The 71,397-nt window shown below is 46.6% G+C and overlaps 1 protein-coding gene across 2 annotated transcripts; it reads left to right on the plus strand.

The window, feature by feature from the left end:
* The first annotated feature begins 941 nt into the window (after window positions 1-941).
* SH3TC2 (SH3 domain and tetratricopeptide repeats 2) lies at window positions 942-49,988 on the plus strand. 2 transcript variants are annotated; one of them, XM_084884198.1, is made up of 17 exons: window positions 942-1,253; window positions 10,336-10,434; window positions 13,862-13,989; window positions 17,426-17,531; window positions 18,441-18,584; window positions 20,440-20,662; window positions 21,436-21,509; window positions 23,830-24,025; window positions 29,415-29,548; window positions 32,093-32,134; window positions 32,258-33,943; window positions 34,051-34,231; window positions 41,085-41,235; window positions 43,108-43,230; window positions 44,965-45,115; window positions 46,889-47,085; window positions 49,120-49,988. In XM_084884198.1, exons 1-17 carry the CDS (start codon window positions 1,202-1,204, stop codon window positions 49,309-49,311), a joined length of 3,879 nt encoding a protein of 1,292 aa, XP_084740324.1. In that variant the 5' UTR covers window positions 942-1,201; the 3' UTR covers window positions 49,312-49,988. The 2 variants fall into 2 exon arrangements, with proteins under 2 accessions (XP_084740324.1, XP_084740323.1); XM_084884197.1 differs by having other exon boundaries at window positions 1,068-1,253; window positions 20,461-20,662.
* The last annotated feature ends 21,409 nt before the right edge of the window (window positions 49,989-71,397 follow it).

Here is a 71,397-nt window from a genome sequence, read left to right on the forward strand (position 1 = left end):
GAAACGGAAGCCAGACTTCAGAGACACAGTCACCATGCTGTTACCTGGGGTTGTGCTGGTGTGTGCTGCAGACACTCCCTGGGCCATCCTTTCATTGTCACCCCAGCACTCCTTCCAGAATTGAACTTCACCGGGTCATCTCCCTGCTTAAAGTGCTTGTGAGAGGGACCTCACGTCCATCCTCCAAGTAGCCCACAAGGCCAGCTGTCAGGACTCTGCTTTCTCTCGGCCCACACATCCTCACACTTGGACCACTCACCTTTGCCCTTGGCATTAAAGAAACATTAAGTAACGAGTGATCCTTGGCATGGTTGTTTGATCACCTGCGCCTATGTCTGTCTAACCTTGTTGGCATCCAGCCACATTTCCTCTATCCCTTGGGGAGATGTCACAAGAGGTTTTCTGAGATTCAGCCACACTGTGTCAATTGCATTCCCCTGCCCTGCTGATTATCCAAAATGGGAAAAAGAGGTTGGTCGGTGTGACCAGTAATTTTGAGCATAATGTAGCCTTAACATACCCTGTCCTCCACCCTCTCACCTGTAAGATGCTGGGCTACATCAGGCGATTTCCCGGATTCTTTCTGACCAGCGCCTTGGGAGCCCAGGCTGGGGCGTTGCACCTTCACCAGCAGGCAGTTGGCTCACTGATGCTGCTGGGGCTGAGGTGAGATGCTGCACCTGCAGCCCCTGCTTCAGCTTCATGCAGCTACCACGGGAGGTGATTGCAGAGAGAGGCTGGGTGGGGAACCCCTTTCCCCGTGGCAGGCCAGTCAGTGAGGCCAAGTCAGTCAGGGAGCAAGAACAGCAGCCTGCTTCCTGGTGCTCTCTGGCCTCCTCCTCCGCCCTGGCTGCCCCCACAAGGACCAAACTGTGTATCTGAGTCTTAGAATGCCAGGAATGTGCCACAGCCTGATAGGCATGAAGCAGTCTGCAGAGAGGCAGGGAGGAGCTCTGCTCCAGGCAGAGGCCTGGCAGTGCAAGGACTGTGGGGCCTGAGGGCTGGGCAGCCCCTCCCATCCTCCCTGGGCCTCCTGCTGCAGCGGGATTTCAAAGGCTGCATTGTGCACTGAGCCGGGGCCTTGGTCCCTCGTGTGCCAGGGAGTAGGCGGGAGGAGGAACACCGTGGGGAGGCTGTGCCTTGGCAGTGCTCTTCTGGCTGGTGTTCTCAGGGTGCTCGGCCCGTGGAGGATGGTGAACACATGGGTGGCTGCTTCTGCATCCCCAGGGAGCGGAGTCTGTCCTGGGGCCCAGGTGAGTTTCCTGGGGGGCCCTGGCCTGTGTCTTGGCTGATGTGTTGGTTCAGTGAAAGCTCAGGGGTCTGCTGGGGTGGGGAAGTTGCTCTTCCAAAGTTGGGGAGATGGTTGTGCTTCCCGGCTCCCTCCTCCCTCCGTCAGTGTTTGTCACTCTGGCTTTGTAAAAGGGCATAAAGCTCGGGAAGCATCTACGTTTCCTGAAGAGAGAGGCTGGGGGCCGGCTCTGCGCAGAGCAGTGTTGCTCTTGGCTGCCACTCCCAGGGTGTGACTAAGCCCTTCCTTCCTTTCTTCCCAAGATTCCCTAGGTCAGGAAGAAAGCTCAGGCTGTGAGTTCCTCTGGGGCCCGAGGGTGGTCATAAACTTGGCCTCCATCCCTCAAACCCTATTTTCGTCAGGGTTGCTGTTATTGAAGAAAAACAGGCGTTTCCTGCCTCCTACCTGTGCAGTGTGATATACTTTTTTTGGTACGTCAACTTGAAGCCACGGAGAATTATTGCTCTGTGAGATTGCCAAGTTATTGAGACTTGTCATTGGCTGACCAACATCCGGGTCTGCCTGGGACGGAGGGCTCCCCCAGGCTCTAGTTAAGGCTAAAATTGGGACAGTCCCAGGCAAACCAGGTCGAGAGTTCCTTGCTTCTCTTCAGAGCAGGCCCAAGGTGAGGCTCTGCAGTCTTGTGAATGGCATTTATCGGGATGAATAGCAGCTTTGGGTGGGGGTAATTAAATTGGGGGAGAGCTAGTGAGGAGATAGAAGAGCATCACACAAGGAACCATTTCTAACTCTCTCTGACATATCATCTCTTCCTGGAGCACCACCATGGCTCCCTGGAGCGGGAGCCCAGGAGAACCCCTAGACAAAGCTTTCTACTCCCTGACTGATGACTCCCCCGGGTGTCCTGTTACTTGGGTCGGTCCATGCCAAAGTGAATGGGAAGTAGCCGTGTTCTGGAGCCTGAGCACCTTGGCACCTCCAGCAGGAAGAGGCTCCGAGACTAAGGCCACCCCAGATCTATAAATTATAAATAAACAAACCCCTAAACAGTGCCACTGAGGCAGGCATCATCATGGTTAATCACCTGACCTTTAAGGCCAGAATGCCTAGGTTTTATCTCTGTTCCTTGACTTGTGTTGAGCAATTTACTTAACTCTCTGTGTGTCAAGTTCCTCGTGTCGATTTTATGGTATCATTGTCTTCCTCATAGTGTTGTGGTGAGGATTAAAATTACATGTGAAACAACCTGGTACACAGTTGATTAAGCACAATAAATGTCAGCCACATCAATTACATGCCTATGGCCCTGGCACATCATGCTCTCTAGGCCTCTGTTTGCTCATCTGTAAAATGAGGGGGTTGTGAACTTGCCCGGGGACCTCTGTTCCTGCTCCCTGACCTCAGTTTCTGAGACAGCAACTCTGCATCTGTGTTTTTTCAAAAATATATATTTTATTGATTTTTTTACAGAGAGGAAGAGAGAGGGATAGAAAGTCAGAAACATCAATGAGAGAGAAACAATCAGCTGCCTCCTGCATACCCCCTACTGGGGATGTGCCCGCAACCAATGTACATGCCCTTGACTGGAATCGAACCTGGGACCTTTCAGTCTGCAGGCCGATGCTCTATCCACTGAGCCAAACCAGTTTCAGCTCTGCTTCTGTTTGATGCCCTTTCAGCCCAAGATTTCATATAATAGAATTCTACAGTTCAAACCCACCAACCAACCACCATTGAGAAAAACAACCTCAAACTTCTCAACACTATCATTCAGTTATTTTATTGGTTTACTTGACTTTGCTATTAATAATTGGCTGGCATCCTAGATTCACTTTTTCACCAAGAGTCAACTTGCTATTTATTTCTATTGAGGTTTTTCATGACACCCTCCCAGATTGTTCTCCAAACTTGTCAGGGCCTTTTCTTTCTTTCTTTTTTTTTTTTTAGGGTATTGATAGAAGTGTTGTAGGTCTGAGGTCAGTTGACATAAACATTCCCTTCTAGGTGCCCCTATTTATCCTAGAAAAATGAAACAAAATATGAGACACATTCTGGAGCTATTTAATAATTGTGTGACATTGGGCAAGTCTCTTATTTTCTTTGAACTTGTCAAATGAACATAAATACAATAGGAGTCTTTGGCTAGAAAGAAAAGATAAACATTGATTCAAGGGTCTGGAGGTGTGCAAACTGAAAACACAACTAAGCAGTACTCAGAGTAGTGTGAAGAAGCCAGTAAAGCCAAGGATTCTTACAGTGAGGAGTACATTCTTGAGAAGAATTGGTCCTGCATTCTTAGACTCTGTATGGGTCCAAGATACTGATCCTAGAGGACTGGTGGTCTGGATAATGATGTCAGGTGTTGTGAAAACTCTTTCCTTAGCTCTTTAAGGGGTAATCAGAGGGTTATCTGGAGGTTTGATGGCTATCATGTATTGACCCAAGACTGGAAAGTTCAAAGGGGTATGTTCCCAGGCTCATTAAAACAAGAATAGAACTGTTTCCTCATACCTCAATCTGCTTGCTTTTAGTTAGTTTGCATCTTGACTCTAGTGACTTCATTTTATTTCTGCATTCTATTTGTCAAACCTCAGTTTTCCTGTCTGTAAACGGGATCTAATGGTAGTATCTAATGGAGCATTTGTGAGGGTTTAAACAGATCATTCATCTCATGGATTTAGCACCAGGTCTGGCTTCTGAAAACCCCTCAGTAGTTGTGGGCTGTTTTATTGTTAGCTAGTAGGGACCACTGCAGCGTTCCTTCTTCCTGTTTCCTGACTCCGTAGGACTAGGAGTCTGTGCTTGTAATTCTTTGGCTGCTTCTGCCATTGTGTCTGTTTAAGTGGGAGTAAACAGTGAGGATCAACAGTCCTCAGGGGTAAGGGAGGCAGCAAAGGAGAAGGTTCTTGATAGAACTGAGCGCTGGCTGGCTGCCCAGCTGGCTTGCTGCTGTGTGACACAGTGACTGATGTTGGCTCTGACAACCCCAGGCATGCTGCGTACTCACACGCGCGTGCTGCCTGCAGCATTAGTTCCCTGTGCTGACTCTCATTTGCTCATGTAAATCTCCTGACTGTAGGCGCTGAGAGGATGAGTTACTGGTCAATTGCCATCATTGCTGATTTCTGGGACCCTTAAATGTTCTTGCCATTGTTTAATAAACTACCGTTGCTCACATAGGAGTACAGAGCAAACTACAATGAAGTTTGTCTGTTTAAAAGCTTTCTCCTTGTTTTTAACACATTCTTGAAGAAATTTGGCAGACTTACACCCTAAACAGTTGCCGTGGGAGAGATATATTTGCCTACAATAATCCTGTTTGTAACTTCCCTTTCAACCTTTTTGGTTGAAATACTAATCATCAGAGTAATGATAGGAGATTGAAGGAGAATGCCAGGGTGAGATAGGAGAAATGGGAGTGGATTCTCATTTCCAGCAGGTTTCTGCGAGTTAGATGTTTCCCAGATTAGAAACTTTAGACCTCAGATTTCCGAGGTCAGGTTCATGTAGTTGAAACTGCAAGGTCTGCACCCAATGATCTGTGTGGAGCTCGGCTCTGTCACAGTTCTCTGTCATCCAGAAAATATATGGATGGCAAATGAGCACACACACACACACAAAAATGCTCAGCACCATTAGTTATTAGGGAAATGCAAACTGAAATAATGAGATAAAATTGAGCACCTGTAAATGGCTAAAATGAAAACAAGCAATACAGTCAAGTATTGGTGAGAATGTGGAGCAACTGGAGCTTCACACATTGCTAATGGGAAGCAAAATGCTACAGTCACTTTGGAGAGTAGTTTGATAGTGTTTAAATAAATCTGTGTTTTCTGAATTAAGTGTTAGTAACTTTAAACAGTATTAATAATAAAGAAACTAGCTTCCAGAAAGTAATTTATTGAGTCATAAATGAAAAGTCCGGAGGTTATTTGTTTCAGATATGGCTTCATCAAGATGTCCAAAAAATGTTATCAGGAAGTTATCTTTCCTCAGCTCTATCTGTACTAGGTTGGTCTCATCCTCAGGCAGGCTTTCTCTCTGTGGTGGGATCTACAGCTCCACGCTGTCATATTCACAGCTTCAAGATCAGTGGAAAGAAATCTTCTCTTCCCTAAGAGTGCTGATGAGGATCGTACGGCCAGTTTTCATTGGCTTAACTTTGGCTGCATGGCTATGGCAGAGCATACTCGATTCACTTATGCTGAGTCCTGTGACCACATTTGGAGTTAGGGATGAAGGGAGTCAGCCTCATCTGAGCCACAGAGACTGGGCTCTCCTAGGTCACATGGCTAAGCTAATGAAGAAGCCGGGCTTTGAGATCAGGGCTTTCTGATTGCAGAGTCCCAGACACTGCTTCACCTGCCTCTAGTGTTAGAAGACAGTACAGAATATTTGGAAAGTAGGCCAAAGTATAGGAAAGATAATTTAAAATAACTCAGCAATAGCCACCATGGGCCATTTGGGTTATTTCCTTTCAGTCATTAAAATACCATATATTTTCCCTAAAGTACTTTATTCTATGCAATAGTTTTTTGTTGCCTTCAATAGTGTCTGGTTTTTTCACAAGAAATAATGAGATAAAATTGAGCTCAGATCTTGAAATTCCATATATGAAAAAGCTTTGTGACTATAAATCCTGTGCAACTATTAACTACTCTTCCTATTATAAAACTCACTCTCATGTCCCAGATTCCTTATTGTTTCTCAAGGAGCTAGCCTCTGGCTCACGTGTTCCAAGGCATCCTGTGAGTTAGTTGCCTCTATATACTCTAGAGCAGTGGTCGCCAACCTGCAGTCCGTGAGGTCTGAAAGGTTGGTAACCGCTGTTCTAGAGGATATTGGAAATCCCCGACATGTAATTATTATAAAATATATTTTATTGATTTTTTACAGGGAGGAAGAGAGAGGGATAGTTAGAAACACCCATGAGAGAGAATCATTGATCAGCTGTCTCTTGCACACCCCCTACTGGGGATGTGCCCACAACCAAGGTACATGCCCTTGACCGGAATCGAACCTGAGACCTTTCAGTCCGCAGGCCGACGCTCTATCCACTGAGCCAAACCGGTTTCGGCCCCGATGTGTAATTAAAAACACACATCCCAGTCTACCCCTAGATATTCTGAGGTAGAGTAGGTAGAGAAGGGCTCCAGGAATATCTAAAAATTTACCCTTTTATTAAAATTTACCATTTATACAGAATTGAGCATAAAGTTAGATGTGTACAGCTTATTGAATTTCCACAAGGGGAATATATCCAGCTGAATCTGCTTTCTGTGGCAGTAACTCATTTATTCCCATTGCTGCATTGTATTTAATTGTACATGCTACCATTCACTTATCCATTCTAATGTAAACGGACATCTGTATTGTTGCCAGGGCTTGGTTCTTATGGCTACGGCTGCTCTGAATATTTCAGTAGATATATTTTGGTGAACATATGTGTGTACTGTTTTGAGTATATATCTTCTCAAAATTGGAATTGATGAATCTTATGCATATATATAAATGGATATGCTCAGCTTGAATTGAAACTCTCAGTTTTCCAAAGTGAAAATTTTCAAAGCTTATTCTTACACACTTGCCATAAATGGGGTTCTAGTTTATGAGAATCCTTACAAACACTTGGCTTTATCTGTCTTTTTTATTTTAGCTGGCCTCTGTAAAGGTGTTTCATTGTGATTTTAATTTTTATTTCCCTGATGAGCTTGAAAAGGTTTTTATAAATGTATTGGCCATTTGAATATTTGAATATGTTCTTTATAAAATGTCTATCCAAGCTTATTGCCCATTTTTTCTAGAAGATTGCCTACATATTAAAGATGTATTAGCATTCTTTGTATATTCTGGATTCTAGCTCTTTGATGAATATACATATTGTCTGTATCTTCTTCTACTCTGTCACTTATCTATTATTCTCTTAATTGCATCTCTTTATTAACAGAGTTTCTAATTTAAATGTATTCTAATTTCATTATTTCTTTTTGAATATAATTTTATCAATTTCAGAGAGGAAAGGAGAGGGAGAGAGAGATGGAAACATCAATGATGAGAGAGAATCATTGATTGACTGCCTTCTGCATGCCCCACTCTGGGTATTAAGCCCACAACCTGGGCATGTACCCTGACTGGGAATTGAACTGTGACCTCATAGTTTATGCTCAACCACTGAGCCATGCTGGCTGGGCTATTCATTATTATTATTATTATTATTATTATGATTATTATTTTTGTGAGTAGTGCTTTTCCATCCTATTTAAAAAATCAATGGCTACTCCAAGTCATGGATGTTCTTCTATATTTTTCTTGCACAGGTATCTTTTACAAAACAAGCATGTTGTGTGAAATTCTGCATTTTTCTTCTCTAAACCTCACACGTCTTTAAGAGCTGTGCACCCACCCTTCATTCCCGCCCCCCAAACCAGGACCACCATCCTGGCCTTCCTTCTTCAAGGTGGAGTCATCCATGGGTCCTCATCATCCTATAACAGGGACACACTCTCAGGGCTTGCTGAGGCGGAGGGTAAATGAGTGAGCTGTCAGCGTGGGGGATGTGTGGCCGGAGAACAAATGGCCTGTAGAGCAGCAGCAACCACAGCCTCCGCTGACTTTTGCCACTGAGAGTGAGGGCCTTGGGCTGTAGATCTTCCAATTCTCAAAGGAAAGCCAAGCATCCGAGTTATGCAAAATATCCCAATTTCTAAATGATGCCAAGCAATTCAAACTTAAAATTCACTGTGTGTGTGGGGGGGGGGGGGGGGGAAGAAAAAGGAGAAATATTTGTGGGTTTTTCTGCAGCCTGTGGCTTCCGGTCTACCAGTTTCCAAACTTTGTCCTAGAGTAGCGAAGCAGGCTACCACTCCGAGTGTGACCCTGGGACCAGCAGGAGCATCACCTGGGACCATGGTAGAAATGCAGACCCTCGGGCTTTCAACTCCAGAAGCAGCGTCTGCATTTTATTAATATCCCCAAGTGATTCACATGCACATGAAGGTTTGAGGACCACCGGTGTAGACAAGTGGTTCTTAACACTGACTCAAATTAGAAGCATTTGGGGAACTTAAAAAAAAAATACCTGTGGCTGTGCTAACTGCAAACCACAGGAATCAGCATTTATGGAGATGAGGGTAGGCACTGGTATTTTAAAAAATCAAACTGGGTGCTTCACATAGGCAGCCAGTGTCGAGAAGCACTAATGTAGGCCAATCCCTCATATATGGGTGGGAAAGTGAAATCTCAAAAAATGGACACATGAAATGTCTTGCTCACGGCCACCTCACTGATGTGTGGGAGAATCTGATGGTGCCCAACCTCGAGTCTCATGATTCTCAAGCCAGTGTCCTTTTGCTACAGTTACTTTTGGCTCCTGGGGGCAGAACCATGAAATGATCCTGTTCAACTAGAGCTCATTATCGCCAGCTTTCCAGCTAAGCTGCTTAGCTTTTGGCGCTGAACCCTACCAAGATTTACCGGATGAAGGGCTGTGAGCTGATGGGCCCCTCCTTCTGCCAGTTTAGGCCAAAATCCATTTCATTCTCCCTGTTCACCACCAAAAGAGGACTGACTGTTTTCAATATGAAGAAATGGAAGTCCCCCACTTGGATCTCAAAACCCCACTGCACAGGCACAGAAGGAGGCATAGACTCTATGCAGCAAGATGAGGATTCCGGTTCAGCGTGAACTGGCTGTGACCGGATAGAGCATGGTTGCCCTATCATTTATCATGCTTGGGATGCATCACCAGCAGCAAAGGTCTAGAGTGAAAACCTGGTAGCCTGCTTGACTTTGACCCATCACCATTGTGCAAGAGAAGAAATGGTGGTGGGGGGATTAAATGAGTGACTCTAACAGTGATTGCCAAGATTGCTAACCCCTCTTTTCAGGGCCAGGTAATATATGATTCAGATCCCATGCTATAGTCCTTGAACAATATCATGGTCAAAAGAATAGAGTAGCTAAAAATAATGTGTTAAAGACTTGAGTTGTCTCATATTTGGGGGCTGCCAAACACCCACTTTCCATAGCCATACTTGTGAAATTTCCCTTTATTTTTTAATTTATTTTTTACATATACAGGATATCCCCCAAAATGTACCCACACTTTAACAGCTGATAGTTCAAATAATGTTTCTTTCTTTTCAAATTTAACCCACTGGAATTAATAATTAATAATTATTCAAAACATGTATACATTTTTTGGGCACACCCTGTATATATCTATTGCCTCATGCTTTTTAGTCACACTCTCTTCTCTTTTCAACTCTCTGCCATCAATGTACCCTTCTCCCTAAGCCTGGTCTGTGTTATAATCTTTTCTTTTTTAAAAAAATATATTTTATTGATATTTACAGAGAGGAAGGGAGAGGGATAGAGAGCTAGAAACATTGATGAGAGAGAAACATCGACCAGCTGCCTCCTGCACACCCCGTACTGGGGTTGTACCCGCAACCAATGTACATCCCTTGACCGGAATCAAACCTGGGACCTTTCAGTCCGCAGGCCGACGCACAATCCATTGAGCCAAACCGGTTTTGGCACAATCTTCTTTTTTTATCTTTTTCACTCCAATTCTGTAGCTTCAAAGACAGAAATATTTGGAGAGCTGGGGAGGAGAGACATCCCATATAGGACTCTATTTAGTGGGCAGACAGAGGCCAGTCTGGGGACATTCATGTTTCAGGATTTAACAGCCATGCCCCAGCCATCTCCCCAACAATGCCACTCTCCCTTGTTCTGCTCCAGCACTTCTGTTGTCCTTAAACAACGCTGTAGTCAGATCTATGATGACCTTGTTGACTCAACATATATTCCGCACTTCCAGTGCACTATGCCAAGGGACTCACTCAGTCTGGCCTGTGGGTGGAAATCTGTTTCTATTTAAATAAAATGGGGAAACTGTGACTGTTGCATGATTGAGATGGCATGCATGTTTTTTTGTTTTTGGATCATAGTTGAGTACTAAATAATTATAAGGCAATGATGATAGGAGTCTTCCATGCCACCAGCACTGGAGAAAGAGCTCTCAGTCCCTGTTTATAACTTGCTTACACTTTCACAATGATCTTGCATTTCATCTCTTTCAGGTAAAGAAACTCTTTCCAAGGATCCAGCCATATCCAGTGAGTTTATATCCTTACCTGAAGATAAGGAAAAATGTTTCCTGTTACAGAACATGATTCCAGGTATCTAAACCCCAAGGATAAACCCTATTTCAAAAGCAAACAAAACATTTTCCGTGTAGAATACTGCAGTAACCTCCTTGCCACTCCCATCTGCGGGATCCCTTTCTCTTATCGTTGTTAGGACCTCACAAAATTCATCCTGTAGGCATGACCTTGATATGACATTGCCTTGCTCACTAGTCTTCCAATGCTCTCCACTGTCTACAAGATTTAAGTTAAACCTCCGCAGGCTGATACTCAAAGCTCTTCACAATCTGGCACATAGTAGGAGCTCCATTCATATTTCTTGTACTAACAAGAGTTCATTTGGTTAAATTTTAAAATCAGGGGTAATTTTTTTCTAAATAATTATATATTCTACATGGTATCTAAAAGAATTACCTGTACATAGCTGGTGCTCAGAAAATGTCTGGTAAACAAATCCAGCAATAGTTGAATAAATATGTAGCAGTCACATTTGTATTCCATATACTACCTGACACCACTTTATACATTGCAGGTTCTCAATAAATATTTGTTAACGTAATAAATAAGTGAATAAAGGGCTGAATGTGTGAGGTGATTGACTGATCAGAAGGGCATCTGTATGAATTGTTCAGAAGCAGAAAAAATTTTTGAATTAATGTAAAAATTAAATCTTATTCTTGATGCATGCCTCTCATAAGGGTCCCCTTAAGTGACTTCAGGGAAGCTGGCAAAGGGAGAGTTGTCATCAGAGAGTTGACTCTTGACATGAGACTCTGAGGATAAACCTGTAGAAGACTCAGTTTTTGTTCTGTAGTAAAAGGGGCCTTTTTTGAGGGCAGACCTTGTGCCAAGTGTGTGCTAAGTGACTCTTGTGTGTTGTGCCCATCCTGCCTTGCTCACCTCGGGGAGGTGGCACCACACTCCTCACTCTGAGGTGGCAAACCGAGTCTCAGAGAGGGAGGCGACTTCCCCACTGCCACAGCTAATAGGAGATGAGAAAGGCTTTCAAACCCCAGTCCTTTCTCACAGCCACACGCTCCACGGCCCCTCCAATCGTGTATTTCTCTCCAGCAGACAACAGGTTTATGGAAAAGGTTTACATTTTGCATGTTCTAAAGGACATAAATCATGTAAATCGATATTGTATACGTGTCTTACCGGGTTTGTTCTTTTCCTAATTCCAAACTCTGTCAAACTGCTTGGTTGGCAATAAGCAAAACCTTACCCTCCACTTTCTTCTTTTGTGTCTATCTGCTTATCTGCCTGTCAACTGGGGCCATCCCCACCAAAAGCTGCATCACCATCTGCTGTTTCATGAACACAATGGAGTCAGCATTTTGCCTTATCTGAGCCCAAAGGCCAAGGCCAGTGAACAAGGGGTATGTGTAGGTGAAACTTAATCAACCAGGGCTGAACTGGTTCCTTTTTCAGTGTTTTCTGCCAGGGCACTGCTTCCAGGAAGGTCATGGGGAGAAAAGGAGGACTCGCCTCCCGCTGTCAACCTCTCCTTTATAAGGAAGAGTTGCAGACAGAATCCATCAGATACATTATTATGATTAAAAGACCAAACAGAAATATGACAAAATGCACTTCGCTGTGAACTAGAGTGAACTTGACTTCACCTCTGTCTGGTGACACGGAGGATCCCGCAGTGGGCCCAGAGGCTGAGATCTCAAAAGCAGTTTGCTTATTTACATCCTGGTCTTTTGCATTTCATACCCAGGGTACATTGACATGTGTGGCAAGGGGATCTATATAGAGGGGAACTGTCAGTCACCACGGGCATTCATTACCAGAGAGATTCCAGAGGGGAGTTTGGATTAGGTTTTGCAAGAATGGAACAGACAAGTATGATGAAAAGGAATCAGAGACTCAGAGTCAAGGTTAAATATAGGTGTGACAGATGAGGGCAGTGAGAGCAGAAATTGCTGCAGTACGGGGTGGGCGTGGGGATTTGCGAGGGGCAACAGTTAATGCTTATTGTATTTAGTGAACATTTAGAATGTACCAGGCACCAGACAAAATCTCTATGTGCATAATCTTGTTTAGTAAGCCTCTGCAAACTCCTGAGGGATAGGTACTCTAAAAGCCATTTTGTTAATGAGGAAAGTCAAGCACTGGGAAGTAATTAACTTCTCAGGTGGTGCAGTTAGCAAGGGCAGAGCCAAGCCTTGAGCCCTGGTCCTTGTGACTCCTCCCCCCGGACATCCCCTCCTTTTAGAGATCAGTGTGCAGAGAGGCTGCCCGATGCAGGGTGGACCTGGGCTGCCGACGACGCAGGGCTTGGATGAGATTAGAACACAGGCCCGGGAGGAACGGAAGGCAACAAACACCCAACTGAAGTTCACACCAATGCCAGGTCAGTTGCGCATGTCATGTTGGAGCTGGGCTCAGGACTTCTGGGTTAAAGGTAGACCTCTCTACGGTCAGGGCCCAGGACTGCCCCGTGGACCCAGGCCTGTGTGACAAAGGCCATCTCGAATGTGCTCGGGAATTGCCAAGGTCCTGGCAAGTTTGGGCTGGAGGAGAGACTTCTGTGATTCAGCCCAGCACCTTCTTGCTTTATTGTGTTTGATGATGACCATTGGCATTGCTACTGATTGTCTGAAGAAGACACACAGCGAAGTGCAGCTCTAAGATGAACCTCCTGAGTGTGGTCTTTCCTGACAACGCTGCCCAAACGCACACCCCATTTCCAAGCGCCCCGTCACTCTGCCCCTTTACCCTGGTGCATGCTCTCATAGAACTTCTCTCCACAGGAAGTTCTTGAGTTTGTGGACCTGGTCTGCCAAGAGTACAAGTTCCAGGAAAACAGGGCCCATGTCACTATGTTTCCCTCTGTGTCCCAGCACTGAAAACAGTGTCTGCTCACAGTATTCAATGTGCCATTTGAAGAAATTGAGGACAGATTTTAATAATTAACCAATTACCCCAAAACATTAATAAATGTTTACCAGAAAGAGACAGGTGAGAGACTACGTATGTGTGTATGTAAAATGCGTAAAATATATCATATCTATTATAATCCAAAAACGTGTACATATGAATACATTTCCCTAAATACACAAATAGTTAGAAACTTTCACAAGTTATCTACAGGAGGAGTATATGTCCTTGCTGGTTCTCCAGCGAATGCTTAATGTGCTTGGTGAATGTTCAGTGACAGTGTCCCGCTCTGTCACCTCAGTGCCAGGCAGCGTAGGAGTAACCTGGCTCACAGCAGAAACAGCCAACCCAAGTGCACCAAGTCCTGGGATGCCCGGGCACCCCGGACTTCAGCATTTCTTTCTGGGGGACAGTTTAAAGGAAGTGCCCTGAGGATTGTTATGATCACCCGTAATCTCTAACTAAGGAGGGCATCTAAGTCCTATAGGGTTTAGATGTGGGAAACACTGGTGCTTATCTAGTTCTTCCTTCCCTTTGCATTCCCAACCTCATCCATCTCCCTGTTCTCTTTCAGACCTGACACTCTCCTTCAGTGTGAAGAGCCGCTCCAGGAGGTGTGTCAATGGCCCCTTGCAGGAAGCAGCCAGGAGGCGGCTCTGGGCACTGGAGAATGAAGACCAGGAGGTGCGTGCTCTGTTTAAGGTGAGCTCGGGCGTGTATCATCTGCTCCAGGCTCCCAGCACCTTAGACGGCACGGGAACTAAGTGGGCGCTCAAGAAAACATCTGACTGAACAAATGAGGGACACATTCTCTGCTCAACAAGAGGGCAAGAACTCGGATTGGGGGAGCCCGTGGAGTTGCAGAGTCAGAAAAAACTTCCTGTCAAATCTTCCATCCTTCTCTGTGTGATGTTCCCACATTGTGTAACCTCTGTGGGATGGGAATCATTACACCTCCTTATTAAGTAGACTTAAAAAAAATGGTGAATTTGAATTTTATTATTTTTATTGTGATAATATATATAAAACATACATCTCATTAAATTTAATCATTTGAAGTGTACAGGTCAGTGGCAACTGAGCACATGCACATTGGTGTGCAATCATCTCCACTGTCATTCTGAACGTTTTCATCATCGCAAACTGAAACTACCCGCTAAACAATAACTGCCCTCCATCCCCCTTTCTCAGCCACTGCTAACCACTAAGAATCCATTTTTTTTCAAAGTACCAAAATTGCCAATCAAACATTAGTAACTATGAATATTAGAATGTGAGAAGAAAAAGGCGATGAGGTAAGTAAGCCAATTTCTGACCTTTCATAGTGGGAAGATACTATCTTCGGTTGTTAAACCAAGCGAGCAGAGTATGACCCAATTGCTTACAGTTTAGGAGGCATTTCCTAGGAGAGCTGAAGTCAGAATTGGTTAAAAGTTGTTGCTGTAGAGGTGGGGGAAGGAAAATAATACTTACGAACTATGATGTTCTAGTTATTTTTACAGGCTCCGCATTCATGAGGTACAGATTTAAAAGAGAAATGTGCTTTATTACTCTGCCATGTAACCAAGGATCACACCTGTATTTTGGAGGAGTGAATGAGACAGTGAGGGCAGAGAGCTGTGCTCAGGGGCGCTAAGTGTTCCATGTCTAGTAGATCACAAACAATAGGGTGGTTTTGGTTTTAAATTTTCAGAATTCAGGAACCATAGAGTTTCTTTCTTTTTTTAAAAAATAATGGAACACTTTACAAATTTGCATGTCATCCTTGTTCAGGGGCATGCTAATCTCCATATTGTTCCAGTTTTAGTACATGTGCTGCCTAAGCCATCAGTTTCTTTTAACCTGAGTCACTTTGGGCAGGGGCAAGAGCTGGGTTTGGCTGAGTGAGTGGGTCTGTGGGCCGAGGCCCCAGCTGGGCCAGCCTTTGGGGAAAGCCGAGGCCTGGCGTCATCTGGATCTAGGCAGGGCGCCACAGTGCACTCACAGGTGACCTTGGGCCACTTGCTTAACCTGTCTCTGCCCCGGGCTCCTTCACCGTAAAACAGATAATCCCGTTTTCCATTTAACCTGAAATGGCGTTTGATTATAAAACGCACCATTATTTTGTTCACCTCTAAGGATGAAAATAAATGCTGTCCGTAAAGTATGATGCCATGCTTCCTTTATCTTCTGTTTCAGAAATGGTTAAATGTGTTAAGGGTGCATTTTAGAATGGATTAAGTACTATAATTGTTCGTTTCCCTGGGGTTATTGTGGGAATTAAAGGTGGCATTGCTCATAAAGCTCTTGGTGAAGTACTTGACAAATAGTGAGTTCTCTGCAGATCACTGTTTGCCTAGACCCCTGCCCTGAGTGCTGGGCTCTTCCTCCTGAGGACCCGGGCCTCCGGGGCCTGCTACAGCAGAACACCTCCATCCCCAGGATTCTGGCTTTGCTGAGCGAGGGGCTCTTCCTTTGGGTCCTTCCATCCTCTTCGTTCCCCATGCTTCTCCCAGGTCCGGGCTCCAGGGTTGATCAGTGATGTGGGACCTGGCCTGGGGAGACAGGGACTTTCTGATCATCACTCATTACAGTCAACTTCAGAGGCTTCGGCAAGCAACAGAGTCAGGTTCCAGGGGAAAACCAAGTTTGGTCAGTGACTCAAGCCCCTGTTTTCAGGTATTAAAAGGGCGGGGGTGGGGATGGGGAGCTTGCTGGTCTCCTCTTTCTCTGCTTGTGAGCACATAACTGCCATAGCGTTTTTTGGAGGGCAGCTGACTCCTGCATTTTAGGACTGAAAATGTACATATCTTTGCATTATCAAGGATGCTTCTCAAAATTAATTGTGTCTAAACAGTCCAGGATGTACACAAAGGTTTAGGTATAGGTTTTTTATCACAGTATTATTTAAGATGTTGAAAAACAATTAAAAAGCTCAAATGTCCAACCCTAAGGAAGTGTTTAGAATTCATTATATTAATGTAACAATGGCATTGTAACCATTAAACATAATGTAGACCAAGCATCTCAAACTCAAAGAGGAACATGGGCCAAATAAACAAGGTTTAAGTTTATGTGGGCTGCAAAAGAGCAAAAGCTTCAATTTTCATAGAAACATAGGTTTATTTTGAAAAGTATAAGATGTAAAAAAAGAACTAGAGCAATGGTAAAATTAATGTTTTCTTCCTGACACTTGGCTTCTCTTCTCTGCTGCTATCTTTCCTACTTTGGGGGAAATCTTGTTCGCAGTGGTTACTTTCAAAATTGACCCAAGGTGAATGTTAGTAATTCTGGGTCTGACAGGAGACTTATTTCCATTTATAACTGTAAATAACTGTTCCAACTGTTATATTGGTTGGACCACAAATATTCATAGTGGGCCACATGTGGCCAGCGGGCCATGAGTTTGACATGCTCAATGCAGACCAACCATGTCAAACTCGAGGCCCACAGGTCGCATGCCTCATTTATTTGGCCTGTGTTAGCTTTTGAGTTTGACCTGCTTGATGTAGATCATTTAATGACATGAAAGATGGTTCACAAAATATTGTTGAGCAACAAAAGATTACAAAACAATTTAAGTCATGTGATGCTATTTATATAAAAGTAGTTACATAGAAACTCATGTATAGGAAAAAAAGACTCAGTTGATACACCAAAGTGGGATCTCTAAGAGAAGGAATTGTGGGTGATTTTTATTTTTGTTTGTTTTTTCTGTTTGCCAACTTTATAAAAATAATCAGTAGATACAGATTCATGATAAAAGGTGCCATCTTTGATTTATCTCCCCCCTCAACTTTAAATATTTTAATTTACACACTAGGTAGCATTCGCTGCACTTGGTTCTGCACCTTGGTATTGTTTTTCTTGGTCGCTGCCTTGTCCCATTTAGCAGTGTATATTTGGAGGTTGTATCAGTGCATAGAATGTCTTTATTGTTTCTTGGCTGCATGACACCATAATATTCCACTCTCTGGATGAACCATAATTCATTTTCACCAGTCTTCCCTGATGGACACTCAGGTTGTTTCCTGTTTGTGTGTGTGTTTGATGTAAAATTCAGTGCCATGATCAAGAAATTGATACAAAGCATTTTGTACTCATGTGGGCTGTTTAACAGGACACTGTCACCGGCTGACTCACCCTTGTCTTTGCTCAGGACCTCTCAGCCAGGTTGGTGGGCATCCAGTCCCAGCAGGCCCAGTTCCTCATCACCTTCAAGACCATGGAGGAAATCTGGAAGTTCTCCACCTACCTGAGCTTAGGTACGGCAGGGAGCAGGCAGGGGGACGAGAGCCCACGCCACAGACCTGCCCGGCTGCAGGGCTTGACATGCAGGAATTGGTTTGGCTCAGATCAGAGCCCTAACATGGATGTTAATTTTGAAATGTCACAGAATGCCTGAACTAAACCTAAAGCCAATGTTAACTGTTACTCTAAAATGCCAAACTCAGCACTGCTTTGTATTCAGGGAGAGACTTCTTTATTAGTCAGTCAGTCAACTGGCAGTAGTTATTGGTTGAGACTAAATTCAAAGTGCTGAGATAGATGTGAAATTGGTGGTTTACAAAAAAGAGCCAGTCTTGAGTAAGATCAGAGTAGCTCCTTAAGTATTATCCATAATTGTTAGAATTCTGCAATTTGCATGGTTTCTAGTTGGATTTTAGCATGCTTACTGGGCCTGCGTGAGGCAGAGGGTCAGAGTGGGGACATTGAAAAAGTCCTGGCTCTTTTGTGGGCCATGGAGAACCCCCACTGCAGCCACTGTATCTCCAGGGGGACAGGAATGTGAGCCTCAGCTCAGGGGAACTTGAAGGGGGAGCCAGGAGCCCCCAGACTCAGCATTGTCATCTTGGAGATTCCTCTGTGGCTACATTAGAAAAAGGTAATGGGGTTTGGTCATCTCACTATGCATTTATGGAGACCCATAACCATGTTGAAAATGGTAAATATCATTTAAAATTATTTGTATTTCCAACAGATGCTGACAAGAATAAATTCATTCTAGAAATTGTTAAGCTACCATCTTATGTTCTTCCAGTTCCAGTGAAATGGGGACGAGTTGGGGACCAGAGCCTGGGAGGGACCTTGAGGAGGGGCTCGCTCACACTCCTCTGGGCTCAGCTGGTGGCTGCAGTCATGTTGCTCAGGACCCTTGTGGCCTTGCCTCCTAGGCTATGTGTCTGCATGTCTGGAGCATCTTCTCTTCGACCACAAGTACTGGCTCAACTGCGGATTGGTGGAGGACACAGAGGTCCAAGTGTTCGTAGATGACAAACACCTGGAGACAATATTCCTGGCCCTCCTGACACAGGAAGGTGAGCAGGGAGTAGGGGTTGAGGTCTTATCTGGGTATTTATTTTCAAAGTCCCTAAAATGATCAGGTTACAAAGGAGGCAACAACCATTAAGATGTGGTAATATTTGCAAATGAACCCACCTATTATTATACTTCTCCAAATATCTCTCTCAGTTTAACGTTGACATCACATGAGCAGCTTTGCTGGGCAGTCTCACTGATTCTCTCATGTTGGAACCATGGGGGAATTTTTTAAATCTTATTTTATTATTTTTAAACTAGTGGCCCAGTGCATGGATTTGTGCACATTGAAAGAAAATTTCCTATTGTTTCATTTTGGGTTTTAGCAACATCTATTTTAGCTTTAGGTGCAATATTACGAAGTTTAAAAACCGCTGCTACCAAGTCATGGCAGCTTGGCAGTAATCCAGATTCAGGACTGACAGTGCCCCACCAACAACGTAACCCATAGCCAAAGGTGGAGTCGCCTGGGCCCCGTAAGGAATCGGGCTCCTTCCTCTCTGGTTCTGGGAGAACTGCCACTGCCAAGTCATTGCAGCTCGGCAGCTCCTGTGTTGAGCATCTGCCCCCTGGTGGTCAGTGCACATCATAGGTACCAGACAGTCAGATGATCTCTTAGCCTTTTATATATATAGATACTTTTATTGATTTTTAGAGAGAGAGAAGAAGGGAGAGAGAGAGAAAGAGAAACATCAATGTAAGAGTGAACATCAATGGGCTGCCTCTTGCACATCCCCCACTGGGGATTGAGCCTGAACTTGGGTTTGTGCCCTAACAAGGAATCTAACTGGTACACAGGATGATGCCCATCCAACTGAGCCACATGGGCCAGGGCTTCTTGGAGAGTTTTTAGAAGATGCCCTTGCCAGGACTCCACCCAGACCAGTGACATCTCATGAGGTGGGGGCCCAGGCCTTGGCCTAGCTTGAAAGTTGCCCAGGTAATTTCAATGTCCATCCAAGATTGAGAATCACTTTTCTAAACCTATGCTAGAATTCAATTGTAAAATAAAATTGCAAATCTTACAAAACCTAAAAGGTTTCATGAGGTCAAAGAAAGGGGTGTTGAGGAACTGCTTGAAGCTCCCACCAATCTATTTGCAAGGAAGGGTCAGATCAAGGCTCCACCTGACCAGTTGATAAGTGATGACATAATAGACACATTAAGGGCCAGATTTGCATAGAATCTTTTGCAAAATGATTCCCTTTATTATTATATTGCACAAATTGTATAAAAAGGAAAGGATATGACACTGTGCTACTATAAAACCTGCTTGGAGAAATTATATTCATTAGAATCAACATAATTTATTCTATGCTGGTCCTGAGATTAAACGTGAGGTTGTGGTTATAACTGAAGTTCTGTTAAATATAAATATATTTTCATAAGTTTTTGTTTCATTCTTTTTCAAGGTGAAATCCCAATTAAGTCTTAGTCTCATGAATTACTTAAAACTTTTTGTTTCTAGATATAGAGGGAGAGAGGGGGAAAAAAATGATGTTAGAGGGAAGCATGGACTGCTGTCTCCTTCCCACCCCTTATTGGGGATCAAGCCAGAAACCTGGGCACATGCCCTGGCTGGGAATTAAACCAGCAACCTTTCGGCACATAGGATGATACCAACCAACCGAGCCACACTGACGAGGGCTTCCAATGTCTGTTTTATGTGAATTCCTCTTAGTGGCTTTTTTTTTCTGCGACCAGTTTTCTGGAATCACAAGGATCTCCTGCAGTGCCCTCTCCCCACCTTGACCAACTGTGTGCTTTTCTCCCAGAAAGAAAAGTGTCTGGGCCATAGAGAGAAACGTGACATAGTGTTATAATCCCTTTTCGCTTCCTGCTACTCCTCGGAAGGGCTTTTCTCATTATCTGCAGGCCACTTCTTCTGCAGAGCCATGTTTGCCGTGGCTCAGCCGGCTGAGAAGGAAGGCGAGTGTCTGACGCTCAGCGAGGGTGAGCTGATCTCAGTGAAAACAGCTGACAGCGGGTCCGAGTGGGAAGGCATGTCCCTGGTGACGGGTCAGCGGGGCCTGGTGCCAGTGTCAGCCCTGGAACATCTGTCACTGCCTTTCCACCAGTGAGTAGCCTCCTGACGCCCGGGGGAAGGTCCCAGAGCATACCCAGGTGTGTGCGGGATGGAGCCGGCATGCTGGGCTTCCATGCTGCCAGGGAGGGAACACAATCTAGGTGGCTTTTTCTCTTTTATTTTTTGTTAACAGGCAAGGTTTGCACAATTTGATGGCATTGGAGACAACTCTCAATGTCAGATGGGCGTTGTACCTAAAGGATAATATTCTACCTGGTCTCCAATGTGGTATTTCTCAATATGGGGACTGGGGACCATTTGTATCCTAATTCCCTGGGGATTTTACTACAAATTTAGACCCCCTAGCCCTCCTCCAATTCTCTTGGGGTTGGATCCAGGAACCTGCATTTATTATAAGCTCCCTTAAGTATAGGGGGATGTTTTTCACACTAAAATGTGAGAATCCTTGCTGGAGGATACTATGAACTCAAACATATATTATGGCAACGAACATTACCCAGGCCGGGGACCCATGTGCGGCTCTGGCAGAGAACCTGATGGTGAGAATGGAAGGGGGGGTCAATGGTTAGTTATTGAACTGACACACTAATCCCAGAGCCAGCAAACATGTCAGGCAGGCTGAACCCTCTCCCTTGCACAGTGCCTCACACAAAGTAAGTGCTCAGTAATGCGTGCCAGCCCCGGGCCAAGTCATACCAATCACACATCATCACGACCATCACAGTTGTTTTAATGGACTGTTTCGCTCTCTGCTCTGATTTTTTTGAAATCCATATTTGCAAACCCCGTGTTTCCATTGACAGATGGTTCCTGAAGAATTATCCAGGAAGCTGCGGCCTTCCCAGACAGAGGGATTGGACGGGCTCCTCTCAGATTGGTACGGCTGAGTTGAAGAGAGTGTGGTCAGGGGGATCATGTTGCCCTGACTCCTCATTTCATCTGTAGACTTGGAGTCAGTAGATCTGAATTCCCCAAACCCAGTCAGTAGCCCCAGCTACTGACTGGGTTTGGGGAAACCAGTTACTGTCTGTACATGTCTCTCCTCACCTGTAAAATGTGCGGTCTCGGTCCAGGGCTGTAGATGCCGGTGCCTGTAGGAGCGGGCAGAATGCACATGCATGAGGGCCTGGCAGAAAGATGGTGGGGAATGATAGGGACCTTAAGGATGTAAAGACATGAGGAAAAACAGGCTGCTTGTTTTCTATCTTTAAATTGAATTTATTGAGGTGACATTGATTATATAGGTTCCTGGTATATTATAGTATATTGACCACTCCAAGTCAAGTCTTCTTCCATCACCATATATCCCCCCTTTACCTTCTACTTCCCCCACCCCCTTTCCCTTTGGCAATCATACTATTGTCTGTGTCCATGTGTCTTTCTTTTTTATCTTTGCTTAATCCCTTCACCCTTCTCACCCAGCCTCAACTCCCTCCCCTGTGATATCTGTCAGTCTTTACCTGTAGTTTATTTTGTTCATTAGATTCCACATACACTGAGTGGCCAGATTATTATGATCTCTGAATGCAAAGTAATCTGGCCACTCAGTGTATATACAGTATAATTAAGATCATATGGTATTTGTCTTTCTCTGACTGGCTCATTTCACTAAGCATAATAATCTCTGTTCATTGCAGCATCATTTACAATGGCCAAGATTTGGCAGCAGCCCAAGTGCCTATCATTAGATGAGTGAATGAAAAGGCTGTGGTACATTTACATAACGGAATACCACTCAGCCATAAAAAAGAAGGAAATCTTACCTTTTGCAGCAGGCTGCCTGTTTTCAATCTCTGGTCAAAAAGTTTTTAATTTCCCCTAGAGTTTTGTGAAATTAATCTTGAATTTAGGAAGAGTAAGAATGCCTGGCACTTAGTGGGTAAGCATTTTTTTTTTTTAATAAATAAATGAAATACACATACGTACACATTCATGTTAGGCAGTCACTATCTGTATATATGCATATGTCTGTGTGTATATGTGTATGTGTCTAGTGGATATTTTTAATGTTTGCCAGATACCTAGAATATAAATTCCTTTCATCACCATCCTTAGAGTACTGCCCCCCACCTCCTCCCCCTGCAGCACAAAGTAACATTTTGTAAGTTTTAAGCCTGAATAATACTTACAAAAAAAGAAATGGTGGGAATTATGGAACCCAGATATTAAATCTAATCAGCAATGGCCATAAACAAGATTTTTGACTACCTGAGGCCATTTAGCCTTGCAGTTAGTGATGAGCATGGGGCTGTGAGTTCTATTCTGGGTTCAAATTCTCACTCCACAACTTAAAGCCAATGTGACCTCAGCCAATTCACAGGTCCTCCTTATGCCGAACTTTCTCGTTAGTAAGTTTTACCTAAAAACCCACAAATAGGTGGACATTTCTGATCTTGAAGACACTATCAATGGAAACTTGGCCAAAAATGTGGGGGAAATGCCAGTAGCTTTAGCAGAGCAGCTAAAGCAAATATGGAAACCAAGGCACATAGAAAACCATGCTGTCAGTCAGAGGAGAATCAGCAGAAAGCAGGGTCACCCGCAGTGCAGAGACCCAGCTTCGTCGTACATCGTTCTCCTGCTTCCCTGTGCCCCCCACTTTCTCAGCCATAAAAAGAGGGTTCCGATCACTGCAGTTTTCTGTTCACCAGTGATAGGGGCTAACGGTTGTTGAGTGTTGACTGGGTACCAGTCATCGTGACTCTTCTCAATATTCGCAAGAGACAGGCATTCTTCGGTTCCTGTCTTACAGTTGGGGAGGCTGAGGGTCACGGGCCAAAGGAGCTGGGAGGAAAGGAGGGGATCCTACAGTGGTTCCCACCCTAGTCTGTGGAGTTGTGCCGACTATGATGAAGTGTCCACACGATGCTGGCAAACAGGCTGTGGACAGTAGAGTGAGCTTTGAGGTTTAAGGTATATCCAGATTCTGAGATTACCTTGCCTCCATGTGTTCAAACATCTTTATAAAGTGATGGTGAAAGTGCTTGGCTGTTCTTTTTATTGAATGTCCTAGTTTGGCAAAAAAGAAAGCCAACTGCCCTATGTCATTCCTGTGAATTTATTTTTTGGGGGAGGGAACTATATTGGTCCTTGAAATTCTAAAGTATGGGACTCCCTCCCTTCATATTGCATTGAAAGCTAGTGGAAAGCTCGGCTGTCTGCCTCACTTAGCTGACCTGTGTGCTGTTTCCCCACAGGCAGAGGAAGATGCAAGGCCTGGAAGGACTATGAGAGGGAAGAGAAGGATGAACTGGATCTCCGCCAGGGAGAAAGCATCGAGATCGTGGGTTTTATCATCCCCGGGCTTCGGTGGTTCATTGGGAAGTCCGCGTGCTCCGGAGAAGTGGGCTTTGTCCTCACCACGAACATAGATCCCGATTCTTACTCCCCCATGTGAGTGTGACGGAGAGACCCCTGCTTCGCCTCGGGAGCCCCTCCTCAGGAACCCCCATCCTGAGCAGGATTGCAGATGAGCATCCGTTCCCTGGAAATGCACAGCCAGAGGAGCACACTGACAGGCAGGGCGACACAGGAGTGACAGGAAGGAGGGGGTGACTGATCAGGGAGAGAGTCAGTTCAGGTCCTTTCAACAGCTGGTCCCCTGACTTCCCTCTGTTCGAGGAGAAAGCCCTGCTGCTGGGCCTCAAGGGTGCAGCATTGGTCCTCGTGTTCAGTCATGCATCTCATCTAATCGAGGGGCCCCATCAAGAAAGGTGCACTCCCAGGGCCTATAGATTACAGCCGTCCATGGAGAGCCCCTCCCTTGAAGGTCTGCCTGCTGACAGCTTCATGTGTGACATTGGTGTGGGCCCAGACCATGGAATGCATCTTTTACTCCTTCTGGCATTCAGTCCATAGGGCTGAGCTGGGTGCAGGTCCCCCACTGTCCGCCCAGACTCTCTGGGACAGCTTCCTGCACAGGGACAGGAAACAGTAGGAAGCCTGAGCCCAGGAAGTGAGAGGGAACTCAGAGTTGGCTGTTATCAAAGACTCCACAACAGGAAAACATGGCCCATGTCTCAGCTCTGAGCACTCAAACTGGGTCCCCTCTCTTGTGGGAAAGAGTCCCGGGGAGAGTGGATCCAGCCCTGCCTTTTGTGGGAAGTGGAAACAGAAGGTCATTTTCCCTGTGCAGAAATATGGGATCCCAAGGAACTCTAAACCAGACAGATCACTCACTGAGCTGCTGGAGGGGGTGGAGTGCTGTGGGCGTCTGCAAGGAGGAAAGGGTAGCAAGCGAACTGTGACATTTGAGTTCAGTTCTGCACGGTGTAAGGCATTTCAGCAGATGTCAATGGGGAGAGGAGGGGACAGGGGGGACAGTGAGGGGATGTTACAGAACGACTCCTGCCCTGGGGGAGGCAGGTTACCAGGAGGGCACTGGTGCAGCCAAGGTTTAACGGGCCACGATGGGGAAGGCTAGAAATGCTGGGCCAGGCAGTGTTTCACCTGGCAGGGAGCAGGGAGCCACTGAGAATGTCTGAGCAAGGTGACCTGATGCGACTGGAACTTTTCTCTAGGAAGCTGATCCTGGCTTTGGATGAGGCGTGACCAGGTGACCAGGTGACCAGGGAGGAGGCAGAGCCTGGTGGCACTTGGGAAGAGGCGGGGTGTAGAGAGGAGAGGGCACTTCTGAGGACCAACTGTGTATGCCTCTTCAAGGTTCTCTCATTGGTCTGAGTGGAGCCCGGGCAACTTTGGTTATGAAAGTGCTCCAGGTGGGGCCAGTGTGCAGCCGAAGTGAGACCACTGGGCAAACCACCCTCATTTTACGGTGGTGGTGGGTGGGGGATGTGAAGGCCCAAGGGTGAGACTCAGGGCCTTGGGTCTGGAACCCCAGAATCCTGGCATTAAATCCAATGAGCGTTTGCACTGAGATCCTTTACCGAGCAGGGGAAAGTAGCAAAGGAGGCGGGGAGCCTGCTGAGAGGGAAGGACCAGCCCCGGAGGGTGTGTCTGTGATGCTTAACACGATCATAGGCCTTTGGGATTGGTCACTAGGAGGTCACTGGTCATTGCGAGGTCACTGGTCATGGGAGACAGCAATCAAGACTTTCAGAGCCAAACCTCTAGAAAGGCATTCTGGGCCATGTGAGCACGGCCTGTCTCTCTGCGCTGACCCGCTGTGACTGTGGGGATATCTCTACGCCTCAGTTCTGTCATCTGTAAACTGCTTACAGTGATCGTATTTTTTCATAGGATTGGCATGAGTTTAAATGAGTTCATACATGTCAGATACTAAGGGTGGTGCCTGACACTGTGTGTGTGTGTGTGTGTGTGTGTGTGTGTGTGTGTATGAAATGTGTTAGCGCTTATTATTGCTGTGACTGTTGTGGGTGGTAACCTTTGAGAGACAGCTTTAATAGGAGATTGTAGGCAGGTGTCAGATTTGATAAATTATATTTGGGCTTCACCTCATACCTTGTTCGAAATGACAATGCCACAATGCCACAAAATTAGTTTATCCATTTTAGCTGCTCAGTTGTCAGGGATACACTCTCACCCTTCAGCCCCCGTACCGCAGTGGTGGCATGAGACCTTCTCCTTATTTCCACAGGGTCCTCTGTTGTCCTGCACCTGGTCCTCTGGGAGACCCAATGCTGCAGAGACTGCACACATGGTAGGGAAAGGGGAAGTGAGCCAGGAGACAGGGAGGGGTGCAATGAGGAGAGGAGAGGGGAACTGGCTCATTGCATCCCCACAAGGCACTCTCCAGATTGCAGACCTCCCTGGAGCAGCAGTCAGAGACCCCACAAATGTCTTGGACACAGCAGCAGCCAGGGGCTGGAAGTCCTGGGTCACTCCTGTGGGCTGTGCTGGTGGTTGGCCACTGGGTGTCACTCTTAGCCCATGTTTGTTTGGTATCAGGATTTTGAAGATGGTTCAGCATTTGCTGAAGCCTCCATCCTCTTCCCACGAGTTCCCTCCCTGTCTGGTATACTACTCCTTAAAGTGTATGTATGTGTGTGTGTGTGTGTGTGTGTGTGTGTGTGTATGTGTGTGTGTTAATCAGTTAACTTATCAAGCAAAACTTTTTCTGAGTCAAATTTGCTGTCTCTGACACGTGGGAAAGGGGTTGTGCTTGTCCACAGGAGTAAATTTGTGGGTTTCCTTTTTTTAGAGCACAGATTTCAATACCAGCCCCCCAGTTTCACAGCAAAGCAGCTGGGAGACAAGCTCTTATGACTGGCAGGCATTCTATTTCATCTTTGCATTTGGCCAGAATGGCTTCGGGGATCTCAGAGCTTTTGAGAATGACAGAACTGCACATCCTTTCTTTAAAAACATAATGAGATTTTATTTTTAAATCAACCTCTGGGTGTGTGTGTGTGTGTGTGTGTGTGTGTATGTGTGTGTTTTATAGAAACTTTGTCTTTAGATCTAACTGAAGTCTCCTTTTCCCTTCCACTCTCATCCTCTGATCAGATCCCCCACCCCAGAGGCAAACTCTATTTGAAGGTGATACGTATGTTTCCAGTCAGTCCTTAGTCTGAGACATTTTAAAAATAGGTATTTGTTCATAAGCAAGCATTCTATAGTTTTGTGTAATTAAAGTTTATATAATCCCTCCTCCCCCCGCCCCATAACTGCCTTTTTCTCAAATGACTTTGTAAATTTAGGATTTATTCTCATTGTAATTGATACAGTTCATTTTAATTGTGTTACTTAAAGGAAATTTATATACTTAAATGCCTAAATTTAAAAATAGCCCTAACTGGTTTGGCGCAGTGGATAGAGTGTTGGCCGGCCAGTGTGGCTCAGTGGTTGAGCATAAACCCATGAAACAAGAGGTCACTGGTTCAAATCCTAGTCAGGGCACATACCTGGTTGTGGGCTTAATCCCCAGTAGGCGATATGCAGGAGGCAGATGATTGTTGTTTCTCATCGATGTTTCCACCTCTCTATCTCTTGCTCTAAAAAAATATATATATATAAAAACTCCACTAACCCCCCTCCATGCTGAAAACCACTCTTAGAGTTTGCCTATCTTCTTGGACTCTCCAAATACCTGGGCTTCAGGATGTAAGTAGATGAGCCGTGAGGCAGTGGACGCTGAGACAGGAGCCCTCAACTTCAGTCTCAGCTTTCCCACTTACTAGCTGTGTCCTTTCGAACCTTTCTGAATCTTCATCTCCAATAATGGATGAAAGTATCTACATCACAGGGCTATTACGAAGGGTAAATGAAATAGTAAATTAATGAATGCTTTGTAAAATTTAAGAGTTCTGTTGAATTTGGGATTGTATAATTCTTTTTATCTCAAACTAGAGGCCTGGTGCATGAAAATTCATGCACTGGAGGGAGGGGGGTGTCCCTCAGCCTGGCCTGCCCCCTCTCACAGTCCGGGAGCCCTCAGGGGTGGGAGGTGACCCGGCTATCAGGGAAGGCAATGCCCCCATCACACCTCTGCTGCTGCCACTGCTGGCAGCACAAGGCTCAGCCAGTCCTGGTTACTGAGCCTTGGGCGGCCCCTAGTGACTAGGCAGCCATTATCCAAGGCTTGCCTGTACCTCAGGCTGGCCCTTTGTGACTGGGGGGCTGCGAGGACTGGGCTTGTGGCTGTGGGCACCACCATCTTTGAGGGGGTGGCAGTCAATTAGTATATCCCCTCCTTATTGGCTATGGGTGCCACCATCTTTGTGAGGGCACGATGGTCCATTAGCATATTCCCTCTTTATTAGATAGGATAGGTTTCGTCATAGATTTCCATCAGATGCTCTTTTGAGAATGGGCACTCTCACAGAGAATTGGAGGCCAGGCCAGAGAGACGGGACATCAGCAAGTGTCATGGGAAGAATCCTGGGCCAGATGTCAGGACACAGCTCCTAAATAATGGTGTGGACCTTGAGCAGTTCATGTTAGCTGCTAGTTTCCTTATCACTGGCTTTCAGACTGCACTTATCTGAGCCATGGGGACAAAGGGTAGGTGCCTCCTAGGGCAGATGTGTATATTCAATGACATAACAGTGTCCAATTAATAACAAGCAACCCAAAATTTTTAGCTGTTATTAACTCTTAGGATTCCAAGTTATTTCTGTTTAAAATTGGATTCTGAGGTTAAAAAAAACACAAAACGTTATAAGTAATATATCTTAGCAGTTGTTCAGATAGATACTGGATTGAACACTTTCTAAGGCATGTCTAGTTTTCAAATTCTTTGAGTCTAAGACAAATCTCTAGTAAGCAAGTTTAACAGTTTATAAGACAGGGTGGACATAAAGATCCTTACAATTTATAATTATTTCTTCCAGCCCCCAGTTCTTTTTCTACCCACTTCTACTCCTTAGCTTTTTGTTTATCTCTGGATGCTACGTGACGCTGTAGTTCTGTGCTTTGGAATCTGATGTTGGCAAAGGTTGGGAAAGGCTCCTTCTGACCATAGCCATACTTTCTTCATTGTCCCTCTAGATTGTGTCACCTGTCCCTGGTGTTTTCTTGCAGTAACCTAACAAAGGAACTTCTTTTAGTGGTTCCTTTCCAACCCTTACAATTAGGGAAACCAATTCCTGCTCCTCTCATTAAAAATAGGCACCACATGGTCTTGAAGAAAGGGAAGGAGTTGAGAGAAGGGCTTTGTTTTTCTTTGGGGATGAAGTTTTAACAGCGTTCTTCTCGGCCATAAAATAACGCACTGTACAACAGTGAGGCAGAGTCTGATGCTAGCTGTGGCACACGGGTGATAGCTTCTCGATGTCCTTCACTGCGTCCTCACAGAGAGGGAGAAGGGGTCATGCCTGGAACCTCCCACTGATCTGTGTCCATGTCTTTTGTCTCAATACAGGAGCAAGAGCTCTGCCTTTTTCAGTGATGAGGAGAGATACTCTCTGGGAGTGCTGGGAAGTGACGGCAAAGCTGAGAGCACCAGCTTCCTCCACACGCTTGCTCAAACTGACATAACGTCTGTCTACCGGCTTAGTGAGTGTCTGCTCCTCCAACCCCTGGGAAAGCCTGGGCTCCTCAAGATTAAGCGAGTGTTTCCAACCGGGAATTGAGTATCTTTAAGTTCTAATCCCACCCAGGAATTTGGGGCTGTGGTTACTATTCAGTTGATAACGTGGATACTAGTTCATTAGCAGCACTTTCACTTGAGATTTAAGGCAGTTCTGGATTTGGTGGGACTTGTGGCCTAGAAACTGTGAGACATGTTGACATCAACTCAGCTATCACTTGGGAGGTCAGCCATATTGAGCCTTCCATTCTAATCCTGGAAGAAAAACTTCCCAAGTTGTGGCTGTCGTCCCTCCTTTTAGGGCTAAAGCAAGTCTAGGTTCCCAATGATAAAGGTGGGGGCATAGAATGTTACAATTGGAAGGACCTTAAAAACCATGACATCTCCTCCAATTTCACAAATTGGGAAACTGAGGCCCAAGTGAATTAGTGCCTGATCCAGGAAAAGAACTGCCTTCAACCATTTTCTAGTCAACACAATCCCTTCTTTCACACGGACCCCAAAACAAATGACATTGGACTGTTGGGTATGTTAGACTTGGGGGGGTGAAGGGTCTCGGTGACTAGCACAGTTTTCAGCAGTGTCAGGGTGATTGACAGGGTGAATGAATGACAGGCCCTTCCCTTCCTTTGGAGAGGGCCTGTTGCTCTGTGTCAGGAAGTACATTCCCCCGTTGACAGTGGTTTGACGGAGGATTCCTGTTTCTCCCATCTCTTCAGCGATGGTGATATTGTGTTCACTCCCATGTGGCAAGATTAGTTGGGGCATGTTTCCTGGGTACAGCCAGAGGTTCTGCAGGAGGGACCCTCAGGTCAGCCCCCGGAGCAGAGGTGGGAGCTGGAGTCTTTCCCCAGCACAGGGAGGAGCACCTGGCTCTCCATCAGCTCCAGCCCCGCCGTCACATTGTCCACCAGGCTGTGAGGAATCTGAAACTGTGGGTGCTGCCTGGTAGGTGGGGGCTGAGATATGAAAATTAAGGACTACTTGGGGGGTGTCATGGGCCAGGTCGGCCACAGACTTGAGCTAAGGTGTCTGCCAACCATTGACCCTGTGGTTGGGAGAGATCCAGGAGCAGGTTTCAGGCAGCCCATGGCCTCTTACCTAAAGACCAGGAGTGCAGCTCAGCTGGATGCAGAGCTGTGCCTTGTGGTTGTGCCAGCTGCTTCTGGCACCAAGGCGGCCAGCAGAGGGAGCATCCTCTTGGTAAATTCCAGCTCCCCAAGGCCTATGCCCAGGGAAGAAGTGCCTCCTGTAATTCTTCCTCTAGAGGAGCATCTTTTGGAGGCTCCTGCACTGTTTGTGCTCTCCGTGGTCCTGGCCTGGAGAGGAATGGCTGTGTCCTCCACATCAGTGAGGGCCGGGCACATGAACACCTAGCTCTCCTGTGTTTGCCTACGGGGCCTCCTCCCCCTCTGGGTTGCAGATATCAAGCATGTGCAATGATACTCGCAGAGTAAGCCTTCCCTGGAGAATAGGAGTCAGAGGCTTGACTTGGTGAGGGGCCTGATGTCCCCAAGTTCACTGGAGAGCCCAGAGCGGGCTGCTGCTTCTCTGTCAGGAAGAGGGAGAATCTTCCTCGAGCAGCGTCTGGCCTTTGCCTCCACAGCCCCCTAACGGCTGCTCTAGCCAAGAAGGTTTGCTTCTTTGCTGCACACTCACAAGATCTTCTTGCTTCTCACCTAGTCTTGTTTTACTTTTGTGACATTAAGTGGCAGCACCATAAGGCACCCTGGTCTCAGTGTCTCTACTTTCCTCTCTGACTGTGCCTTCTCAGTCTCCTTCTGCCAACTTTTCTCCTGCCAGATCTATTGCATTCTCTGTCTAGAGCTCCTCCACATACTGCAAATTCAGTATGTAAAACAGGGCCAAGGACTGTCCTTTCATCTCCTCCCTCCTCCCTCCCAACCCCCTGAGTTATTTCAGAGGACAAAACCACCAGCCTCTGATGCACCTTCGCTTTCTTTTCTTCATTAGTCACATTTGGTCACCTCGTCCAGTCAAAACACACTATATACACTAAATCAGTGTCTGTTGAGTGGCAGGATGATGAATGAAAGAGGAAGGAAGTCAGAGGGATCTGGGACACATGGGAACAGGAGGCAGTGCCAAGTGCCGCAAAGTGAGCTGCCCGTGGGGTCTGTTTATGGCTCTGTCGTAAAACTGCTGAGAGATTTAAGGTTTTCACCTTAAATCTGCTGAGTTCATCATTGCCCACATCCACACCTCTGGGCATAGAGCTGATGTTTTCAGCTTTTCTTCTCAGACTCTGAGTCTCATTTCCAACTCAGTGCCCAGCTGTATAGCAAGTGGGTTAAGTGAGATAATATTTAGATTTTAGCAACTCTAAACTGACAGTGAAGGAGAGAATTCTGCCCAGTTCCTTATAGATTCTGACGGTCTGAAGCTCAAAATCAAAGTCCCCCAAGGGGACTGGTCTGGGGTACACCTGCAGGCACAGGCGTGGTGGCCCACGAGGACCTAACCCTGGTCTGTCCTTCTTCTCTATCCAGGTGGGTTCGAGTCCATCCAGAATCTTCCAAACGATCTGAGCGGTGAGTAGAGATCATGCTGACCCTGACCGCCAGTTCCTCAGGACAGCACCCTGTCCTCTTGCCAAACACCGGCCACTGTAGTTGCAGGGGCTTAGGGTTGCTCAACGCTGCTGTCCCTTACAGTGTCCCAGCCCGACAGCTTCCAGGAGGCCCGGCCCGGGGAGGAGCATCAGGCCTCGGGCTCCGGACGGTCCAGCAGCTCCGAGGACTGCAGCCTGGAGGAGCTCCTCTCTGCCGCCTCAGACAGCTATCACCTGCCGGAGCCAGACGACCTGGATGACCCGGAGCTGCTCATGGACCTGAACTCCGGTCAGGAGGAGGAGGAGGCCGAGACCTTCGCCCCCATCCTGGCTTTCCTGGATCACCAGGGTTATGCCGACCACTTCAAGGGCCTCTATGATTTCTCCTTCTCTTTCCTCACGTCTTCCTTTTATAGCTTCTCCGAGGAGGACGAGCTGGTGGTCTACCTGGAGGCCTCCAGGAAGTGGGCCAAGCGGAGCCACATGACCTGGGCCCACGCCCGGCTCTGCTTCCTCCTGGGCCAGCTGAGCGTCAGGAAGGTCAAGCTCTCCCAGGCCAGGGTGTACTTCGAGGAGGCCATCCACATTCTCAACGGGGCATTTGAGGACCTGTCCTTGGTGGCTGCCCTGTACATCAACCTGGCTGCCATCTACCTGCGGCAGAGGCTAAGGCATAAAGGCTCGGCCCTACTGGAAAAGGCAGGGGCCCTGCTGGCCTGCCTGCCTGACCGGGAGTCCAGTGCCAAGTACGAGCTCGATGTGGTGGCCTACGTGCTGCGCCAGGGCATTGCGTTGGGCAGCTGCCCCCTGGAGGCCAGGGCCTGCTTCCTGGCCATCAGATTGCTCCTGAGCCTCGGCCGGCATGAGGAGGTCCTGCCCTTCGCAGAACGGCTGCAGCTCCTCTCTGGACACCCTCCCGCCTCGGGTGCCGTGGCCACCATCCTGAGTTTTCTGTATGATAAGAAATACCTTCCGCACCTCGCAGTGGCCTCCGTCCGGCAGCATGGTCCCCATAGTGCACAAGGGATGTCCCTTCCGATTTGGCAGGTCCACCTGGCCCTCCAGAATGCCACCAAACTCCTCTGCGTTCCCTCCACAAGCTGGAATGAAGTTTCCCCCCTGGCCTGTCCGGCACTCAGGCAGGCGCTGGCCGCCTGTGAGGAGCATGCAGATCGGCGCACCCAGAGGGCCCTGTGTCTCATCCTGTCCAGAGTGTACCTCCAACACAGGACTCCTGACGGTGCCATCTACTACCTGAGCCAAGCCTTGGTGCTGGGGCAGCTGCTGGGTGAGCAGGAAGCCTTCGAGTCTTCCCTCTGCCTGGCCTGGGCCTATCTCTTAGCCAGCCAGGCCAAGAAGGCTTTGGACATCCTCTACCCCCTCCTGCACTCCCTGAAGGAGACAGAGAATGTTATCCAAAAGGGGGTAGTCCATAACCTCCTGGGACTTGCACTTCAAGGTGAAGGCCGGGTGAACAGGGCAGCCAAGAGCTATCTCCGGGCCTTGAACGGGGCCCAGGAGGTGGGGGATGTGCGTAACCAGGCAGTGACTTTGGCCAATCTTGGCCACCTGTCCCTTAAGTCCTGGGCCCAGCAGCCAGCCAGAGACTATTTCCTGCAGGCCGTCCGACTCTATTGTCAACTCCAGGCCAGTGTGGAGACAGACATGGAATTAGTGCAGGTGTTTCTCTGGTTGGCCCAAGTCCTGGTGTGTGGATGCCAGCTGGCCAGTGGGCGCCTTTGTTACGAAATGGCCTTGCTGTTTGGCTTAAGGCATCGGCACCTAAAGAGTAAGTATGTCCCCTGCTGCTGGGCAGCTTGAGAGGAAAGTGTTAGAGCACATTTTGCCCTTTTCCTGTCTCAGGTTGTCTCATTCATGTCCCTGCTTTATGTTCAGGTCAGCTTCAGGTCACCAAATCCCTCTGCCATTTCTACAGCTCTGTGTCCCCCAACCCCGAGGCATGCATCACCTACCACGAGCACTGGCTGGCCCTGGCTCAGCAACTCAGGGACCGGGAGATGGAGGGGCAGCTGCTGGAGTCCCTCGGGCAGCTGTATCGAAACCTGAACACGGCCACGTGAGTCTGGGTTTAGGGAAAAGCCCTAGAAACATCCTTTTTCCTTAAGGAGAAACACTGTTCTTTCCTGCAGGGTGTCAAGTCCAGTGCCCATGGTATGTTTATAGCATCAAGGAGAAGAGCCTGGGCTTTGCAGCTTCAGTGCAAACCCAGTATCATTATCACTTACTAGCTATGTGACTTTAGACCAGGTTTTTAATTTCTCCAAGCTTCAACTTCCTCCCCAGTCAAAGAAGGATGATGATGGCATCCATACTATAGTATTTTTGTGAGGAATAAGTGAGTTAATGCACATGGACCACTTGGAACAGTGCTTGATACAGAGAAAGGGCTCAGGAATGTTGCCTTGGTTACAGTTACTTGTGTTTCCATAACAACCCATCACCTGCCCATGGCTGAGGATGTCTAATGCAGAGAGGTGGCTGTTAGGAACCTCAGGTCTCCCTCACCTGAAGACAGCTGGTACTAGAGAAAGGACATAAAGTAAATACATTTACTGAAAGTGGGTGTAACTTTTCAAGGTAAAGAAATTTGTTTGGTCCCTTCCCTTTAAAATTAAACTGGCAATTATAAAACTAAGTTTATTTTCACTTTTTAGTTCAAAGTACTTGGGCTATAACTGCAACTATGCCCTAAATCTTGGAATAAACAACAAAAGAAGTGTTGACTGTAGCTTAATTGTGTTGACAAGATTGTGTAATAGTACGATGAAACATCCTTTGTTTTGTGGATCACTGTTTTTTCCAGCAATCCCTTAAAAAGCTTTATTTTTGCAAAAATATACCAAAACCTATTTTACCCAAAGCTTCTTTTAACCCTTTTGTTTAAAGTATTCTCCAGGCGTCCGCCCCCTCCTGCTGGTTTTCTCTTGCCTGCTGGTCTAATCTACTTCATTCTCATTTGTCAGGGCCTATGGCCTGCAGCTCTGCTCTCTAACAAGCCTTTAATTCACTCTATTAAATTCTACATGGTTTGCAAGATACTCAATTGCATTTTGCAACAGATTAGCCTTGTAGCATTGAATTCATAATTATGAATGACTTCTAAAATAGAGCAGAGGTAATTGCTGGTGTTGCACAGAGAGAGGTGGCTGAGGATAAGCTAATTAAATTATAATTTTGCTTTTCTAGGCTACATGGTAGGTAATCTGGTAACCTTAGGCATTTGGATAATCAGATCATAAATAATAAGATAAGGATCTCTCTCTCTCTCTCTCTCTCTCTCTCTCTCTCTCTTTCTCTCCTTCTCTCTCTCTCTCTCTCTCTCTCTCTCTCTCTCTCTCTCTCTCTCTCTCTCTCTCTTGTCCCCCTCTCTCCTTGCTATCACTCTGTCTTCCTCTCCCTCACCCTTTCTCTCTCATAAGAATCAGGAGTCCTGCAATCTCCCTTTATCTATACTTTCAGTCCCAGGAAGGTGGTTTTTTTTTAATTATTATTATTTTTAATCTTTGTAGCATGTGTGGGGAAAGGAGGCCTGGACCCAGCGCTGTCCTTGATTTCATTAGGAGACCATAGGAGTTTGGGTAATTCTGGAACAGGTCAAGAAGTCAGGCTTGAATGAACCTTTGAGACAAAACAGTCATGTTCATGGCATGGCCTCATAGGAATGGGCTTCAGGAAAGTTGGATTTTATGGGCCTGGAGCAAGGGTGGCAATATATATGTTAGGCTCATTGCCACCTCTCACTCTGTACAAGCTCAGTGTCAGATTAGTCGCTGCTCCCAGCCATCACCTGCCCCACTGCCATCCTTTGCCCACCAGCCTCCCTCCCACCGCCAGTTGTCAGAAACCACTGCGATCTTAGGGGGAAGCCAGAGAGAAAGCCCTGGACGCTGTCAGCACAGATGGCAGAGGCCTTATTTAAGCCAGTGTGAGGGGTCACTGTACTTCTTAGGGGTAACAGAGAGGAGGTGCGAAGTGGGGCTGTAATTGGTCCAAGAAGAGACTGGAAGAAGACGAAGCCAGGGCTGGGAGTCAGGAAGCAATCCTCCCGGGAGCTAATAATGTGTCCTTAACCAAGTCATTTCTCCTCCGGGCTTCCCCAGTGATGAGGTTAGATTGAATGCAGTGCCTTCCACTTCCAGAATGTAAAGTCTTCGACCAGCCAGCTGTGCTATTCTGACCCTGGCAATAGCCCTTCCAGTACCAGAATTCCTGCTGCCTCCAAAGCATCTTGAGCTCAGGGGACAGATTCTTAAGGTCATGGGCTTTTTGGGTTTTGAAAACTCTGCAGTAGGTTCAGAAGGTCATGGTGTGGTGACCATAAGCTACATGTGGGTAGACATGTCGAGCAGAAAAGTTGGCACAGAGAAACATACAATACATATTTGTGTGGGTCAGCTGAGTAATTACAGTAGTCTCCCGTTATCCCCGATTTTGCTTTCCACAGTTTCAATGAACCATAATCAACTGTAGTCCTAATATGTTAAATGGAAAAGACCAGAAATGAACTGCAGGCTGTTCTGAGTAGTATGACATCTCTCTCTGTGCTCCTCCACCCTTTCTGGGACTTGAATCATACTTGTCCAGTGTGATCATGCTGTACATGCTACCTGCCCATTGGTCACTTAGTTCTCCTGGTTCTCAGATTGACTGTAGAAGTATCATGGTGCTTGTGCTCTAGTAATCCTTATTTTACTTCATAATGGCCCCAAAGCGCAAAAGTAGTGATGCTGGCAACCTGGATATGCCAAAGAGAAGCCGCAAGTGCTTCTTGTAATTGAAAAGGTGAAGATGTATAGCACAGAACAGTGCATAAATAGGGATCAATACTATCCATAGTTTCAGGTATTCATTGGGGGGGGTCTTAGAACTAGGGGACTACTGTAGTTATTTAGTGCAGTAGTCTACTAGTTCTAACTCTTACATTTAAGTCAGTCAGTAATCTTGGGTTCATATTTTTATATGGTGTGAGGTAGGATCCAATTTCATTCTTTTGCGTGAATATCCAGTTGTCCAAGTACCACTTGCTGAAAATTTATTTTTCCACATTGAATGTTTTGGGACCCTTGTTGACAATCAATTGACTATAAACGTAAGTGTTTATTTCTGGACTCTCAGTTCTATTCTATTGATCAATGTGTCTAGCCTATGGGAGACTATGCCATTATAGCTTTGTGGTAACTTTTAAATTGGGAAGTGAGTCCACCAAACATGTTTTTCAAGATTGTTTTGGCTATTTGGGTCTCTTGCCTTTCCATATGAAATCTAGCATCTTTTCAGTTTCTGCAAAGAAGCCAGCTGAGATTTTGATAGGGAGAATGTTGCATCCGCAGAACAATTTGGGTGGTATTGCCATCTTAACAACATCCTATCTTCAACTTTATGAACATGGATGTCTTTCCATTTACTTAGACCTCTTTTAATCCTTTCTAGTGTGTTGTAGTTTCTAGAATATACATCTTTCACTTCTTTTGTTAAATTGTATTCTGAAGTAGTTTTTGATGTTGCTATAAATGCAGTTGTATTCTTAATTTCACTTTCAGATTGTTCATTGACATTTATAGAAATACAGTAGATTTTTGCATGTTAATATTGTATTCTACAACTGTTTATTAGTTCTAATAGTGTGTGTGTGAGTGTATTCCTTATAATTTTCTATATATAAGATCATATCACATGCATATATAGCTTTACTTCTTCCTTTCCTATCTAGGTGTCTTCTATTTCATTTTATGTCTTATCACCTTAGAATCTTCAATACAATGTTTAATAAAGGTGGCGAGAGTAGAAATTCTTGTTGTGCACCTGATATTAAGAAGAAAGCTTTCAGATTTTCACCATTAAGTATAAAATTAACTATGAATGTTTCATAAATTCACTTTATTGGGTTGAGGAATTTCCATTCTATTCTTAGTTCTTTGAATAGAACAATAATTTTTATTATTAAAAAGTGTTAATTTTATTCAAATGCTTTTAATGCACCTATTGAACTTATCATGTGGGTTTTTCTTTTATTCTATTAATAAGGGTATTGAGTTGATTAATTTTACTATGTGGAACTGATCTTGCTTTCCTGGGATAAATCCCACTTGGTCATGGAGTATAATCCCCTTTATATGCTGCTGGATTCAATTTCCTACTTTGGGTGGAATGTTTTTACATCTATATTCATAAGAGATATTGATCTGTGTTTTTCTTTTCTTGTGATAATGTTATTGTCTGGTTTTGCTATTAGGGTAACACTGGTCTCAATGTGTGCTGGGAAATGTTTCCTCCACTTCTACTTTTTGAAAGAGTTTGTGAAGGATTAGTGTTAATTCTTCTTTAAATGTTTGGTAGAATTCTCCAGTGAAGCCATCTGGCCTTGGGCTTTTCATTGTAAGGAGTTGTTTTGTTCTTTTTAAAATTAATTATTTAATCTTGTTGGTTGTTATAGGTCTATTTAGATGATCTATTTCTTCTTGAACAGTTTGATAGTTTTTATTTTAGGAATATGTCCATTTACATAAATTATTTAATATGTTGGAGTACAACTGTTCATAGTATTCCCTTATAATCCTTTTCATTTCACTAGTTATTTCTGGTAGTAGTAATGTCTCCACTTTAATTCCTAGCTTTTCTCTTGCTTTTCTTGATTAGACTAACTAGAGATTTGACTCAACTTTTTTTTTTAAAGAACCAATTATTTTATTTTGTTGATTTTCTCTATTGTTTTTTATTCTCTGTATCACTTATTCTGATTTAATGCTTATTATTTCTTTCTCCTGCTTACTTTTGGTTTACTTCGCTTTTTTTTTCTTCAAGTGTCCTAAGGTGGAATGTTAGGTTATTGATTTGAGATCTTTATTCTTTTTTAATATAAATATTTACAGCTATAAATTTCTCTTTGAGCACTGCTTTCATTCCACTCAACTGCAGTTTTGGTATGTGGTATTTTTGTTTTCATTCGTCTAAAAGTATTTTCTAATATCGCTATTTTTCTGGTTGTTACCTTGGGGATTATAATTAACATTTTCATTTATAATGATCTTGTACATTTCCTGGACATGCAAACAGTTTTGCACATTCAGATGGTCTTCTAGATTCCTGGGAATATGCTGGAGTTTTCAGTGCCTTCTATGGACCGCTCATTCCCCAACTTTTCCTTTTATTTGTTGTCTTCTTTTCAGCTTCTTCTTTGCTCCAGATGTTTTCACCATCTCAGGCAGCAGCAGTGTGAGACAATCGCTGCTGATCCTTCTGGACAAACACCCCAGGGAAAGGGTTATCTGCACTGAGCGAGCTCTGAGTCAGGTTAAATAAAAACAAGCTCTGTGAGTGAAGGCTTGCAGGGAACTTCCAGACTTGTCAAATAGTGACAGTTCCCTGGGGATAGAGCATGGGGAATTCCAAACTCACTGTGTCCCCTCCAGTGGCTCGGAGAGGTTGCTAGTTTTCCCAGCTACTGTGATGGCCAAGTGTTTGGTTTTTAAGGCTGCCACAGAGCTGAGGGGAGGAGATGCCTCTAGACTCTAGATCAAGTTAAAAAGCAATAACACCCACTATCCTTAACACGATTCAGCCGTTTTCTTGAATAAACTCTCCTCAAATTGTTGTAAACCTTTGGTTAACTTCCAGAGTTCTGAAAGAAATTGATTGTGACAGTTTTTGCCTGTGTTCTCTTTGGTTTTTACGGGAGAGTGGATTTTTGGAGGTCTTCCCTCCATTGTTCTGCTCCAAATTAGATTTTTAAAAATCCTAACATTCTATAATCCTAACATTCTGAATTTTTATTTGTATAATTGGAAGGAAATAAACATTCACTTCTGCTTTACCTTCAATGAGTGATACTAAGAGGAAGACCGTGAGGTACCTTAAATGACGGGAAACTCTGCAAACATAAGGTCATTATCCCTTTATACTAGTATAGTTATCAAGGAGAACGCATTATGAGGTTGTGTTTATTTAGCATGCATAAATCACCCACTCTATAGAGCACTCAAGAAAAAGAGAGAACCAAGACCAGGAAAAAAACAAAACAAAACAAAACAAAAAACAAGCGTTTCCATGCACCCAGGGGTGATTACTGTAAGTTAGCACTAAGCTTCCTGGTGGCTGAGGTAAAGGGGAAAGCCACATGTGGTTCAGGCTGCTTCATAAAAGAAGAGAAGCAAATATGTCTGTTGGAGCAAATTTTTTCTTGGCACTGATTTCTAGGGGGAATTTATTAAGTGAGTTTTGCTGTAATGGACACATTTTTTTTTTTTTTCAACTGAACTTCCCTCAGGGATTTCCATTTCACAAAGCTCAGAGCCACTGCAGGCAAAGGCACGCAGTGCTCCCAGGTGAGACACAGGCACCTGCAAGGCTGGGTTTGGAGAGGAAGGAAGGAGCACCAGCAGCGAAGGGTCAGGGAAGACCTCATGAAGCTCATAGCATGTGAGGATGCCCTGGTGGGAGGAGTAAGGTTTGAAAGTGAGGAAGGTTAAAAGAATGGAATCTGGGGTGGAAGGAGTAGCAGTAGCAATGGAAATGCGGGGACGGCGGGGACACATTTGAAGGTTCCAGTGCAGTAGAAAGGTGGATGGATGGTCAGTAGTAACAATGATAACTAACATTTAAATATTTATCAAGTGCTTACTCTGAGCATTCTTGTTTTATTATTACATTTAAATCTTATAACAATCCTCCGAGGTAGGTAAAGTTATATCCCCATATTACAGATGGGGAAAACAAGGCACAGAGAAGTCCTGTACTTTCTTACAGCTGGTTAAGGCAGAGCTGGGGTTCAAACCACACCCAGACCTTCCTGTGTGACCTGAAACAGTGTTGTTCCCCTCCGCCTCCCTGAGAGCCTCAGCTTCTGCCTGTGCTAAGGGACTTTGAGGCCCCTTGGAGCCCTCCCGCTTTATGAGTCCATGTTCGCCCCGCAGGTCCCTAAGGAGGTCCCTCACATGCATCAAGGAGAGCCTGCGGATCTTCATTGATCTGGGCGAGGAGGACAAGGCTGCCGAGGCCTGGCTCCGGGCTGGGCGTCTCTACTACCTCATGCAGGAGGACGAGCTGGTGGAGCTATACTTGCAGGTGGGCCTCCTGCAGAGCTCATCTGCTGACGTGGGCCAACGGGGGAGGGGGCTGCACCCTCCAGAGGGACCATCAGGAGCTAGAGAGAGGTGATGGCCTCTCCTCGGAGGGGAAGTCAACACTGGGCTGCTCCCTGGACACAGGCGGGAACCAGGACAGTCTGGAAGGCTGCATACAGGTGGCAAAGGGCCAGAACCAAGTCCATATACACATGGAGGCTCCCAAAGAACGTGGTGGGAGACTCCCTCACCTGAATGCCAAGCACATCCATCCTTCCAAAGCTCGATGCACACCTGGCCTTCAGGGTTGTGCTGCCATATGAGGCGAGGCTGATGTGTGTGGAGTGTTAACGTTATTGTTCTCAAACCGTGTGGCCTTGGACCGGCTACCTGAGCTCACTAGGCTTCCGTTTCTTCATGGGTGAACCCAATCTCTAGTAAGGATCAGGTATATCACTTGTATAGTAAATGCATATGCATAGTAAGCAGTGCTATGTCTTGGGGCTTAGTAAGTGGTATTGCATTATTATTACTATTATCTGCAAATACTGACATCATGATGGTATGTAAGATTTGTTCCATCAAAAATATGCTCATTATCTTTGCTTCCTTCCCATTTTTTATTTTCTTCCTTTTTATTCCCCCTACTCCATTGGTTAAACTCACAGAAACTCACTCTCACTGAGACTGAAGGTTTTGTAACAGGAGACTTGGTAAATACATCACAGGCACGATGTAGACTGATCCTCATTACAAATGTAGCAGGAGTTTCTATTGAAATTCCCATTTTACAGATAAAGCCCAATGAGGCCAATAACTTGTTCAAAATGATACATTTAGTAAGTGGTGGAAGTGGCCCCCTGGCTGTGTGAAGTGAAGCTTTCGCTGTCAGTCTCCATTCTGCTTTGGCATTTGAGAGCTGGAAGGATTTTCAGAGCAGATGATTCCGTCTTGCCTCTCACTGTTCGGGAGACGGAGGCCCAGAGGAAGCTGTTCAGGGTGGCAGCAGAGCCTCTGACTCCAGGATTCCATCTTACCGCCCCCTCTCTGTGTCGCTGCATGTGGGGTAACAGTAACTAGCGAGAACTGGTCCCAGCCCCACCCAACCCCAGCCTGCCACCTACCTTGGCCTTCTGCAGGTCATTGCCACGGAAGTGAATCCTCTCCGTCTGGGCTGAGCTCTCACAGCTGTGCTGTCATGCGTTCTTCACTCATCATCTTCCATGCCACGTTCTGTTTCAATGCAACATAGATTAGCCTGTTAGAGAGAAGGAGGCCATGGAGGCTAGGAGAAGGGTATTGGGATGGGAAACACTAGCATTTGTTTGCCACTAACCACTGACGTGAATGTGGAGAGGTTTCTTAATATTTCTGAGCCTCAGTTTCTCTATCTGGAAAGAGCAGGTATTGGATGAAATCACTGCTACCCAAAGTTTAGTCATTCATACAAAAAATTAACTGTTTTGCCATAACCGAGTACTATTTATATCACTATATACTTACTTTTTTCTGATTTCACTTCCAGTTGACTTAGCGTTGTACACTAAACAATGCTATCTGAAACCACAGGTTTTAATGTATTATTAGTTATTTTTTTTCTTAAAACACATTAAAATAAATACTTGTAGATTAAGACATCAAATGTTATGTGTACTGCTGAAAATTATTCTAGGGCCATATGATGTAATCTCTCCTACAATGATAGGGAAATGCTGGGCTAGAGAATCTCAGTCTCTATGAGTGTGGAGGACAATGTGGGATTCTGGGATGCCGAAGAGGGTTAAGCTAGGTGGTCAGGCTCTCACTCCTGCCAGTCCCGGGAACGCTTGAAGTCCTCCTCTCTGTCTTTGACAGTTGTCTCTGTCCCACCCAGGCAGCCATCCAGAAAGCGCTGAAGCCAGAAGAGCCCTCCCTGGCCCTCAGGCTCTACGAAGAAGCAGGTGATGTGTTCTTCAATGGGACCCGCCACAGGCACCGAGCGGTGGAATATTACCGGGTAAGTCCCAGGCCGCACAGTGTGCCCGCCAGGCCCGGCCACAGACCTGGGAGAGGCCACATAGACTTTGGCCTGGATCTGTCTTTTCCTCTTTTGCTGATAGTTCTTTTCCTTTCTTTGTTGATGTAAAAAACATCCAACTCTAAGAGAATTTTTATGACTTTATTGAGCCAAACTGATAACAATTCCTGGGAAGCAAAAATCTCAACAGATTGAGAAAATGCTCAAAAAAAAAAAAAAAAAAAAAAAAGGCAGTTTTGAACTTATTTTATACATTAGAATCAAAGGAGGAGGTGTAAGGGAATACATGAAATCCGTTGATGGGAGATTAAGGGGACGGGAAAAAGTAAGCAGGAAAATCTCTGGGGTTGGATAAAAAGTAAAACATTGGTGGGTACAGGATAGTTAATAATATTTGCAGCACATGAGATTGGGGAAACAAGATAACAATGAGGAGTTCTGTGGTCTTCTCATTTGTGGATGTGCCCTAAGGGATCTGGAAAAGGAGATTACCCTGACATTCCAAAGGTATGTTATCCTGGATGCAAAAAGACCATAGACAGACTTGCTTAAGGTTAAGATTGACCTTTGCCAACGAAGCTACAGGCTTAGGCCTAGGATGTGACTACCGCTATGACTCACTTTTATCGAGGGATTTTTGTTTCAGACTACCCCATGTGGTTACTTTTCGTCTGAGTTTGTAGGGCCCACCATGCAGGCCTCCCCTGAGTGTGTAGGATATGTGGCCCCTTTTTCTCCACCCCTTGCTCATCCAGTGCCCACATACTTTTGCTCTCTTCCATCTGGCAGGCTCTCAAAGGAGGAGCTGATGGACTCTGTCCTTCCCAGGCTTGGAGAACAGGCCATAATAATTGCATTTCTCAGGTGCCTGGTGCTTCATGGTGTGTGTAGCACACTAATCTGTTTACCAGAATGCTCCCAGGCACTCCTGGAGGCAGGTGGGAGATGGCTGGCCCATGGAGGAATACATCTGTTTTACTATGTTTTTATCAAGTATAACACCATCTCATCAAGCCCACGATTTCACAGACATCGCTGCAAAAAATGAGACAAGATATTAAGAGGGAGTTGATTTAATAAATAATACTAATAAACATCTAGATGTTAAGCAGATATGTCAGTCATGATTTTTATCACCGACCGAAGTTGTAAGCATTATCTTCTTTGATCCTAAAACCTCACTTATGCAGATATTAATTCATTGGCTTGTTCAGTTGATCAATCACTCATCAGACATTTGTGAGTCACCCACTATGTGCCCAGCACTGAACAGGGAGCATGACCCTGACTATTGAGGACTCAATGTCATACGCATTTTTATAGATGAGAAAACTAAGGCTCAGAGAGATGACGTGACCTGCCTGACATCCTGTCATAATAAAAATAATAGAAATGACCATTGGTTGGGCACTCTTATTCTACACATGTAGGTACTTCGTAGATTAGCGCTGCGGGTGCTGAGGGAGCACATGGCTGGGAGGTAACGTTCCTGCTCTCCGTTTTCCCAAACTCAGGAGGCCCGGTGACCTCTAGTCCTTCCACCCCTAAGAGCAACCAAGAGCCAGGAGCTGAGAAAACCCGTGTGTGGACGACCAAGTCCCTTAGCTTTAGTCACTACCATCCCCCAATCCAGCAACGTGAGCCTCCTGGAGTATGGTGCGGTGCACACGGGTCATTCTTGGGAGACTGAGATTCCTGTGCCTCTCTTCCCAGGCGGGGGCCGTCCCGTTAGCCAGGAGGATGAAGGCCGTGAGAACCGAGCTCCGAATTTTCAACAAGCTGACTGAGCTGCAGATCAGCCTGGAAGGCTACGACAAGGCTCTGGAGTTTGCTACCCTGGCAGCTAGGCTCAGCACAGTCACAGGTAGGTGGTTCTGCACTGAATGGGCGGGGCACCTCCCCTCCCCACTCCCACATACACACACACACACACACAAGGAGGTGCAACAAGGTGGACACGGCACAGGCTCTGGAGTCAGACTGCATGGATTCATGTTTTAGATTCAACTCCCTTAGCTAAGCGAGCAGCTGGAGTCTCGGGATATAAAGTAGCGCCCACTTCGTGCAGGTGTTGTGAAGACCAATGATTGTCCACATAAACCTGCAGCACTGTGCTTGGTACCTACCTCGTCCTCGATTAAGTGTAACCTGTATGGCTCTAATTCTTATATTATCATGGGTGTTATTTCCCAGCACAGGGTAAATGGTGTTTAATTCTATGCCTGGGCATTGCCTTGCAGCAAAGAAACTGTGCCCTAAATATTTAATTGGTTGATTGTGAGTCAAATGAATATTTTCCCCCCAAAGAATTGACATGTAATAAAGGTCAATATCCCATTGACTTAACTCACCCTGTACCCAAAATAGTTTTCATTTACCACAAAAGTTAGTGCGAAACAATCTAAGTCACTAAAACAGAAAGAAGGAAGACTAAAAAAAAAAAAAAAAAAAAGTTAAAAAAACACACACCCACATTTGGAATGCTGGTGCCTGAGGGGAAGCAGCAGGTTTGGTTAGCTGCCATTAGATTAGATGTGGAGGCCCTGCAGTCTTCCCTGAGGATGCCAGAGGAGACTTCTGGGCATGCTCAAGGGCATTGGATGTTGATGCTACTGGACATTTTTGTGTCAAATTGCACCTCAGAGCTCACTCTCTCCTCCTCCTATCTTTTTCTTTATGCAAAAAAAACAAAACAAAACAAAACAAAAAAAAAACAGAGAGGCTGTCTGCTGAGCTCAGGAGAGGCCTTGAGGCACCAGGCAGTGCCTCTGGGCGTATGCTTTATCCTCCTGTGGGCAGAGCCAAAGGGAGACTGTTTTCCACCCTCTTATGCTTCCCGGTGGCTGCATTTGTCCCTATCAGAATGATCTCTCCCTTGGATTTTCTATTATAATTTGGGCTTTTGGCTCTTTAAATCTTAAAAGTACTGTTTTTAGATTGCATCAAACTGCCACCTGGCAAATATGCCACTCCTCCTCCCTCCCCCCTGCTCCCCAAACCACCCATTGGAAGCCTTTGTTCTCTTTAAAAGGCCACTTTGTTATTGAAACAACAAACCCACCCAAAACCAAAACAAGATCTAGGCTCCCCTCAGTGTGGGGTATTGGAGAGCAGGTCTCTGTGGCTTCTGAGCTGCTGAGGGACAGTGCTGACCACTGCTGCCGGCAGCCCAGAGCCCTCAGCACAGCCCGTGTGCGAGCTGACAGGGTTATCTCATTGTAAAGAATCTGTAGCTGTTTCAGCAAGCTCATCTGTCACCATGTTCCCCACAAGAATTTGGAAATGATTATTTCCCAGAACCTCAAGTGAAGATGACCCCTGTAATAAGGAGAATGTTTCCTTCAGGAATCATTCCAGAAAGTCTTGACTGGTGCACTCTCAGACAGCTCTGTGTCTTCTTTTGTAGCACTTATCCCGGGTGTAATTTTACTTTTATTTGTGGGATTATTTACGGGATGTTTGTGTCCTATGAGACAGTAGCCCTCGTGAGGGAGGGGCCTGTTCTGCTTTGTTCCTCGTGTCCCCAGCACAGTCCCCGACCCCCAGCAGACCTCCACAGACTTGTGCATAGTGAACGAGGGGACGGGTGATGGGAAGTGCTGGCTGCCAGGGCCTTGGTCAGTCTTCTGATTCCTAGGAGATCAGAAGCAGGAGCTGGTGGCCTTCCACCGTCTGGCCACGGTGTACTACTCCCTGCACATGTACGAGATGGCCGAGGACTGCTACCTGAAGACCCTGTCCCTCTGTCCGGCGTGGCTGCAGAGCCCCAAGGAGGCCTTGTACTATGCGAAGGTCTATTGTCGCCTGGGCCGACTCACGTTCTACCAGCTGAAGGTAAGGATCAGGCTCCGAAGATCAGGTGAGAGCTGCCATTCAGCCGTGTTCTTCCCGGACCCTGAGCCTTCAGGGTAGAGCTGACATGGCCCCAAGGGGGCATCCCATCTCAAAGGGTGGGGACCGACTCCACTGGGGACCAATGCTCCTTCGCCCCCCATGGAGAGCTCAAAGGTGCTTCCCATCTCTGAGAGCAGATGATAGCTCCTTTCTCCTTGCTCTGCTCTGAGTCCTGTGACCACTTTATCTATCAGGCACAATGGACACGTTGCCTAATTCGAGATCCTGTGAAAATATAAGAGACCCAAAGCAAATGCTCCAAAAGAAAAAGAAAAATTAATGCTTACCTGTATGTCTACGAGATGTTATGGGTTAACTAGTCCATTGCAACTCACTTATAAAGTTATGTAAACTCCATTTTAGGAGAAATCTGGGTCCAGGCTAATCTGTTTGAGACAATGAGGAGTGGGGTCTTCGAATGCCAGCGTGCCTAGGCTTGTGGAAGGTCTTAGTCCTGATTCTCCTGTTGGCTCTGCTGGCGTTGAACCCAGGGCTTGCTTTCCCTGCCTCTTCTAGTACTGTGGGGGTGATCTGAAACTCTGTTACACTTCTGGCTCAAATCCTGTCCCCAGTCACTGGCTTCCCTTTGCCAGAAGTCCGGTCTGCTCCAGCATAAGCCCTAATCTCTTAATAAGGTGGCTTCCGAGTCGCCTGCGTTTGGGCCCAGGGGATCCTTGGGGCAGCTCTGCCGGCCTTTTCTTCTTTGCCAGATGGTTTCTGGCCTGAACTGATTATTGAGTTATGAGGGTTGATGGGAACCAGACATCCCTTGTTGAGTCTCACCCAAAGCAGATCTGCGCCTCATCCCCACCCTGTAGGAAGGGAGGCCTGGGCAGTGGAGGCCCCCAGCCATCGTGCCTCTGCCCACAGCTCCCAGCAAGTGGCTCAGAGACAAAGTGCATGATGGGGTTGTGTCAATTAAAGGCCCTACAGCCTCCAGGGGAAGAACTCAACTCCAACTTGCTTAACACGTTAAGCGCCCAGACCAGGGGTCTGCAACCTTTAAGACATAAAGAGCCACTTGGACCCGTTTCCGAAGGAAAAAAAAAACCTGGGAGCCGCAAAACCATTGCGACATTTAAAACAAATATAACACTGCATATATTGTTTCTTATCTTAATGCTATATACTGGATCGTGCAGTTAGCTGTCAATCTGAAGAAAAAAAGGACTTTTTCACTTAACAATGTAAAATATATTTTTTGCACATTAATAGCTAATTAAAATATTTAATTTACCTGGTTAATGGGATTTTTGCTCCTGAACCTCAGTGCACAGTGTCAGCACATCAGGGCTGTAAGACGTTACCTTCATTTTCACACAGGCTTGCAAGTTGTCGGAGCCGCAGTAAAGCTTCAAAAGAGCCGCATGCGGCTCTGGAGCTGTAGGTTGCCGACACCTGGCCCAGACTGTTTAATCTTCCGGACTGAAAGTATAGCGTCACCTACCGGTGACTGACTGGGCGCTTAATGCGTTAAACAGAAGAGGCAATTTGTTAGCATAGATAGCGGGGAAGTTCAGGAATGAATTCAGTTTCCCATCATGTATTCCTTGCCTCTCTCTATCTGTTGACTCTGTATGCTTCTCCTTCCCCATATTTCTTAGTTCCCCTCCCTGCCCCCCACCCATTGGCAGGCCCAAGCCCATGTCTGAAAGGGTAAGGGACCATTTTCTCTGCTAGGGCACACTGGAAGGCCTTGGGGAGGGACTGGGATAGGTCAGCTCGAGTCATTTATACCTTCCTGAAGCACTGTGCCAAGGGGATGCTGCTTCGTGATTGGCTGGCCCTGGTTAAGGTGCCACCCCTGTGCCTGGAGAGGAGGGGAGGACTCCCCCCCCCCCCCCACTCCCTGGGAACCAGGAGAGGGATGAAGGTTGCGGGGCAGACACAGCTAGGGCTGCCAGCGCCTTCTCCCAGCCTCTCCTGGAAATGCTGCTAATGCTGTCTCTTCTTTGCCCTGTGCCCGGGGGTTAGGATGCCCACGATGCCACTGAGTACTTGTGGCTGGCCCTGGCGGCAGCGGCCCTGCTGGGTGACGAGGAGCTGCAGGACACCATCAGGAGCAGGCTGGACAGCATCTGCCAGAGCCCCCTGTGGCTCAGCAGCTCTTCCGGGCGCTCCGCAGAGCGGGCGCGGTGGCTGAGCGGCGGGGGCCTGGCCCTCTGAGGAGAGCTGACCCAGCTCTGACCAGTTGCCATGTTGAAGTACCTCCCTGCCTTGGGCTCCTGGACGCTCCTTGGAGGGTCTAAGCCATCACCTGGCCCAGCCCCTCATTTTCCAGGGAGAAGAGGGGCTCATTCCGGGCTAGCCACATAGCGGAGGGAGATGGAGCGGGAGGGAAGTCTGGGCTGTGGGTCCAGCACCTTCCCAGCTGACGGAGGCCCTTCCACACAGCGGGCCTCGGAAATGCACTTTGTTGACATGCGATTCTCCTGGAGACAATGAGAAACCGTGCCTGTGGGAAGCCTGGCTCCTTCCCCCGGGATCAGGAACTGGCTGGGAGGAAGCAAGCGATTGGACTTGGCTGCCTCACTGACTTTGCTCAGGGAGAGACCCCTCCCCTTGCCCTGGGAGGGGCCTGGGGACCGGCAGGTGGGAATGACCATGCTCTTAGCCCAAAAGACACAGCCTCAGAATGGCCCCGGAAGGCACAGGCGGGAGGTCTAAGGCAGGTTCACTGTCTCCATCCTGCCTCGAGGCTCTACCCCCCTCCCCCCCACGACCCCCAGAAACCAGAGGAAGTTTACCAAAGGCCAGGATGTAAAAATCGAGCCTTCAGAAAGCTATGACTTAGATGACATGTAAATAGTGTATATTATTAAAATTGCCCGTTTGCATTTGCACAGACATTTGTCTCCTTTGTCTTAGGGAGAGGGAGAGGGGAGACCTGAAGGCTGGGTGTCATGATGTCAGGGCAGCTCCCTGACCAAGCATCTCTATTAGCATCTGTCACTGTGCAGTGGCTGGGAGCATCGTTATCTCAGTTTCTGGAGGAGGGCAGGGATCCAAGTGTGATCTGGCTCAGGGTGGCTCGCAAGGCTACGGTCCAGGTATCAGCCATGGCCGTGGTCTCCTCAGGCTCAGCGAGGGAAGGCTCCACTTTCAAACCCACTCCTGTCATGCTGGCTGGAGGCAGAGCCTTGCTCCGTGTTGGCCTGGGCGGCCCCAGCTCCTGGCTTCATCAGTGAGCGAGTGAGAGAGGGGAGTCACAGGCTTTGCATGACCTAACCTCAGAAGCAACATGCACTTATTTTTTGCCTTTTCTGTTCTTATAAGTGGATCACTAGGTCCAGCCTACACGAAAAGGGAGAGTGTGCATCCCGGGAGGCGGGCATCACTGGGGGCCATTCAGGAGCTGCCTGTCCCTGTGGTGCTGATCCAGTGGGTCTGGGAGATGCTCAGGAGCATGCATTTTAATGAACAACTCCAGTGACCCTGATGCAGGTGGTTCACCCTCACCCTCAACGGTTGGAAGACCCAGCCCTGGGCTCCCCGCCTGCTGCCCAGCAGCTTCAATTTTGCTGCCAGCCCCTCTGTCCTTAATTTCTAGCTCCCTGGGCCAACCATATGGCTGATGGTGTGTTGGGATGGGAAGCGGGTGGTGAATTGAATCAGCGTTGCATCCTTTCATCACCAAGCTTGCCTGCACTCCATACCTCTCATTTTCTCTTAGGAGTGTGCTTGGTTGTCAAAACACTCTCCACAGAATGTTCTTCTCCAGGAAGGAACTGAAGTGGCCTCATCCACTACCATGTGAAATAGATGTGATTTTGTTCCCTGCACAAACCATAAAATCCCGAGCGGGGAGGGAGCTGTGGAGGAGGCTAGCCTCCCACGGAGACCTTTCAGCTGCATTCCTGCGAGCTGACCAGGGCGTGTGCGTCCCAGAGCCGCAGGGCATCTGAGAGGTGAAGAAGTCTTGCTCGGCCCTGGAACAGGAGCCGTGACCATTCGCCATCTGACTCAGGTTACAGACCCTTGTCCCTTCCCACTGACCCATCACTCCTGGACAGGTGCCAATTTCTGTCGCTCTGACGGTGTGGTGCCCGTGACTGCAGCAGGCCTCTGGGATTGGCTGGTGGGCATACAGAGGGATGTGACAGTACTTAATGTTATTTCAATGTTGTGTGAGGATTTTACTCTTCCCAAGCCACCACATTTACCTTTCGCTCACAGCTCACAATGGGCTTATGACCAATTGAAACATCACACATGACCGTCTGTTTGACCAGATCTTTCTCAATTGCTACATATGAAATTTATACACACACACACACACACACACACACACACACACATATATATATATAGATATAGGTATAGATATAGATATAGATATAGATATAGATATATAGATACATAGATATATAGATATATATGATATACACTGAGTGGCCAGATTATTATGATCTCTGAGGGCATAATAATCTGGCCACTCAGTGTATATCCTATATAATAAAAGGCTAATATGCAAATTGTCCCCTAGACCAGGAGTTTGAGCAGCAGGCAGGCTGGCCAACTGCCCATGTCCCCTCCCCCTGGCCAGGCTGGCCTGACCCCACCCATGCACGAATTCATGCACCAGGCCTCCAATACACACACACACACACACACACACGCTGAGTGGCCAGATTATTATGCATTCAGAGATCATAATAACGTGGCCATTCAGTATATATATTTAAGTGAAGGCCGTTAGATCTACCCATTTTACATTTCATTGGGAATTTTGGTTAACAGTTTTTGATTCTGTGCACTTTGGTTCACCTGTAAATCTGGTAAGTCTGCTTCTAACCGGCTCAGCTGTAAACATGTTCAGCGCACTTGCAAAGACAAGGGTAGAGGAAAACACTGCACTGTGTCATTGCAGGGACTACATCCTATCTGCAAATTGCTCTGCTGAGATAGTTTGAAAAGTGTTTAAAAATTCCATTTAAGAAATGTGGGTGACTATCCCCCTTGAAATCCCATGGAAGCTGTTTTTCATGACCCACAGAGGGTGAAGTGGTGACTGGATCTGTCTTCATAAGAAGGTTTTATTATACATGTACTGAATAGTAACCCAAGGTGATTCCTTTAAACTTGTGTGGCCTGCCTGGCTCCTGGCTCCTTGTGTCTAACCCACATAAACAACAAGGGAATTACAACATTGTGGAAAGCCCTGTAACATATTTTCTCAGCTCCCAGGCTTATTACTTCCCTATTTAACATTGTTAATGCTCTGAAATCCAATATGGCCTTTATCTTTTTCTTATTTATTTTTCCATTATATCAAGATGTTTTTATATCGTGTGTGTGTGTGTGTGTGTGTGTGTGTGTGTGTGTGTGTGTTTCAGAAGGGGGTGGTTTCAGAATGAGGAGAAAAACAGATCACCAGGGGGTGGGGAAACCTGGATTCAGGTCTTGAATTTGACATTCATTTGCAGTGTGACCTTGTGTAGGTTGCTTGACCTCTGTACCCCTCAGATCTCAGATCTTTAATATAAGAAGTATAATCACCTGTGGGTTCCTTTCCAGCAAAGTGATTTCCAAATCGTATGAGCAGGAAGAGAGATTTGTATCTGGGAGACGAAATCATTTGCTCCTATGGCCCAATTTTGTTCTCTTCTTTTTATACAGGTGGCTAACCTAGGAAACAGAAAAGTGATTTTCTCCCAGTCACACGGTGGTTAGCACCCTGCCTCTCATGCCCCGAGGACTTACTGCACTAACGGAGGGCTCTCTCCTGCAAGTGACCTTCACGCTTCCATGCACGCGTGCGTGTGAGTGTGCATGCATTCAGCACTGTGCATGCCACCTGGGTAGCCATTTGCCAATCTTTTTCTAAATTGATTTACTTCCTTTACTCACATAAATTAATTCTATAAAAGAAAACCTTGCATTGCTTTCCATATTAGATTTATAAATAAAAACAAATGCAGTGAAAACAAAACAATCCACTAAACTCAAACTAGAAATTGTTGCCAAGACCAGTGCCCAGCTAGGCTCTGTCAGGCATTATGTTAAAATAAGAAGATTGGCAAGTGGCAGGGAGCGTGGAAGACAGACCACTCTTATCCTCCTGGGGCTGCCAGAGAAACGGAGAAAGCAGTGCCAAAGGCTGCCCTCCCCGCCAGGAGAGTCAGTGCTGCTCAGTGCCAAGCCCGGGCAGGTTAGATAAAATGAATGTGATTCAGGAGGAGGGACACTGTGTTGGGAGCCAGTCACGGAGTGTGTGGGACTTAGGGAGGAAATTTAACTCGGGCACAGGAATGAGGGCATCATGGAGGGCTTCCTGGAAAAAGTGACATCTAAGCCAAGTCCTGAGAAAGATCTATCATTCTGGCTGCAGGCCAGGGGGTGGAGAGGACCTGGCATTTGCTGAGAAGAGCCGCAAGTTCAGCAAAGCTGGAGCCCAGGCAGGGAGGTATGGAGCAGACGTGAGAGGAGAGGCTGGAGGGGGCACTGGAGACAGACCCTGAGGGGTTTAGCCTTCACCCTGAGGGCGAGAGGGGCCACAAAAAGGAGAGAGAGTGGTCAGATTTGCGCTTTGGAAAGATGAGCATGGGAATGGGCTACAGAGCAGCAGGGGGACAGGTGAGAGACTCCTGAGGATCTGGCTATGGCAACTCCAGTCAGTTATTTCGGACCTCAGGAGGCTCTGGAGGATGGAGGCTGCTGGCACACTGGCTCTGAGAACTTGCAGTTGGTTCGCATTCCTTTAAGGGGTGTAGTCTCCCCAGAGAAGCAGAGGCAGGTGGCTGCGTAGGGCTGGGAAGGCTCTGCCCAGCTGGGACGTGGGATGGGGCCAAGGTGGGACCAAGGATAACGTGGCTGAGAATCAGTCATGGGGCTGCTCAGCTTAGTTCCCAGGAGAGACTGTGGGGGTGGGTAGGAGGGAAGGACGCTGTGCTAAAAATTATTTTTAAGGTCGGAGCGCCAGCTCCCACTTCTAGTGCTGCCTTGACTCGCTGCTGAGGGCATTGAGGTAGCTCAGGGGGTGAGTCCCCTCCAAGTGAGCCTCCCTAGGGGATAGGAGAGGATGGCTGAAGTCACACAGGCAATGACCATCAGTACCTTTGCTAACCTATGGTGTCCCATCTTCGTGTGAAATCAAGAGTAGCCCCAGTAGGGGGCAGTGATGTCTCTCTTAAACCGTAGAGGATGACTAAAGCAAGTACAGTATTTAATAGCTCTGCATCAGCCTACAGCAGCAGCTTTCAGACCTTTTTTTTTTTTTTTTTTTTTTTTCTCTTACTGTGACACAGCAAGAAATGCTTTTACATTGGATCCTCTTATGCATATCGCCACGTAGTCCCTGCAACACGAAATGGACTTGGATATACTCTATTCTGTTCTCTTCTATTCTGCCTTTCTCTGACTTTTCTTCTATCCTGTAATTTTTTTTTTTTACATTCTACTCTAATTTAAAAATGTCCAGTTACTGGCCTTCTAAATTGATTTCTAGATTCCTAGGCTGTGGTTTGAAAAGCACTGACCCAGAGGGAGGCCTCTCAGAAAGCATAGGAAGGCTGCAGCCTCTGTTCCTTCTTGTCATTTGACAGACAACTTTGCTGAGACCAGAGAGCATGCACAGATCAACACTAAAATAATGATTCATGCTGTTGAATGGATATTATGCACCAGGCCCTGTTGCAGAATCTTTCCTGGGACTCTGCCATGTAATCCATTTTGAGGAATTCCATGGTTTTTATCTCCACTGAAGTTCAGAGGATGAAGTGGCTTAAGTCCACAGTTAGTAAGTGGTTGAGGTGAGAGTTGAACTTACATTTTCCTGATTCTGGAACTAGAGCTCTAACCCATTACATTATACGTGTCAGGAGACAGATGCTATCACCAGTGTGATCACAATAGAAGCACTTAAAACTTGTTTCCTCAGTCTGGAATATTGGGCTAAAATCAACACTGTGGTTCCGGTGGGTCAAAAAGAAAAAAAAAAATTCAGAAGGGACTGGAGAGACCTGATTTTTCTAGGTCTTAAGAAAAACATGGAGCTTATCGGGTGTCTTAGCCTAGAAAAGATGAAAAACCATTTTTCCCGAATGGAAAATGAAAGGAGGAACAGAAAGCTTATATAGTGGCGTAGTGGTGATGGGTCAAAACCAAATTACAAATTAGATTTTGAAGATTCCAGGTGAGGAGTAGGGCGAGTGAAGGGAATTTGTAGGAGACCAGAGCGGATAGCAGAAGGCAGTGACCCCTGAACGGTGAGGCATCAGGTGGAGCCCCGTGGGTCTCACTCATCATTGTAATGTGGCTGGAATGACAGCGGCAGGAAGGAGGTCACAGGCCTGAGAGAATCACCTACTTCTGACCTCATGGGAAAGCTGGCAGGGACACCATCGCCCTCCAGATGTGTGTGTAAAACAGCCTGTAGAAGCCCGTGTTCATGTCCGGGTGCCTTAAAAATTCTCATGCCGAAGTAGTGTTAGAAACAGTCTGTTCCTTATAGGATTCAGGAATGCTTATCTATCCTCTTACTCTTCCATTTTATTTCTATTTGAGTTGCACCTTTTTACCATCAAGAATGCAAAGGATTTTTGTGATAGATACTTTCTTCCATTTCTGATTCTAACCTTTTAGATCTCGAGTATGATATTTAAACACGATGTACATGACTTTCAGCCACGTCACCTATATTGCATGGGCCAAATATTGTGTGAGGCGCTGATATTTTTGTTCTTGAGCTTGCTTGTAAATTGAGAACGTTGGATGTTTGTTCATCTGGGGATAGATGGGGCACCTGCTTCGTAGGGATGCTCAGAGGCACGCCCTGGCTCCCCTGTGCGCGGTACCAGACAGCGGTGACAGCAGCCGCATTGGCTTTCCCCGGGGAGCGGCGGGCCAGGCTGAAATAACAGCTGCCTGGTAATTCCGTGACCAAACAGCTACTATTCATGAAGCGAAACAAAACAGACTTTGTCTGGCCCAGAACATGCAGCTTTGGGACTCTAGTGGGTGGAGGAAGGACAGCCAAGCAAAGGGATGAATTGGAAGATTTGTATCTTCAGTTGTTTGAAGGTCCTAGGGGGTTATCGAGACAGATATTCTGACCCTCTTCCAAGTCCAGTGACATTCTCTTCTTCCCTTCCCTTCCCTTCCCTTCCCTTCCCTTCCCTTCCCTTCCCTTCCCTTCCCTTCCCTTCCCTTCCCTTCCCTTCCCTTCCCCTCCCCTCCCTTCCCTTCCCTTCCCCTCCCTTCCCTTCCCTTCCCTTCCCTTCCCTTCCCTTCCCTTCCCTTCCCTTCCCTTCCCTTCCCTTCCCTTCCCTTCCCTTCCCTTCCCTTCCCTTCCCTTCCCTTCCCTTCCCTTCCCTTCCCTTCCCTTCCCTTCCCTTCCCTTCCCCTCCCTTCCCTTCCCTTCTCTTTCCTTTCCCTTCCTTTTCCCTTCCCTTTCCCTTCTTCCCTTCCCTTCCCTTCCTTTCCCTTCCTTTCCCTTTCCTTCCCTTTCCTTTCCCTTTCCTTCCCTTTCCTTTCTCTTTCCCTTTCCCTTCCATATAAAAATCTGTCTGCCTGTCTTTCTCCTTGTGTTCTTAGATCAGGGTCTTCTGTTTGCTCAGAGATCCCTATCCGTTTCTTTGAGGGCACTTACCACAGTTCATAGTTGTACTCTGTGTGTGGAGCTTTAAAAGATGACCCCCGCACCCCACCGAGATCGGAGGCCTCATGGGAGCAGGGATCTTGTCTGGGTCACTCACCGCTGCATTTCCAGAGTCGAGTCCAGTGTCTGCCACATAGCAGAGTCTCAGCAAAGATTTGGTTAATAAAAAATGAATGCAACTTTGGAGTCAGCTCATGACCCCTCTTATCACTCATGAGAGGGAGAAAGTATTAAAACCGCACTCTGACTGCTTTTTGCTCATGAGTGACTAAAAAATTGGGTAATATCCCCACTCATAGCAGCTGTCCAGTAAAAGTCTATTAAGAATAATAAGCTTCATTTTCATTTGCTCATTTGATGTACATGTGTTGGCCTCTAATTTCCCCAGAGGGAGCAGTCAGAGCAGTAAGGACATGGTATTTCCCCGAGCGCTGCCCGCCACCAGGCGCTGTGCTAATAATCCGCCTGCAGCGATGGCGAGACCCTCCAAGCGACCCTGCACAGAGGTGTTCCTCTCCCACTTCCCAGTGGAAGGACTCGAGGCTCCAAGTGGTTACTGCACTTGCAGAGACTCAAAACCAGCTCTTGCCCTGCCGGTGTGGCTCAGTGGTTGAACAACAACCTATGAACCAGGAGGTCACGGTTTGATTCCCAGTCAGGGCTCGATCCTCACTGTGGGGTGTGCAGGAGGCAGCCAATCAATGAATCTGCCTCATCATTGATGTTTCTATCTCTCTCCTTCTCACTTCCTCTCTGAAATCAATAAAAATATTTTTAAAAACACATACATATAGTAAGAAACAGTGCTTGATTGAGGGTATAAATTATACAGGGATAAAATAATGAAATAAATAAATATACCCCCTGCAGGACCATAGCATGACCGGAAATAGAGAGGGGCCCCCTGAGGGTGGGGTTCCGCAGGGCGCACGGCCTCCGGGAGGCACTGGGCCATTCTTTCCAGTTCTAACATGAGCTGTCCTTTCAGGCCTTCACAGCATCCCCAAGTTCTCTCTCCAAACCATGTGGCCAATCCCTAAGGAAAATAAAGAAGGACCTTTCTTCCTGTTGTTTGACTTCAAACTGGGGTCAAAGGCCATAGGCTGGTGTGAAAATAAATAAAGGCCCTGAACACACAAAGGCCATTCTGAAGCCGGCCCTCACTGTAAACACAGGCCTTCCTTTCCGAGGCCTGGAGCTCCCAGCCCTTCCCAGGGCCCACCGTGACCTCACGTGGCCTGAGGCCCTGGTGGCTGCGGCAGGGCCTGGTGGTCTTGTGCGAAGAGGTGAGGGACTTCTGAGGGGAGTCGGAGGGAAGTAGCTAAGTCCTTAGATTCTCTGGGAAAGAAAACGCGCGCATGTATCTGCCCCCTGTTGGACAACTTGCATATATGCATACTCAAGCTTATCAATTTTCCTTTTACAACAGGTGTGCAGCATATAGTTCACAAATAACAATAAAATAGAAATGCTTTTATTATAAATTTCATATTGGCAATTGGTTCTAAGATAATGGACTCATTGATTTATGTGGAACTCGTGTGTGTAGAGTAGCAAGCATCGTTTTGACATGAATATTGGTCGGTATTTTCATTAGCAAGTACCTGAAAGTGAAACAACAAAGAAGTTAGGAAATTGCTCATTTGTCAATGCTATGAGTGATTTTTTTTTTCCTGTATCCAAAAGCACATCCTGTTTGATGTGCTCCTCACCATGTAACAGATACAGACTTGACACAGTTTTAAATAGAATCGGCTTACTAGTATCACTTTCTTAAGTCTGTACAATTACAAAGCCATAAATTAAGCCTTGATTTATATTTTTTTCTGTTTTACTCAATCCCTCACCCCCCATACAGCTACCCAACCCCTCCTCCCCACCACTGATAGCTGTCAGTCTGCTCTCTGTCTATGAGTCTGTCCCTATTTTAGTTCATTTTGTTCATTAGACTCCACAGATGAGTGAAATCATATGACACTTGTCTTTCTCTGACTGTACTTGAAATCACAATAATTTTGAAAAACATATTTACAAGAGCTATAAACCCATAGTCACTGACATGTGTTTGGATCCAAGTTTATAAAACTATTTTATAATATGTTTTTAAAAACTCAACTTCATTGTTTTACTTCCCATGCAAACCTATGCAAATCCAATAGGAAAAAGTATCCTAACTTCAAGAAACATCAATGCTAAGAGAGAATCATTGGCTGGCTGCCTCCTGCACGCCCCACACTGAGGATGGAGCCTGCAGCCCGGGTATGTGCCCTGACTGGGAATCAAACCATGACTGCCTGGTTCATATGTTTACACTCAACCACTGAGCCTATGCTGGCCGGGCTGTGGTTTTTAGCCTAATAAGTCACTCCAAAACTTCAGCACCACACCGCATTCTCTCTCTTGGTCTGGTGGGCTCATCTGGGCAGTTCTCTCTTGGGGTCTGTCATGTGGGCACTCTCAGATGATAGCTGGGGCTAGAGCAATCCAGAGACTTGTCTGGGCCAGGCCTCCATGATGGCGCCCTCATGGGACTGGCGGCTGATGCTGGCTGCTCTTGGGGAGCTCAGCTGGGGCTGTGGTCAACTGGAGTGCCAAGAGGTGGCTTCTTCTCTATGTGGCAGGGGTCCAGGAGTGAGCATTCCAAAAAGCAGCATTCCAGGAGATTAAAGTGGAAGCTGCAAGCTCTCTTGTGACCTTGCCTTAGAAGTCACGCAGTGTCACTCACTGCATTCTGTTGGTCACACAGGTGTGGCCTGCAGGTGTGAGAGAGGGCCACTCAGTGGTGTGGATACTGGGATATATGATTCACTGGGGGTCATCTTTGAAGACCAGATGCCTAATGGGCTTTGGGAGACCAGATACACCCATCGAGGATAGCATATTTGAAAGTTATTTTCATTTCCATGGAAAAGGGAGAAAGATACTTTACCTGTTTTTTTTGTTTTTGTTTTTTGTTTTGTTTTGTTTTGTTTTTTAAATAAAATCCAGTTGGTTTTCTTGAACCTCCGACCATGTAACTCCTAGCATGCCCAGGTTTATTACCTGGTAGGGCTGGAAGAAATCAGCCTCAGCTCTAAGATGCAGGAAGGATACTAGGCCAGCCAGTTCTGTCCCCTAGTGGGCATGCGTGACTGGGCCTGGCTCAGGACTCTTGTGGGCATTGGGGAGAGGCAGAGGTGGAGATGGGCTCACTTTGGATGCATCAGTGTAAAAACTGACTCTAGACCACAGAGTGGAGATTTTAGGTGAGAAAACTCATGATCTATATAAAAAACTGCTCAGTTTAGGGATGAGGTCTGGAGTGAGGACGTGATTTGGTGAGCTTCACACACTGTGTGCGAGGGATTGACCTTCACTTATCTAAGACTTCTTTTCCCCCCCAAATTTAATAAATCTTTATTGCTCAGATTATTACAATTGTTTCTTCTTTTCCCCCCATAGCTCCCCTCCACTTGGTTCTCACCCCACCCTCTGCCCTTATCTCTCCCACCCCCATTGTCCTCATCTATAGGTGTACAATTTTAGTCCAGTCTCTTCCTGCACCCCCACACCCTTTTCCCCCTGATAGTGGATTGATAATCATCTAAGTCTTTATCTCACAACTCTCCCCAGATAACTCCTCCTCCATCTCTGTAAGGTCCCTTAGTTTCTGCAGTGGTTCCTGGCACTCAGTTACTTCCATGCTTTGAGAGGGAGGCTCTGAGAAAAGTGCCATAAAGCAGCTGGAGACCATGGATGTCACAGGTCTGTACTGGGACTGGGCTGAGGGCTAGAGGCCCAGTCTGATCTCTCCCTGAATAAGCCATAGGAGGGTTTCAACTTAGGCAAATAACCCACGTTATTTATGCACTCGCAAATCATGATGAGATTCCTTATATGGCCTAGCACTCTCCCATGCTCTAAGGATACACCAACAAACAAAACTCCCAAGTCCCTGACCTCTAAGAATTCACAATCCAGGAGAATATTCCTGGACATTCCCAGTGATGGCAGGTGGAACCAATTTTGGTTGAGAACAAAGATGGTTGGCAATTATGAATTGTTTTCCTCCATGGAGATGAGTTAAAGTAATTAAGATTTAATTTCAATTAAATTCAGAAGCATTTGCTTCACATGTTTCTTCTAAAAAAAAAAAGTGAGACTAATTTAGGGGTCTTCAAACTATGCCCGGGCCACATGCGGCCCGCAGAGGAGTCTGATCCGGCCCGCCAGGTTTTTTGGGCAGTGAGCGCAGCCGAGGTGTTACAGTAGGAATTAGTAGTTCATATAGTCCGGCCCTCCAGCTCTCTGAGGGACCGTGATCTGGCCCCCACTTTAAAAAGTTTGAGGACCCCTGAATAAAATGATTATGGAATGGATCTAAAACCAAAAATTTCAAATTATAGAATTAAGCATAATGAATTCCCATGAAAGATTATTTACCGAGTTAATCCTTCATTTTCTAAAAATCACTTCATACACAATAGCTCCTTGGCATGGGACTGGAGTCTTTGAAAACCCTGCCTCTCCTCAGAATTCTTGATATGACCTCATCTTAGTGCATTGTTAAATAATCTCAGCCCTTTGGGTGTAACTGATTTAGCAAGTTAACACTTGGTACTGTTTAGACAACGGGTGCCGTAGAGGAGCAAGACGGAGCAGGACCAGGCGATTACGGCATGGGAATGGGATTCAGGCCCCTCTTGTCTGGTTGCCTGAGCCATTCTTGCCCTCCAATTTGGCCCATGAAACCTCCAACTCAACCAAACAAATGGCTTAAAAATTTGTCAAAGCAGATACCTGTCATTAAGTCAAACCTGTTGTCAGCATAAATCATTTGACTAAAGCCCATTTTCCTAACCATCATTCGGTAATCACTTATTGAGGACTTCTATGTACCAGGCATTATGTGGTCTATATGGCTAATAGAGGCCCATACCCTGGCAGAGCTTAGCTTCCAGTGGGGCGTGCACAGACACACACACACACACACACACACACACACACAATGCGTGAAGTGAGAGGAAAGTAAGAAAGTAGGACAGACATGTGGTGGGGAGTGGTTGGGCCTACTTTCAGTTGTCTGAGTTGTCTGATTATTCCTTTATGGTGGGGATTATCCTAAAGTTTGGTAATGTCTGATCACTGTCCAAACTGGCCGTTAGAAGGAGCTTGTGTAGGCTAATGAGCACACTGGGCACAGGGTCAGCAGTTCTGAGTTCTCAAACTGGCTGTGCAACTAGTAACTTTGTGTGGCCTTGGCCTTCCAGCGCCTCCATTCCTATCATCAAGAGATAGGACTTGGTGGAAGGTCACGGAGTTTCTTTTAGTTCTAACACTTAAGAATCACACGGCCCATGCTGTTAGGTTTTAAGAATACCTGGTCTTGATAAGGTTGCCTGTTTAATCTCATAGTCATGTCTGTGTTCTTATTAATACCTAATGTGTCATTGCTTTATGATCCCAGAGCTCTCTCTGATATTGTTCTCTTCATCCTCACAAAACCTTGGAGAGATGAAGAAACTGAGGGTTAAAGCAGCTAAGCAGCATACCCAGTTTCACATGGGTTGATGGATAAGGGTTGGATCAAAACACTGCTATTCAAATAAAAAGAATTCCTTCCTTTTTTTTTTTTTTTTTTTTTAAATCCTCACCCAATGATATATATATATATATATTTTATTGATTTAGATAGAGTGAAAGAGAGCGGGAAAGACAGAGAGAAATATCAATGTGAGAGAAACACATCAATTGGTTGCCTCCTGCATGAACCCAGACCAGGGAGGAGCCTGCAACTGAAGTACCTGTCCTTGACCAGAATCAAACCTGGGACCCTTCAGTCTCTAGGCCGAATCTCTATCCTCTGAGCAAAACCTGTTAGGGCAGGAGTTCCTTCCTCTTTAAGGCTGAATACCATACCATTGGTGTTTATACAAATGTGAGAATTGTTGTCCATTCATTTGTAGGCAGACACTTAAGTTGCTTCTAGATCTTGGCTATTGTGAATAAGGCCACAGGGAATATTCTACCATTTCCAGCAACATGGGAGGACATTATGCTAAATGAAATAAGCCAGACACAGAAAGACAAATACTGCATGATGTCACTTATATGTGGAACCTGAGAAACGTTGACCTTTTAAAAGCAGAGAGGACAGTGGTTGCCAGGGGCTGGGGAAATGGGGAATGAGGAAGTGTTGATCAGAGGGTTTCAGATATGAAAGATGTACAAGTTTTGGAGACCCAGTGCACAGCATGGGTCTAACAATACTATATTGCATTCTTGAAACTTGCTGAGAATAAATCTTAATTTTTTTACTGTATGTAAATCATACCTTCATAACCTGACTGCCTCAAAAAGTATTAATATATATTTGTGTCTTTTGATTTAAAATTTTTTTTAGTGAATAACTTTGTCAGAAAAACACCCCATTCTTTTTTCCCCCCTCTATCCTCACCTGAGGAGATGTTGTTTTTTAATTGATTTTAGAGAGAGAGGAAGAGATATATAGAGAGAAACATTGATGTGAGAGAGAAACATTGATCGGTTGCCTCCAGTATACTCCCCAACTTGGGATCCAACCTGCAACTTAGGTATGTGCCCTGACCAGGAATTGAACCCGAAACCTTTTGGATACGGGATAATGCTCCAACCAACTGAGTCATCTGCTCAGGCAAAACACATTCCTCCTTATGCACTGTCTACTTTCTGAAGATGCAAATGAGGTAAAAATTAATGGTTCCATCAAGAATTGTCATTCACCAGATCAGCTTGTCCAAGTCTAGGAACCATGAGAAACAATTTAGAAATAATAACCTTTCATGGCTTGGTCCTTAGGACTCACTTCCTCTTCTCTGTTTGGTAAACTTTTAAAGTGCTGCCTCCATAACCCCTCATGCTTTCAGCACCAGCACTCCTTTTGACCATATAAGGATTGCAAACCAAGGTCAGTGAGGTGAGTGGAACACGGAGGGTGCAGGATCCCACAGGAAGTAGACACTTCCCTAGGAGTGTAAGTCATTTGAGGGCAGGCACCAGGAATACAGTTACTGATGGCACCAAGCCGGGTTCTTTGAGGGCAGGGAGATCCACTAAACCTCTAAGTAAAGGTGGGTATTTACCTTTTGGGGCCACAGGCTGACAAATTTCTCCCCACACCCCAACCTGAAAGACCAAGCAAAATCCGAAGCACTGCCCCGTCCCAATGAGGCAGAGGACTGAGTCAGGGGTTTCTTCTTAGTCAAAGGGATGCACCAGTTATGCACCCCGCATACCTTCCTCCTGTGTCATGAGCCCAGATAAGGGCCAGGATTCTTCCCATTAGAGTGCTTCGGGCAGTCCTTACCAGCCCACTGGCGTTGGCATGTGTGTGCAGGTCCTCGGGACTGTGAAAATGAGAAAGTGGAATCTAAACTAGCTTAATAATAACTATTAAAAAAAAAGAGAGAGAGAGAATGTGTTAACCTCTTCCCTCCTTCCCTCCCACCCCTCTGGGATCTGTCAGTCTGTTCCATGCCTCCAAGCTTCTGGACCTATTTTGTTTGTCAGATGATTATGTTCATTCGATTCCACTTGTAAGTGAGGTCACAGAGATTAAGCAAAGGCCTCATACACATATATGCATAAGCATTGGGCACAGACATAGTGTGGTGAAGGCCTGGGGTGGGGCAGGGGCTGGGAGGAAGTGGGTAAAGGGGGGCTGGGTATTGGGAGACATCTGCCAACAGTCAAATAAAGACCATAAACAGTCTGAATAATAAAATGGGGGGGGGTGCGGAAGACTTATCCGTGTTTCATATTTAACAACAACAAAAAAGAATGTGACTTAGAAACCCAGCTGGTTCCAAGAGCTAGTGCCTGTCCCTCAAAGCTGTTGCCAGCTCCTGCCTCTGCTTCCCTCCTTCCTGAGCTTCGCGCAGTTTCAGTGTCATCTCCGGGTCTGATTGTGACAACACAGGGAGCAGCTCCTTTCTCAGTGCTTTATCCAGAAGCGCTGGGCCTGGTGACCATCCCCGCAGGGCAGACTCCACTGCTGGGCCAGCCGCTCCCTGGACCCAGGGCAGCAGCAGGTGGACTGCGGGTAGCAGGGACTCCCAACGAGGAGAGTGGTGCTGTTACTGGAAGGGGAGTGTTCACATCAGAGAGATGAAACGAGTGTTCCTGACCTCATCTGAAGTCGGATTACTCAGAGCAATTTAGCTCCCAGGTATGCGTAAGGGTGGGGGGTGTATGTGAGTGAAGGAGCTACATTTGGTTTCTTGTGACATCCAGCTGGGTAAACTGAGTCCAGGGGTTCAGCTCCTGCACCTGAGAGGCTGGCCCCATCCCAGGAAGTGTGTTTCCTGGTGCTCCTTGCTTCTGCCTCTCCACCCAGGACCTGGCCTGCCCCTCTACCACCGTACCCAGGTCATGGTCATCTTCAGGGTCAGGTGACCTTCAGCAGAGACAAGGTGGGAGCTTCTCAAAAAGGTAAGTGGCAATTCTTAAAAGAGAAAACTAATGAAAAAATTAAAGCAAAATACAGAACTCACAGTGCCCTAACGGCATACTGTGTAGAGCATGTAGTTTCATTCAAGTTAAGTGCAGCCTCGAATCCAAATGTCAGAGGAGTAAGGAACCTTTAAAAAGCCCCCACTTTGCCCTCATTATGTATTGATGGGGCACCAAAGGGCGGGAACCACTTCCTCACGTTAACCTCAGCTCACCCTTAACGTGAATGTCAGACCTGGTTCTGCCCGAGGCTTTTGCGGCTCCAACCTTCTAAATGATCTCTTGCATGCCCTGCATGTTAAAACAGCTCATTTCTATTTAAAATATTTTTTTAGCAATGTATATGACCAGATAATCTCTTCTCACAGTTCCCAAATGAAAAATTAAACAGGCAGTGACATAACAAGCCTTCCTCTCTCCCTGCCCCCTCCTCCTATTCTAGGCATGCCTTTTATTAGTTTCTTGTTCATTCTTGAAGGAATATTTTGTGCACACACAACCAACTCAATGGCATGCCCATTCCTCACTAAGACAATTGTAGCATTCAGAACATCTGTTTTGCATTTTGTGGTTTTTCACTGGAGTCCTCATCTTGGAAAACTTCCCATAGGAGTATCTAATGAGCATCTTCATTCTCTTTACAGTAATTGTGATGGTTTTCAATATTTTGCTATTATAAATAACACTGCAGCTACTGCCTTTATACATACGTCATTTCACGTGTTTGTGGTTATATGTGTAAGATAAATTCCACAAAGATGCAATAGCAGAATCCCGTTGGTTTCAAATGCACCTTCGTTGGTTCAACAGATGCCGCTGACTTCAAGGAGACTCTCACCATCCCTGAGAGGCCTCTCTCCTAAGGTCCTCGCCACTCAGCCTGCTTCCAAGTATTATGTCTTTGCGCATTTGATACTGATGGGATGGCAGCTCAGTGTTTTTCAGTTCAAACTATAGAAACATAAATAGTAACAACAGGGTTTTTTTTTCTTCATATCTCCTGAATCCCATTTCCAGGCTGATTTCCATCATCCCTCTGATGATATGACCTCATTAGATATACTCACACCTGTTCTTCACTCAAAATACACCAATGATGTTGAAAACACAGAGCTCTGCCTCATTCATTCACACAGCAGGTATTTCCTGAGTATTTATCAGGTTTTAGGCTCTGGAGAGAAAGCCCTAAACAAAAGGACACATTCCCTGTCTCCTGGGGCTTACATTCTGATGGGGGAAGACATTTAGAAATGGGTGAACTGTCGTTGGAAAGAATGTAGGTGTCCTGAAGGGTAACACAGGGTGGCGTGGTAGAGGGGCCTAGGGTGGGAACAGAACGGCCTGCCTCCCCGCCCCCTCCCCCCAAGAATGCTATGAGCAGACAGTACTCACTCACTATTAATAGTAGCAATTTGTTATTTATTAGTTTTGGCCTGAGTCGGCCTGTTGCTTTGGTATTATATAGCAGAACTTTGAACTTTAATATCACCATTAAAACTGCCCCAGAGGTGCTTGAACTAGAGACATAAAAGCCACTTGAGTTCCTCTACAGGGCGGTGCTCAAAATCCAAATGTCAGTCCAATTCCCAAGGACACAAGCCAGGACTCAGTTAAGGGGAAAATCATCTCCTCCTTTCACCAAACTCAATAAACAGCTCTGTGTCTGCTGTAAGTCTACAAAATCTTGTTTGGGCTTGGGATCTGGCCCAGTTAGGTGGTACCCAGAGGACCAGATGCTCAGAGGACTGGGCCAAGGGGGCTGTGTTTCTGGTTCCTGCCCGCTGTGTCCGTGACTTTGGACTAGCCTTGGTGGAAGATCTAACGGCTCTGGGCCGGTAGCCTGACTCACAGCATTGAGTCAGCTTGCTGCTGTTCTGACTCTGACCTTGGCCTCGAGCCATGGTTTCCCCTTCAGAAGCCAACAGTTCCCCACCTTGGACTTCAGTTCCGACATGCATTGTCTCTTTGTATTAAATGGGGACCTCACTTAGCTCCCGCCTATCTCTCTGCGAGACCCTAGTCCTGTGACCTGCTCTGGTCATTGTCATTGTCAACCATCAGGTGTGCTGTTCTCTGTCCCGAAGGCCCGGGCAACGCCTGTCTCCACCTCATCGCACCCGGCCTTTTATCAGTTGTTCTTTTCCTGGGAGCACCCACCACTGCGCTTCCTTAACTGTCCTTCCACCCCCCTCAGCTGCTCCCAACCTGGGGGCTTCCACTGTCTTCCACTTGGACCCAGGCCACGGCCAGAGGAAGGCTGGGTGAGGGAAGTGGCTTCCAACTCTCATTTTCAGGACTCTGTGATTCAGCCTCCCCCCTCCTACTTTCTGTGCAGCCGGGAGATGAAGTGGCTCGCTAAGGTCACTCTGTGAGACGGGCAGAACGCAGTCTTCAGAACGTGTTGCCCCCAAATAGAGTGTGGCTTCTACCCTTGAGCGGGTGCAGGCCTTCACTGCCGGGCGTCACCTCCGTGTCCCCTGTGAGTAGGGCACGGCCCACACATTGCAGGAACCTGATCAGTGGTGGTGAGCAGATGATCACGTCTTGCTGAGGAGCTGTGTTGGAGCCAGTCTCTGCCCCTAGCTCTGGGAACAGGGCCAAGATAAGGCTGACCGATGTGGTCCCTTCTCTTACGGAGCTTAGAGGTAAACAAGGACTTAGACCCAAAGCAAATTATCCTGGGAGGTGGATGAAATAATTACAACTCTCTGGCCCTTTACAGACAAGAGATAGGAGCTAGGCAAGCCACTGGAGGGTGGTGGGCCAGCCCCCAGGCCCACCTGTTCCCTCCCGATGTCTTGTTTCAGAGCGTTGGGCTCTGTCATCTCGGCTAAGGGTGTGGCCAAGGCCTGGTTGAGGGAAGGCAGTGGCCTCAATTTCTCAGATGCAGGAGCCCTGCCAGACTCTGTTGCACCTGCCACAGAGCTGTCTCTGCCTGGGGCCAGGTAGAAAGGCTCCACCCATCAGCTATATACTGTGTATATACCGTGTTCCCTAAGCACCCTTCTATCCCCTCCTTCCAACCTCTGTTCTGTCAGGCTCTGCCCAGGATGTTCTTTTCTGCCTTTCATTCCCTGTCAAAATCCTTTCCACTCTTCAAGGTGAAATTTAAATACCACCTCCTCCAGGGAGTCTGCCCTGATTACCACCCCTATGTCCTCATTCAGGAGGAAGTGATGGCTCTATCTTTTGGCCTCACATCATGCTCAGTCTCTCGCTCCTTAATTGCAAAGACAGAAGCAAATTATGGGTTCCTTGGGGTGTGTTAGAGCATTCATCCATTCACTTCCCAACTGTTTATTGAGCATCTACTATGGGGCCAGGGGTTGTAGGCAAAGTCTCTGCTTTCATAAAATTTGCTTTCTGATAGGAGAATCATAAAAAAAAAAAAAAGAAAGCAAAGCAAGTAAACAAATGAAATATTTTCAGGTTGATAAAGGCTAATGAAGAGCATGGTAAAGGGTTTTGGGTGGGGTGTCCCACATCAGGTCGGACAGGTCCATCAGCGACAGCTGCTGAGGAGGTGAAATTTGAGCTGAGTTTTGAATGACGAGAAGCAGCCAGCTATGGGAAGAGCTGGGCGAAGGGCATTCCAGGTCGCAGGGAGGACAGGTGCCAAGACCCCGAGGCAAGAAAAAGCTTAGTGTGTTAGAGCAGCAGGAAAAAGCCTGTGCTGTGGACACGGGTGTGTGTGTAGGGGGTGTGGGGAGAAGGAGGGACGAGGGACCCAGTTCAGATCTGGCTTTGTGGGCCATGGTGAGCCTCTCGGGGTTTCCTAGACCTAGAGCCCCTGGGCAGTGTCAGGCAGGGGAGAGGAGAGAACTGACTGAAGTTCATTCATTCATTCATTCATTCACTAATTCATTCATTCATTTATTCAGTGATGATTCATGCCTCCCTGTGACACAGTGTTAGGTGCTGAGAACAAGGAAGGACTAGAGATGCTGTCTGCCCTCTGGATGTGTTTGTGGAGTGGAGGTGCCTCCCCTGAATTCACTCCACCTGCAAGGTCTGCCTTTCCTCCTTGCTGATTCAGTTGTTATCTGATGTCACGTTCCTCGCGAGAGAGTGAGCTGTGAGCCCTGCTGAGCGACCGGGAGCATGTTAGACATGCAGACCATGCAGACCCAGGGCCCCTCAGACCCACCGCGTCGGCATCTGAACCCCGGTTGATGTGTCGTCCCATGAGAGCAAGGTCGGTAACAGACTCTTACTAACCAAGCGGAGAAGACAGTAATGAGTCAGATGCCAGCTCCACAGGACACAGCGGGGGCTAGTAACCTTCCATCCCTGCTTCTTAAAACCGAAGCGCATGCACGTGTCCGGGGAGTCTTGTTACAACACAGCTCCGGCCCGGGGCACTGGAAGAGGGGCCCCGAGCTCTGCATTTCTAACAAGCCTTCCGGTGACGTGGTCGCCACGGGCCACGGAGGACGGAGCCCCGCCCGAACTCACACGGGGGCCACTCCATTTCCATGATCACCTGCTGTGAGATGCTCATTTACACCATGTGGATCAGGAAACAGTTCACAGCACTCAAAACCGAGCTGCGGAGCCTCGGCTTGTTTTTCTCACCTGCAAAATGAGTGATGATATTACTGCCTGGTGAGAAGAGTAAATAAAACAAAACCTGTCATGTGCTTAGCATAATGTTCGGCACACAGCGAGGGCTCAATATCTGGCAGCTTTTACAATTTTTCTGGAACCTGAGTCCAGCTTTTCTGGTTCCAAAGCGGGGGGTTCTTCCCACCAGGTTGGTAAAAACCAGGGAGGTTGCCCAGCTGGAAGTTGGGGTTAGCAACGAGATATTTAACAAGCACGTGAGTGGAGTCAGCAGGTGGATTCCTAAGGCACTGGACAAGCTCACATCTTCCCTCTGAGGGTGCTGTGTTTGGAACTAGTGACCCCTGACGAGCTCCCCTTCTTCAGCCTGTGCTCTCTCCCCCTCAGGGCCGCATGCTCACAGCCTGTTTTGACAAGAGCCATGACCTCCAACCTGTCACAGTCCAATTGCAGCGATCTCAGCGCCCTGTCGTGGGCCAGGCGTGGCTTCCCCACTGCCATTGAAATCAAGAGGCCATCTCCGAGGGCAGGTCCCGGCTCCTCCAGGCTTCATTGATGAGGGACCTTGTCACTGTCGTAGGGAAAAAAAAATAACAAAATTCTTGAGGCTGACGTCCACAGATTATGACCACAGGGTCCCTGCTTGCCTTCTTCTCAGCCTTCGTTTGGATCCCTCTGCCCCGTCGGCCCACCGCCTGCTCACTCCCATCATTCCCCAATGCTTCATTCCTTGTTTGGGAAATGCTCACCTGCATACCTGGTCGCCTGGCAACCTCCTAAAGTCACGTCCTTGGCACATCTGATCTGTGCCAGGACTGTTGTAGACACTGAGAACACAGCGATGAAGGCAAGGTTCATGGTCCCCGTCCCCGGGGAGATGGCATAGTATTGGGGGGAAACAGACAATACGCAACACACAAATAACTAGACAAGGTGCTGCCAGATGGTGACAACGCATACAGAGGGAAAGGGGTTACATGGCAGACTGTTGGGGTGTCTGCGGGGCGGCCGCAGGGGACGATGAGATGGTTGGGGAAGAACTCCTGTGCTGACTGATGCTGAGGAGCTGGCCAGGTGGGGAGAAGGGGAAAGTTCATTCCAGACAGGAAGGGAGAGAGGACAACCAGGAACAGAACGAAGGGCAGGAGGCCAAGGAGAGGGAGGAGGGCCGGAGAGCTGTGAGCTGAGCCGGAGGGGCCGTCAAGGGGCACCATGCTGACCTTCTGCCCCCGCGCTCCCCAAAGTGCTTTCCATGTTGGAGTGTCATCAGGGCACCAGGGGCCGGGCTTTTTCGTGCCTGTAGTCTCAGAGCAGAACCTGGCTTATAGTCAGGACTCCCTAAGTGTTGATGGAATGGGCCCATTTGAGACGGAGATGGAGAGTGTGGGGATGGAGTCTGGGTGATGCAGCTCGTCCGAGGCGGTCTTTGCCGAATCAGCGCCCTCAATACATGTTTCCCCGCTAATTCTGATAGTGGCTGGGCCTGTGCCTCAATCCCAAAACAGCTCCAGGAGCAACCCTGCCTCCGGTTGAGAGAAACATAGATCACCTCTCGGTGTTCTGAAAAGGAACGTGAGCGGTTGATCAAGACCCAATCAGTTTCCAAACAGAAACTGGAGCTG

This window comes from Pipistrellus hanaki (genome assembly GCF_964339955.1).
Source record: "Pipistrellus hanaki genome assembly, chromosome: 5".
In the NCBI taxonomy this organism is placed as follows: domain Eukaryota; kingdom Metazoa; phylum Chordata; class Mammalia; order Chiroptera; family Vespertilionidae; genus Pipistrellus; species Pipistrellus hanaki.

Bases quoted from the DNA above. Each gene is read 5' to 3' on its own strand.
- SH3TC2 (XM_084884198.1), top strand. From the start codon at position 1,202: ATGGGTGGCTGCTTCTGCATCCCCAGGGAGCGGAGTCTGTCCTGGGGC. The intron at 34,232-41,084 runs GTGAGTCTGGGT...TTCGCCCCGCAG, and splicing joins CGAAACCTGAACACGGCCAC to GTCCCTAAGGAGGTCCCTCA. The intron at 41,236-43,107 runs GTGGGCCTCCTG...TGTCCCACCCAG, and splicing joins TGGTGGAGCTATACTTGCAG to GCAGCCATCCAGAAAGCGCT.